Genomic DNA, 62,694 nt, shown 5'->3' on the forward strand with positions numbered 1-62,694 from the left:
TTGTTTGCTGATAGTAGTTAACACAATTGATTTTGTATTTTGACCTTGGATCCTGTGAACTTGCTAAATTCACTTATTAGTTCTGGTTGCTTTGCAAATTAGTTGATGTTTTCTATGTAAACAATCATGTTATCTGCAAATAGAGAGATTTTTAACCCTTTATCTCTGCTCTTTATACCTTTCATTTCTTTTTTTAAAAAATACAGTGGCACAGTGGTTAAGAATCCACCTGCCAATGCAGGGGACACGGGTTTGATCCCTGGTCCGTAAGATGCCACATGCTGCGGAGCAACTAAGCCCGTGCACCACAACTACTGAGCCTGTGCTCTAGAGCCCGTGAGCCACAACTGCTGAGCCCAAGTGCCACAACTACTGAAGCCCGCGCGCCTAGAGCCCGTGCTCCACAACGAAGAGTAGCCCCCGCTCACCACAACTAGAGAAAGCCCATGTGCAGCAACAAAGACCCAATGCAGCCATAAATTAATTAATTAATTAATTAAAAAATATACATTCTGAGTATTCTGAGTTTTATTATTTGAAATAGAACATTTTTATTGAAGTATAGTTGAAGTACCCATATGTACAAGAATGCTTATAATAGAAAAAAAAGAAAAACTCAAATTCGTATCTGCAAGTAAAGGAAAATGGGTAAATAAATTTGTATTGTGGAATATGACACTGCAATGAAAATTGATGACCTACAGTGACCCTCAAGAACATGGATGAACGCTAAAGCAATATTGAGTAAAACATGAAAGGCTACATAAATCAAAATAGTGTCATGTGATTTTCATAAAATTCAGAAACAAGGTAATCTAAACAATATATTGTATAAGCATACATATAGATGTGATAGAAAAGAATTTTTTCATGGACATTAACAAAATGATTCATGGACATTGACAAAAGTCAGGACAGTGATTACCTCTTGGGAGGAGGCAGAGAGATGGGAGTTTTGGAGTGTAGGAGTAGGTACAATTTTTGTAATGTCCTAGCTCTTGGGTTGGGAGGGAAATTCATTGAATTAATTATACTATTTTTGCTTTAGAACATATACATACTCTTTTGTTTGCATTTAAAATATTTTAAAACTTAAAGAACTTAAAATAGCAAAATAATTATTAGCATACCATACACACTGTTCTTCTTTGTTTTCCACTTACAATATCATAGAGATTGTTCCCTATCGGTACACATAGACCTACCTCATTCTTTCTAACGGTTACATAGTATTCCACTGAATACACCATCATTTATTTAATCAGTCCTCCTTAATGATGAATATTTGGGTTGTTTCTAGTCTATAAGCAACGTCGTAATTAATTAATTAATTAATTATTTTTTTGGCCACACCGCGCATGTGGGATCTTAGTTCCCTAACCAGAGATCGAACCTGCGCCCCCTGCAGAAGGGCAGAGTCTTAACCACTGGACTGCCAGGGGTGTCCCCGCAATTAATATTATTATGCATACATCTGATGGGGTTCAGGGCGGGCCACTCCAAAATATGCCACTTTGGCATATTGATTATTTTGAATTAAATTTACTTAAGAAACAGCTGGTACTTAAGAAGGACACTCTGACCTTGCTTTGTCCTCCTAAAAGCAGGAAATAAGTCTTCCATGTGAAAAGTACCCTCCATGTACCAGAAGGGCAGAGGGCATTCTTATCACTAGAGATAGGGAGTTCAGAGCTGAGATGTCTGTATAAAAAAAATCTTGTTAGTTCTTTACTAATATACTACTCCAAGCCCAAACTCCTTTGTCTTGTCAATTCTTCACAAATTTATTGTTTCTTTGTCCAAAAGGTATAAAAGCTGCCTGCTCTGGTCACTTCTTTGGGTCTCATACTTTTGGGGTCCCCTTACATGTGAAATTAAGTTTGTTGTTCTCCTATTAATCTTTTATTTCAGGGAGTGTCTCAGCCGAGAACCTAGAAGGGTAGAAGGAAAATTATTTTTCCTCCCTACACATCTTTATACAGTAACCTGAAAGGTCAAATTTCTAGAAGTGGAATTACTATGGTAAGAAATGTTACAATTCTGAATAGATGACTAAATTGCTTGTTTAACTTCAGGCAATATGAGTTTAAGGCAACGGTGAAAAATCCAAATGCGGGTGGCCTACAGATATTGTCATCAGGAAGTACCTGAGGACACCCAGGAGTGTTTGAATGCTTTTGCACATGCAAGGTATTTGGAACAGAGTAGGTGTGGAAGTGGAGTGAGAGTGACTATGTATTCACTGCTTGAGAAAAGCAAAATTAGTGACCTAAGGCCTCCCTCCAGGCCTGTTGGACAGCAGTTCCACAGCCGACCCATAGACTCAGCCAAACTCTTGCCTACTCCCTGAGGGTGAGCCAGGAAAGTCTTGGGAAGGAGAGAAGGAAGGAACAACTCTCCTGACCTTCGACATGTCTATAGTTGGGGTGGCCCCTAGGGCATCTGAGCTAGGCTTTCCCCCACAGCGCTGGCCCAGCATAGGGGCCCAACCCCAGAAGAGCATAAACAGGGGTGACCCTGAAAATACCTTTTGCTGAGAGAGACCAAGGCCAGTTGAATGGGGCAACCTCAGTACCAGGATCCTTTTATTACAAATCATGAGTTCAAGTGAGATCCCCAATTGCTGGGCAGTTAAAGTTGTGTGCAGTTTTCCCCTGTTATAAACAAAACTGGATTGAGCACACTTGCTCTTCCCTTCCATCCAGCATGACTACCAGGCTTTACTTCTTTAGGTCCCTATTTCCCCTCCTATAATGGCAGCAGGATTCTCTGTTCGTCCCTCAGGATCCTCCCCAGAAGGTGAGGCTAGAGTGAGGCAACTGAGGCAGTCATTCTGCAGGCAAAAGTTAAGGGTGTGCCAAAAAACTCAGTAATCAAGATAAAGAATACTTTAGGGAATCCCCTGGCGGTCCAGTGGTTAGGACTCCGAGCTTCCACTGCAGGGGGCAGGGGTTCGATTCCTCCTCCGGGAACTAAGATTCTGCATGCCGCATGGCGCAGCCAAAAACAAAAACGAACAAACAAAAAAGTGTATTTTAATAATTCAAAACTAATGCAAACAAAAAAAATCCATGATGAACAAAATACCAGAACTTGCAGTGTTAAAGACGAGATCCAACCCTTCACTTTCACCAACCTGCCGCACTCCTCTCACTAGTCCTGGTTCCACTAAAACTTTATATACAAAATCAGGTGGCCAGCCCACTGGCTGTGGTTTGCCAATATTCCTATTTTTAAAAATTCTTTGTTATATATATTTTTTATTGTGGTAAAATATACATAATATAAAATGTACCATTTTAACCATTTTAAACTTTACAGTTCAGTGGCATTAAGCACATTCACATTGTTCTGTACACGACATGATTTTTTAAAAATATTACATTAAAATATTGTATATCGTGATTACTGAGTTTGGGGGCGCCAGAGGCCAGTGTCTCCCTTGCCTTACTCTAGTTCTCACGCTGCCTCCCCCACTCTTCACCCACTCCTGCAGCCTGAGGAAGGAAAACTGCAAGTTTCTCCCATAAGGCAGCAGCAGAAGAGTTATTCCGGTGGCGATCAGGCTATCGAGGACGTCCGTCCACACAGCCGCCGGCAACAGGAAGACTTGTTCCACCTGCGTCCTCCCGCCGCCTTTGCTCTCTTGCAATGAGACACACTTGGCGGGCGCTCCCTCTACCTGCCCAGGACCACCTGAGGGAGGGCGGGCATCCCCTGGCCCGCCCCGCTCGGGTCGGCTGGGCGTCCTGCCGGCCAATGGGGAAGGGGCCTCTCCGGACACGGGCAGCGTCCTTAGGAGCGGCCAATGGGAGCGCGGCATGCAAATGAGCAGGTGCGGCGACGGCTGACCAGTCAAGGCGGCAGCGGCTCAGGGGATGTTAGAGGCGCGCTGGGCGGCCGCGGAGCATACGCGCAGGCTTCGAGCTGCGAGCTCCGGTCTCCCGCCATGGCCCCCGCTCCGCCCCCCGCCGCCTCCTTCTCCCCCGCCGAGGTCCAGCGGCGCCTGGCGGCCGGCGCCTGCTGGGTCCGCTGCGGGGCCCGCCTCTACGACCTCACCGGCTTCGTGCGGCACCACCCAGGGGGCGAGCAGCTGCTGCGGGAACGGGCTGGTCAGGATGTTAGCGCCGACCTGGACGGGCCACCGCACCGGCACTCGGACAACGCGCGCCGCTGGCTCGAGCAGTACTACGTGGGGGACCTGCAAGGAGACCCTCAGGTACAGCCGGGCCCGGGGGTCACACACCCTCTATTCCCCCCACCCTCCCCGCCCCAACTCGCCACTCCCCGGCAGGCCGCGTTCACCTGCCCTCTAGGAGGACCCAAGGTGACAGCCCCCGCCCTCACCTCTCTTCTCTCCAGGTAACAGGTCCCTGCCTACCACCACCACCCCCAACCAGGAGTTTGCCCTTCCTCTCCAGCATTTCCCCTGACCCTCTATCTGCTACTTCTCCCACCTCCCAAGGTACCTCCTCCTTCCTACTTGTTCCTGCTGCAGCCTCTGCCATCTGACAACTTGGATCACCTTTTCCCTCCCAGCCCCTCACACACTCAATCTTTCCTTCCTGTCCCCTTATCGGCCTCTCCCTCTTCGCAACTGCTCTTCATTTCTGTTTGAATAATAGCTTCCAAGCGCACCTGTCCTCTCCTCCCCATCTCACCCTACCCCTGCATCCAAAAGGCACAGACCAGTCACCCTTCTCAGCTAGTTTGGATTTCCTGGTGCCACCCTAGTCTTGCGCAAGGGCTTCTCTGGTCACGTGGAGAGGTTGGCGCAGTGTCTTGGGTGGCCTATGTCCTCCCACCCCTCAGACCTCCCTTTATTCCTTGTCTTGCACGCTGGCTTGGGTGTCCAGCAGAGTGACATGACAGGGTGAGCCAGTTTTGCTGGGGAGAAGGGAGTAGCACTCTGAGCTGCATGCGGCTGTGCACCACAGGCTCGTGATTGTATTTAAGCCTCTGACTGATCCTGGGGTGGGTTTTGTTATCCCCATTTTAGGATGTGGAAACTGAGGATCAAGGAGGCACTGTAATTTGAGGTCAGTTTGGAATTTGAGGTCAATTTGGAATTTGAGGTAATTTGAGCTAGTTAGTGGAAAAGTCAAGTGTGTCTGATTCCAAAATCAATGCTGTCTCCATCCCAAGGATCCTTGGGCCTGGGAGATGATCCTATCCGTTGGGTTCCAGGTAGGCTTGTTCCAGAGGCAAACCGACTCTTCAGGACTTCCCCAGGCCCAGCTGTAGGACTGGTGACAGTGAGGCCATCGTGCTTGGACATAAACCAACAGTTGTTCCCTGCTTCTAGCTCTTGCATTCAAGATGGCCCCAGCAAGTGCTTTTAGATCTTTGGATGAAAGGACTTGCCTCCCACTGTTCCAGGTGGCTTTTCACTGGGCCATCTTGCCTAATTCTTTAATCATTTATTCACTCACTCACTTGGTCCCTTAGTGATTGGCAGCACTGAGCTAGGCACTGAGGAGGTATCAATGGACAAAAGCAATACGGTCTTCATGGACCTAACAGGCTAATGAGGTAACATACTAATCCCACAGTAATTCTTCAGTTACCTGGTGCTATCAGAGTATGAATCAGGGAGAGCTTTCTGGAGAAAGTGATACTTACCCTGGGAGCTAATCAATGGATAGGGCTTAAGCCAGGTGAAGTGTGGTGAGAAGAACCTTCCAGACAGAGGGAAAAGAATGTGTGAAGGCTCTGAAGGGTAAGGGCTTGGCAGAGTCAAGGGACAGAAATAAAACCAATGTGACCAGAGGCTGTTGGGCAAGGAGAGGGAGTGGAAGGAGGCCGGAGATCAGCCAGGGCCGCTGTGGTCAGGATTTGGGACTTGATTCTAAGAACAATGGGAAGCCAGGTAGTGGATTCAAGCAGGGGTGTGGTGTGGTCAGATTTGCATCTTTGGAAGAGCATCCTGGCTGTGATGCCAAGAAGGGGTGGAAGGAACCCAAGTGGGTGTGAGGAGGCCAGGCGGGAGGCTACCCCATAGCCCAAGTGAGAGGTAACGGTGACTATGACCAAGGGAAGGGGAAGGTTGAATTTGGGAGACTTCATACGTAAAATGGCAGGACTCAGCATTCTGCAGTGGGGGCCCAGTTTAATCTTGGAAGCTGATGTTAGGTGTCAGGTCATGCTGAAGGCGCAGAAGGTTTAGCCATAGATATAACTGAAGCTGAGTGCAGGAAATGAGAGGTGGGGGCTGGAATACTAGAGACTTCCAGGCTTGTGATGGCTCATGGAAGCCATCCTACATTGTAACTGTGTCCTATAAACAGGAGCCTTAGGGTGTGGCCTCTCCTCCCAGCACCATCTAGAGCATCTCTCCTGGCTAGCTGCCCTAGATGGCTTTACCTCCCAGCTCTGCTAGCTACCCAGCACTATGGTTTGATTTGGCTTTGTTTTGCTTTGCTTTACCTGACCTTCAGAGAATACTGAGTCTAAATTTGTTTCTTACCCCTGCACTCACCTGTTACCCCAAGAGTCCCAATGTGGCCATGTTTCAGGCATCCTTATATCTGGGCCCCCACCTGAGGATGTGGGAAAAAAACTAAAAATTAACACCACATTTACAAATCCATGGCCCAAACTTGACCAATGGCCATAGTCACCCAATACTCCAGTTGCTCGTCAGCTTCTATCTGCTATTCTGGAAACTAGTGTAGGGTTGTCTTTATATTGGGGAAGAGAGGTATTCAGAGGAGAAATCTGGAGAAGATATCTTTTCAGAGAGAAGCCATCTTCGTAAGGGCTGAATGGAGAGAAGACATATCTGTTCTTCTCTCTGGTTAAGCCCTTCTGGCAACCCCCATGCTGCCTTCTCCACCTCTCCCGTCTCCTCCTGCTGGACCAGGGATGCTGACACCTGTTGAGGCTAGAACCCGGCTCCTGTAGCGTGAGGACCAGAAGGGGCGTTGACGGGGAAGGGGAGTGTCATGAACCAGCTCTGTTGTTTGGAGCTCATTTCTGAATGGTGCCCCTCCTTGGAGTCCTTCTTCCCAAGTGTAGTCCTCAGCGGGGAGCCTGCTGGAGCTCTGCCATGAAATTCCAGGGACAAGGCTCAGCCCCACTGGTTTCCCCTTTCCCCCACTTTGCCACACCCCCTCTGTATACACACTTACCCACACATTCACACTCACAGGGAAGCACACACACATGAAACAAGTCGAACTTGTTTGAGCTAACATACCGTGGGGATGAGACAAGATCTGTTGTAGCCCTGGACTTGAGGACGTGTATCAGTGATGGCTGAGCAGGGAAGCCAGGCCCTCTTCTCGATTGGGCGCTCAGGGCTCCTCACTCCAAGCTTAAATGAGAGTGGCTCACGTTGTTAGTGGGGCATGAAATCCATTGATTGAGCTGCAACCAGCAATTTTTTTAAAGAAATAGGAAAGAAAAGAACTTCGGGTCCAAACCTCCCAAGGCCATAAATACTGTTTCGCAGACTTGTCATCCATGAATCACTGTCCCAGTTTTTTTCCAAATTGGCATACGACTTGAACTATTTAATATTTATCTTTAAGTAGACTCACTTTTTATTTTACCATTTGCTCACCCTAGGCAATATTACCAGTGAAATCAGGGTGTATGTGCACTTTAAAAATAGAGCTATTAAAATAAATGCTTATCCTCCTATCCCCTAAAATCCTGAGCACCGTCAGTGGAGTTAAGTATCACACTTTGGAAGACACAAGGAGCAGAGCTTCTTAACCCTGGAGTTCTATGGATCATTTTCTGGGATTGATGGAAGAGATGAAATTGTGTGTAAAACATGCATGGTTGTGCATTTTTCTGGTGAGAGAGCTGCAGCTTTCATCACAGTCCAGCCAGAATCCTTCCCTCACTCCAGACCTGCCACCAAGAGGAAAATAACTGAAAGGGCAGATCATGCTGCCCCCGTCTTACACACCCAGACCTTGAGGGGGCCTCCTGTGGGCAGACATCTGACCACGCCCCTGGAGAAAAGCCCTCTGTTTGGGGAGACCCTAGAGGAGGGCAAGCCCTGACTCCCCAGCCCCTGCTGTTGGGTTAACCCTACTGTCTGAATGTGTGTCGCATCCTAATCCCGCAAGGTGTATCTGTCTCTGAGTGGCTGAGAAGTCCACAGATTCTGCCACATGTGGTTCTGCCAGGCTTTGGGCGTCCAGCCATTCAGAACTTTGGAGCTTGAGTCATTAAATGGGGATGGACAATAGGGAGGAGATCTAAGTGCAGGAAGACTCAGGGTCCCCACCCCACCCGGGGCTCCGGAACAGCTTGAGCACAGCCCAGCTTGGAATGCGGGTCTGAGCTGAGAATTCAGATAAAAGCTGATGATTGGGAAACTTGCTAAACTCCCCCTGCCTGCAGAGCGGAGTGGATGTGAGAAATCTGCTAACTGAAGGGGGTCGAGGTCTGCTTAGCCCACAGCAAGGCTTCCTAAGTGGGCCTGCCTGGCCAGTCAGCAGCCCCCGTCCTTTGCTACCTGCCAGGGACTTGTGAGCCCTGGCCTGCTGTGGTGCCAGGTGAGACTTACCTGGAGGACGAAGCTAGGGCAAGCTGGGAGAGGGCCAGGGACCCAAGTCACTGTGGTTCCATGTGACCCAGGGTAAACACAGGCTCCAAGAGTGCCCCCTGGTGTCACCTCAGAATTCAGTGATTGAAGGGGCTTCGAGACCCAGATTAGGGCGAAGGTTGGAAATTAGGACTCTGTGGGGGAAATAAAAAGAAATAGACAGGAATCTCAGAAACACCTGAGGGTAATCATTTCTGGAAACATTCCCAGCAAAGAACCCAAATTGATGCCTGAGCAGCATCTATCATCTTCCCTTTCCTTATTTATTTATTTATCTTAAGACACACACTCACTGTTGGTCCATATGTCATCTTCGTTCATTTAGACAGACAGGAAATAAGCGTCCTGTTCTCTCTGAAACCCACCACGGCACTGAAAGTACCCTTGCCAGGGCCATCGGGACCTTCACCTGGCTAAACCTGGTGGTCAGTTCTCACCTGGCCTGGCAGCAACTCTCGACATGGCGATCGCCCCCCGCCCCCCGCCCTTCTTGACACACCGTCCTCAGCTGGTTTCTGGATACCTCACCCCTTTGGTTTTCTATTGCTGCTGTAACAAATTACCACAAACTCAGTGACTTAAAGCAACGCACATCTATTCTCTTATGTTTCTGGAGGGTCAGAAGTCAGAAATGAATTGGCAGGGCAGCCTTCCTTCTGGAGGCTCTAGGGGAGAACGTTGCCTCACTTTTTGCAGCTTTTAGAAGCTGCCTGTGTTCCCTGGCTCCTGGCCCCCAGCCAGCAGTCACATTGCTCTGACCTCTGCTCTCCTGTCCCTTCTCGTTCTCGGACTCTGATTCTCCTGCCTCCATCGTTCACTTATAAGGAACCCTGTGATTACACTGTGCTCCCAGCCCCCCCACCTCCCCCCACACCAGATATCCAGGATCATCTCCTCATCACAAAGTCTTTAATTTAATCACACCTGCCAAGTCCTCTGTGCCATGTAAAGTAACATAGTCACGGGTTCCAGGTATTGGGCTGTAGATTTTGAAGGGGGGGTGCGTTATCCCGCCTGCTTCACCCCTTATACCCCTGGTCATTACGGCTCAGTCTCCACTGCTAGTTTCTCTTGCTCCTCATTTCCCAGAAAAGTCACACAGTGTGTGCTCTGCTGTACAGCTTCTTTCACCCAGTACTACGTCTGGGAGATAGTATTTGTGTTTTTCAACTGTTTTTCATCTGGGTTTCCAGTTCTGTTTACTCTGTCCTGTATGTGTGTTTTTCAACTGTCTCCATTACTTGCTCTGTCCTAGAGAATCCAGAGGCTGCAGAGGGGGAAATGGGGGAATACTGGAAAAAAGCAGAGCCAGTGGCTGGGACAGACCCCATGCCCATCCTCATGAGCCTCCTTAGTCTTCCTTCCAGGACGCCTACCCGCTACTACCCTACCTTGGCCAGAGCTGCGTTATGCTCATTATTGCAGCAGTCTCCTGGGCAGGTCTCTCCCTGCCAACGCTTCCTTCAGCCCATGGCCTTGTGAAGCTTTCCAAAGAGCATGTGGTTATGTTACAGCGGGATTCCTAAATCTTCAGTGGCTCCCGATTGCCACATCCTTTAAGTCCATCTCGAACTCTATTTCTTCCACAGAGATTCTCCTTACCTCCCCATCTAGAACTGGGTTTTTCCTTCTCCCAAACTCTCATAGCACTTGGCCTCTCCCTACATTACAGCATTCACAATGTTCTTCCTTATTCACTGTGTTTTCACTACGTGTCTTATCTTCTCTACTTAACTGTAAACTCTCTGAAGACTGGAATTGCCTGATTCATCTGGGTTTCCCTAGGAGACAGTAGCCCACTGGTGCCTACCAACAGGAAGTAGCAAATGTCTGAATAAATGAATGAATGAGCTGCTTGGAAAACTGATATGTGTACCAGATTGAAAAGGAAAGTGGTGATATTAGCGCACACAAGATACTTCAAGTAGTAAGATGTTAAAAAAAAAAGAAAACAGAAACAAACCTCTTTCCAGTTTCTTCTTTGTTAGCTAAAAGGGTTGGGAGTTGATGGAAAGGATGGAGGACTATCAAGTGAGTCACTCATTTCTGCCTTTGCCCTCAGTTTTTCGCAGCCAGAAAGAGTTGGCAAAACGTCTTCCATGCCAGGCTACTGAAGTTCATCCCTGCCCGTGAGTCCCCTGCAAGGTTAGAAGTGAAATTAACCATAGAAAATGCCAATTGAGAGCCCTCCTTGCTCTCAGGCATGTGACCCGTCCCCATGTGTCTGTAAGTGTCTGGATGATGTGCATAGGCAGGACCCAGGTTCCTGGGTTTCCAGTTCTGTTTACTCCTTCCTGTGTCTTTTCATGCAAAATTCTCTAAAGCGTGTCATCTCCGAATGGTGATTCTCAATCTTCTCTAATTGCTGCTCAACTAAGATGGGCAGAAGATTCTAACGACCGTTTCCCCACCTGCTCTTGCCCTCTGATGGAAAACAAACTCAGTCATAGTAACAAGACTGGGGAACAACAAAATTGATGCTAGCAACAGCCATAAAGTTATCATTGAGAAATAGAAACCTCATACTCAGGATTTGTTGTTGTGAAGCATTGCCCTAAAACATAATTATTCAAATGCTTTGTTTTCTGACTTTGATAGTATTTATATTGCAAGGTGTTAAAATAGCAGTACCAGATAAGCAAATTTGGGGGGATGTGTTTTGAACTACGATGCATACAGAATGTCTTAAGGTCCTGTTAGAGGAAAGCTAGTAGCCAAAAATTCCTTTGATGGAAGTACATGTGACTACACACTTAGAGTGAACCATGTAATCTACAACAAATGTGGTTGATAATTACCTAAGTGAATTAGTCATAGTTTCTCCTTTAAAACAAATTGAATTTAAAGGGAGTAGAGTTCTAGTTCTGTACATTCTTCTATGCCCAGCAGAACCTTTTTAACATTGCTTAGCATTGCATGATGCTTACCTTTCCCACTGGAAAATGGAATTGGAGATTTTAGGGATCTCTAGTAATGGCTAGCTTTGTTTTATAAATCCCAAATGTGAATAGTCCATAATAACCCACTTAGTTGCTAATAAATAGCACCTAGTCTTATGTAATAATGAATGTCTATGAAACAAGCATCATTTACCCACAAAGATCAAAGAAAGACCTCACATTTTTAAGTCAAGTTAAGGCCCACACTTCGAGACTGGCTGCCATGGAGGAATAAGGAGAAGTTACATTTAGCTGAATAAATACAGCTTCCATTATCCCAAGTTAGGCACCAGGACAGACCAACCCGATTTAGTTGTTGCTTCCCCATGTCCTGGGCAAGACCCTTTGGAGTGCCAGGTGTAAAAGATTATGCAGGTTGGAGACAGGGTGCCATAAAAAAATTCAGTTGTTCTTAAACCTGAGTAGGAAAGTCCTTGACTCCTAGGATTAAAGGTCACTTAAAGTGAATCTACTTTAAATGAAGACCAAAATTTCATAGAAAATGGACCAAGTGGTTGAGAGAAGGAAATTGATTCTCTTTAAAAATGAAACTGAAAAGTTTTTTTTGTTGTTTGCTTTAGTTTATTTTAATCTGACAGCAAGGGAATTCCCTGGCGGTCCAGTGGTTAGGACTCTGTGCTTGCACTGAAAGGGACACGGGTTTGATCCCTGGTCGGGCAACTAAGATCCTGCAAGCCCCGTGGCACAGCCAAAAAAAAAAATCTGACAGCAAAATTAAGATTGCACTTGGGTGCTGATTCTTAAATTGAGCAAATAATGAATCAAGTAGTGTTGTTTTGCGCATGTGTGGTTTTTCTGACAAAAACGTATGAAAGCACATTGTGACATTCTAAACATTGCATTGGCTGTTCACAGTGTGATCATAAAGGTCATTTTAGAGACTTCCCTGGTGCTGCAGTGGTTAAGAATCCACCTGCCGGGGCTTCCCTGGTGGCTTAGTGGTTGAGAATCCACCTGCCAATGCAGGGGACACGGGTTCAAGCCCTGGTCTAGGAGGATCCCACATGCCGCGGAGCAACTAAGCCCCTGCACCACAACTACTGAGCCTGCGCTCTAGAGCCCGCGAGCCACAACTACTGAGCCCGCGTGCCACAACTACTGAAGCCCACGCACCTAGATCCAGTGCTCCGCAACAAGAGAGGCCACCGCAATGAGAAGCTCATGCACCACAGCGAAGAGTGGCCCTGCTCGCTGCAAGTAGAGAAAGCCATGCGCAGCAACGAAGACCCAATGCAGCCAAAAAATAATAAATCAATAAATTAAAAAAAAAAAAAAAGAATCCGCCTGCCAATGCAGGGGACACAGGATTGATCCCTGCTCTGGGAAGATCCCACATACAGCGGAGCAACTAAGCCCGTGCGCCACAACTACTGAGCCCGTGAGCCACAACTACTGCAGCCCATGTGCCTAGAGCCCATGATCTGCAACAAGAGAAGCCACCGCAATGAGAAGCCCGTGCACCGCAACAAAGAGTAGCCCCTGCTCACCACAACTAGAGAAAGTCCGCGTGCAGCAATGAAGACCCAATGCAGCCAAAATTTTAAAATTTTTTTAGAAAGGTCATTTTAGCAAGAGTATTTAAGGGCTAAGGATCTCTTTTGATCCTTTAATAAACAAGTCCTCCTCTTTTGAAGGGCCTCATCCTTTGTTGATTGCCTGTGTTTCAGTGTTAAACAGCCTGACTTTGCCAGATCCTTATTTGGCAGTGGAACTGTAACTAAAACAGTTTTCTCTCACTTTCATTGGCTTCATGAAGTTTTCTAAGTTTTTGCATTGATTTTGAATTTTCACTTTGCAGTCAGTTTGCATTTTGTTATATTGTATACTGTCAGATGGTAGTAACCCCAGCCATCACTTTGTCCCTCCTTTTCTCTATTGTGATAATTACCCATGAACATAGTTCATACAAAAATTTATATCATTAAAAGTAATGTGCAGGGCTTCCCTGGTGGCACAGTGGTTGACAATCTGCCTGCCAATGCAGGGGACACGGGTTCGAGCCCTGGTCTGGGAAGATCCCACATGCCGCGGAGCAATTGGGCCCGTGAGCCACAACGACTGAGCCTGCGCGTCTGGAGCCCGTGCTCTGCAACAAGAGAGGTCGCAATAGTGAGAGACCCGTGCACCGCGATGAAGAGTGGCCCCCGCTTGCCGCAACTAGAGAAAGCCCTCGCACAGAAACGAAGACACAACACAGCCAAAAATAAATAAATTAATTTTTAAAAAAAAAAGCAATGTGCAAAAAAAAATATTGAGTGCCCCTCCCAACCTAGTCCCTGTGTAAACACTACGAACAATTTTTTATGTGGCCTCAGAAAAACACATATATTATTCTATTTCCCACATAAAGGAGTTGTATGGTACAGGCTGCTTGGCAACTTGTGGCTTTTTTCACCTAATGACATGTTTTGTACTTCCTTCCACATCAGTAATAAAAGTTTTCTTCATTCTTTCTTCCAGTCCAAGAGCATGGGATATCTTTCCATTTCTTTGAATCCTCTTTGATTTCCTTTATTTTATTTATTTATTTATGTTTCAGTTGGGTCTTCATTGCTGCGCGCAGGCTTTCTCTAGTTGTGTCGAGTGGGGGCTACTCTTCGTTGAGGTGCGTGGGCTTCTCACCGCAGTGGCTTCTCTCGTGGCGGAGCACGGGCTCTAGGTGCACAGGCTCAGTAGTTGTGGCTCGCTGGCTCTAGAGCACAGGCTCAGTAATTGTGGCGCATGGGCTTAGTTGCTCCATGGCATGTGGAATCTTCCTGGACCAGGATTGAACCCATATCCCCAGCACTGGCAGGCAGATTCTTAACCACTGTGCCACCAGGAAAGTCCCTTGATTTCCTTTATTAATGTTTTAGTTCTCAGCATATAAGTCTTTCACCTCCTTGGTCAGGTTTATTCCTAGGTATTTTTTTGGGATGGGGTGATTTTAAAAGTTATTGTTTTTTTACATTCCCTTTCTGATATTTCATTGTTAATGTAGAAAGATGCAGCTGATTTCTGAATATTAATCTTGTTGCCTGCTACTTTTCTGAATTCATTTTTTCTGAATTCATTTATTAGATCTAGTAGTCTTTGTGTGGAGTGCTTAGGGTTTTCTATATATAGTATCATGTCATCTGCATATAATGACAGTTTTACCTCTTCCCTTCCAATTTGGATACCTTTTATTTCTTTTTCTTCTCTGATTGCTGTGGTTGGGACTTCCAATACTATGTTAAATAGAAGTGGTGAGAGTGGGCATCCTTGTCTTGTTCCAGATTTTAGTGGGAAGGTTTTCAGCTTTTCACTGTTGAGTATTATATTGGCTGTGGGTTTGTCATAAATGGCTTTTATTATGTTGAGCTATGTTCCCTCTATACCCACTTTGGTGAGAGTTTTTATCATGAATGGATGTTGAATTTTGTCAAATGCTTTCTCTGCATCTATTGAGATGGTCATGTGGTTTTTGACTTTTCTTTTGTTTATGTGGTGTATTACATTGATTGATTTGCATATGTTGAACCATCCTTGTGAACTTGGGATGAATCCCACTTGGTCGTGGTGTACGATCTTTTTTATGTGTTGTTGGATTCGGTTTGCTAATAATTTGTTGAGAATTTTTGCATCTGTATTCATCAAAGATATTGGTCTGTAATTGTCTTTTTTGGTGGTATCTTTTCTGGTTTTGGTGTCAGTGTGATGGTGGCTTAAGAGACTGTCTTTGGGAGTGTTCCCTCCTCTTCAATCTTTTGGAAGAGTTTGAGAAGAATCAGTATAAGTTCTTCTTTGTTTGTTTGGTAGAATTCTCCTGTGAAGCTATCTGGTCCTGGACTTTTTTTGTAGGGAGTTTTTTTAATTACAGATTCTATTTCACGTCTAGTGATCGGTCTCTTCAAATTATTTCCTCTTGATTCAATTTTGGTGGGCTGTATGTTTCTAGAAGGTTGTCCATTTCTTCTAGGTTGTCAACATTCTTTCTGATAGCTGTCCCTATTGATGTTTTTCCTTATTTTATCAATGCTACAAGAAGCATCCTTACATAATCATTTTGCACACATATGCAAATAAATTTGTAATATAGAGTCCTAGACGTGAAATTTCTAAATCAAAATTATATCCATTTTGTGTTTTGATGGATATTGCCAAATTGCCCTCTAAAAAGGTTGTACCAATTAAAACTCCCTCCAAAAGCATACAAGAATGCCTGTTCCTTCACACCCTCACCAATGCTGTGTACTACCAATATTTTTAATCTTTGCCAATGGGTGAAAAAAATTGCTCCCTGTTCAACTTTTCATTTATATGAATTATGAGAGAGTGAGTGTCTTTTTATACATTTCTAAATTATTTGCACCTTTTTGGTAAACTGCATGTTCAGGTCCTTTGTACATCTGTACTGGATAGTTGATCTTTTTCTTATTGATTTATATCACTGTTTATATATAAAGAATATTAGCCTATTTTCCATCATACATAATACTACTTGTCTTCCAGCTCTCATTTGTCTTTTGGCTTGTTTAATTTTTTTTTTTTTTCTCCATTTAAACCTTTCAGTTTTCCATGTAGTAAAAGCTGTCATCTTATCATTCTTAGAAAGACCACCTCTACTTTATGATTTTATATATAAAAGCAAGCAAAAAATATTTTGTATCCTGCTCATAGTTTTTATCCTTAATGATTCTGTTGTTGTTTGTTTGTTTTTGCTTAAATGTTTTATCTACCTGGATTTTTTGTGTGTGTGTGTGTGTAAAGAACAAAATAGAGATTATTATAGGTTTATATTTTTCCAAATGACCAACTGGTTATTCCAGTAGATTTATGGAATAATCTATCTTTTCTCACTGATTTAAAACAAAAACCTTTATCACACATCAAACATTCACAGATATATTTTGGTCTATTCTTGGACTCTATGCTATACTAATGAAATCACTCATTTTCTTATTAGGTTTTAGCCATTCGGGTTTTTTTCCCCTTTCCTCCTTCTGTTCCATTCCATCCTGCTCCCACCTGCTCCACTAGAGAAAGCAAAGGGCAGGACAAGAGCTGAGCATCAATTCTGGACCATGTTGCCAGACTTGGGGAAATACAGTCAAGTCTGACTTTCAGGAGCTGTGGCTGCCCAGCACGCCCTGACCCTGATGTCGTGTGGCTGGAGCAGGGAGGAAGTGGCTCAGGGAAGCTCACACAGGCTGCAGCCGCAGTCCAAAAGCCCATGGGAAGGGGGGATGCACAGTGGGTGTGCAGTGGTTGTGGAATGGTAGTGATTTCAGCAGGGAATGCAAGGATGAGGAGGGGTGTGGAGGGAATGTCTGGAGGCAGCCTTGCCGCTGGAACTCAGCATGGGGGCGGGTCCTGTGTACCTTTCCTGCTTTGTGTCCACAGCTTGTAGTTGTAGGAGGGGCCTACAGGTCAAGTTCTATGTGTGTATGAACAGGGGAGGCTAGGAGAGCCGGGAAGGAGCCCTATCAGGGAAACTGGCACCTCTCTTGTAAAGCCCTGTAAATCTAAAACTTCTTGTCCCTCTGGTCAAGGGAACTGAATACTTATCCCCCTCTACCTTCCTTTCATCAAAATCAAATAAGACCTTACTAAAAATAGATTCCTGGGACTTTCTGGGATGGTGGAAATGTCCTACATCTTGATGTGGGCATTGGCTGCAAGGAGGCATATAATTGTCAAAACGTATCAAACAATATACTTAAGATTGGTAATTTTTTACTATATGAGGTTTATACCCAATTTTTTTAAAGGAGGCAAATAAATTTAACACATATTTAGTAATTGCTTCTAAAGATATGACCTCATGATTGCAAGCGTTAGATGTTGGTATACACCAGCCTTTAAAAATTGCTTTTTTTTTTTTTAATCATTTTACCGTTGAGTAGTATTGTCTGAAGGTCTATCAACTAGAGATTAGAAATCTTAGCTCAATTAAAAGCATGAAAACTCTGACAGGTTAAAAGGGTTGTCTCTGGTCATTCAGATCTTAATGTCAATCACGTAAATCAGGTTTTTTTCCTGCTAGAACTGGGAAGAATTGGAGCACACTGAGGGAATGCTGGTTTGGATTTTGTGGTGAGGAGATGGCTTTGGAGAAAGGCTCTGGGAAGCAGGGAGGTCCCAGTGGGGTGTCGTTTGGGTAATAGGAGCATACTGTGACGTAGGGACTGGGTTTCCAAGAGCCTTGGGGGGAGGGCAGTGAGACTACCTGGTAGGGAGGTGCAAGGATCAACATTTTACTTAGGACTGTCCACATACTGTGAGGCACTTCTTTGTCCTCTGATCTTCCTCTTTCAGACATATACAGAATACTACAGAAGTGGAATCACACAGTATATACAGGCAGACCTTGTTTTATTGCACTTCACTTTGTTGTACTTCGCAGATACTGCTTTTTTTTTTTTTTAATTGAAGGTTTGTGGCAACCCTGTGTCAAGCAAGTCTATCGGTGCCGTTTTTCCAACAGAATTTGCTCACTTTGTGTCTCCGTGTCACATTTTGGTAATTCTTACAATATTTCAAACCCTCTTACAGCAAAAAGGTAATAACTCCCTGAGGGCTCAGGTGATGGTTAGCATTTTTTAGCAATAAAGTATTTTTTAATTAAGGTATGTACCAAAAATGCTTTTAAAAAGAAAGAATAGGGCTTCCCTGGTGGCGCAGTGGTTGGGAGTCTGCCTGCCAATGCAGGAGACACGGGTTCGAGCCCTGGTCTGGGAAGATCCCACATGCTGCGGAGCAGCTGGGCCCGTGAGCCACAATTGCTGAGCCTGCGCGTCTGGAGCCTGAGCTCCGCAACAGGAGAGGCCACAATGGTGAGAGGCCCGTGCACCGCGATGAGGAATGGCCCCAACTTGCTGCAACTGGAGAAAGCCCTCGCACAGAAACGAAGACCCAACACAGCCATAAATAAATAAATAAATAGATAAATAAATAAATTTAAAAAAAAAAAAAAGAAAGAATAGAATGTGAATGGCAGGATCTAGGTAGTAGGGATACAGGTATTCACGGTGAGATTCTTTCACCTTGGCTGCATGTTTAAATTGTTTCATAATAAAAAGTTGGAAAAATACTGGGTAGTTACATCATGGACATCACTCCCAAATATGTTCTTAAAGGATGAGTGGGAAAATAAAACAAGGTAACAGCACATGAATGGTTACGTGTAACAAGGCATCACATTTCTAGTGATATTGTATTAGTTTCCTAGAGCAGCTGTAACAAAATACCACAAAGTGGGTACTTAAAATAACAGGAATTTATTCTCACCATTCTAGATGCTAGAAGTCTGAAATCAAGGAGTTGGCAAGGTTGGTTCCTTCTGGAGGCTCTAAGGGAAAATCTGTTCCTTGCCTCTTTCCTAGCTTCTGGTGGGGCCGGCAATGCTTGGTGTTCCTTGGCTTGTGGATACATCACTCCAATCTCTTCAACCATCTGCACAAAAGCATTCTTCCCTGTGTCTCTGCATCTGTGTCTCCAAATTTCCCCTCTTCTTACTAGACACCAGTCATATTGGACTCAGAGCCCACCCTAACTCAGTATGACCTCATGAGAACATGATCAGTGCAAAGACACTATGTCCAAATAAAGTCACATTCACAAGGTTCTGGGTGGACATGAATTTGGCAGGGGTGGGGTGCAGAGAGATACTATTCCTCCCAATACAGATATCGTTAAACAACTTCTGCCGCTCAAATAACCTAGAAGGAAGTGAATGTGATAGGCACTGGAGAACTGTGTTATATTTCAGAAAAATGGCTCTAGTAGCAACAGAGATTCTAATATTTTAAGACTTGTGTGAAAAGTTTGATGTTTCACTGGGGTTGAAAAAATAGACATAAAACTAAATTAGAGAATTAATTGCCATAAGGATATATATATATATATATATATATATATATACACACACACACACACATATAGATATATATATATGTGTGTGTGTGTATGTGTATGTATGTGTGTGTGTGTGTGTATATATATATATATATATATATATATATATATATATATATATATATATATATATATATATATATATTTCATATTCTTGGGCCATTCCCCAAATCTACAAAATCAGAATCTCTGAGGGCAAGACCCCAGAAATCTATACTTTTAACAAGCTCTCTGTGTGCCTTAGAAGCAACATAAAGTTTGCAACCCACTGTCCTAGAAGGCTAAGGGCAGAGGGAAAATGGAGATGGAAAAGCTGGAGTCACTGAAAGTGGCTCAGTAGGTAGATCTGTTGGAATTACTGAAGAATCAGCGTCCCCAAGCTCCCAGAGCGGAGCTTAGTGCAGAGCAGATGTGTGGTGGGTGCTGAATTGGCAGCCCATCCTATTCCCCTCCAGGAGAGAGGAGGAGCCGGGGATCTGCAGCTCTGGGTCTAGCGCTGGGTCTTACCAGCTACGTGACATCGCATGAGTCACTAAACCTCTCTTGGCCTTGATTTCCTTATTCCTTGCATCACTACAGGATTTTCTGCGGCTTCAATGACATCATGTGAGCTCTGTAAGACAGAACATGTAGATTAAACTGAGATAGATGATTACGAGCCCCTTTAGCCCAGCTTCTGCTAAGAAAAGGCAGATTCCTGTTAGGCGGTGAGGGATGGATGCTTTTAGGATCTGAGTTGCTATGTGCTCAGACTCTCTTGGGTGAGGCCACTTACCCCCTGGAGGAGCTGGAGAGTGGTGGCATTCAGTCTCTCAGAGTTACCCCTCCCCCCAGCTAGGGCATGTGGGTTCTGCACCAACCTGCTGTCCTCATTCTGTCTTCACCTGGACAAGTACAATGTTGGACTGCGGACACGCGCCCTGGTCAGGGACAGTTGGTCTCTGAAACAGAGGCTGGCGACCGCCCCAGTGGTCCCAGGGGCTTGCAGGGCTGCCTCTTTCTCCCCACCATTCCTTCCTCTATTCACCTGCAAACATAGTGGATATAGTCTCATCATGCCCAGACCAAGCTCGATACTGGGGATAAAAAGACAACTGGTCGCTGCCCTCATGGGGAGTACCTACCAGTAGATGGAGGGAGATAGATAGGACAATTACAGGTGGTGGCAAGAGCTGTAACAGAGTATATTTTAGATAGATAGATAGACAGACCGATAGACAGAAAATATATTTTAGATCAGGGGGCTGTGACAGAGTCACAGCTGCAGCTTCTGATGGGGATGGTCAGGGAAGGCTTCTCTGGGGAACTGATATATGATGGATGAAAAGGAGCTGTCATAAGAACTGGGTGAAAAAGCATTCTAGGGCTTCCCTGGTGGCGCAGTGGTTGAGAATCTGCCTGCCAATGCAGGGGACACGGGTTCGAGCCCTGGTCTGGGAAGATCCCACATGCCGCGGAGCAACTAGGCCCGTGAGCCACAACTACTGAGCCTGCGCGTCTGGAGCCTGTGCTCCGCAACAGGAGAGGCCGCGATAGTGAGAGGCCCGCGCACCGCGATGAAGAGTGGCCCCCGCTCGCCACAACTAGAGAAAGCCCTGGCACAGAAACGAAGACCCAACACAGCCAAAAATAAATATAAATAAATAAATAAATAAAAATTAAAAAAAAAAAAAAAGCATTCTAGGCAGAGGAACGGCAAGTATAAAGGTCTTGGGGTCTGGCAGGATTGGTGAGATCAGGCATCCAAAAGGCGGCTCTGCTGTTGCTGGAGTGTTGTGGGCGACGGGGAGTGTGGCGTGGGCTGAAGTGGGGAGTAAGCAGGAGCCCTACCTCAGCGGGGCTCATAGGTCATTGTAGGGGGCTTAGATTTTACTCTGAGAACAAGGGGCTGGAGGACTTGAAGTGGAACACTGACAAAGTTGGTCTATAGTTTATTAGATCATTCTGGCTGCCATGTGGATGGTAGCTTGAAGGGAGACAAGAGTGTAAACAGGGAGCTTCCCTGGTGGCACAGTGGTTAAGAATCCGCCTGTCAATGCAGGGGACACGGGTTCAAGCCCTGGTCCGGGAAGATCTCACATGCCGCAGGGCAACTAAGCCCGTGCGCCACAACTACTGAGCCTGCGTGCCACAACTACTGAGGCCCGCACACCTAGAGCCTGTGCTCCACAGCAACAGAGGCCACCGCGATGAGAGACCCACGCAGCACAATGGAGAGTAGCCCCCGCTCGCCGCACCTAGGGAGAGCCCACGTGCAGCAGCAAAGACCCAACACAGCCAAAAATAAATAAATAAATCAATTAATTAATTTAAAAAGAGTGGAAACAGGAAGAGAGCTAAGAGGCCATCACTGTTGTCCAGATGACAAAAAGAGGTGGCCTGGACTGGGAGGCCATTGGGACAGAAAGAAGTAGATAGAAATTGGAAATGTCTTCTTGAGGGATTAAACATTGGGAGTGAGGGAAAGAGAGGTGTTGAGGGTGACATCAAGGTTTTGACCTGAGCAATTAGGTGGTTTGATTTGTGGAATGATGAATACTGGGATGGGGGTCCCTGGTTTGGGATGGGGCAATTAAAGTTCACTAGGACCCTATTAGGTTTGAGATGCCCAGGAAACACCCAGGTAGAGATTTCAAATAGTAGTTGAATATATGAGTCCAGAACTCTGGTGTCCAATATGGTAGCCACTAGGCACATGTGGCAATTTAATTTTAAATTAAATAAATAAAAATGCGGTTCCTCAGTCACACTAACTACATTTCAAGTGCTCAGTAGACACATGTGGCTAGTGACTACTGTATTGGACACGACAGATCTAGAACATTCCCATCATTGCAGAAAGTTCTCTTGGGCAAAAAAGCGTTGGTCTGAGCTGTGGCCCAGAGTCACAAAGGCATTTCTCTCTAGGATAGTGGCATCCTAATCTGGTGATTCGGGGCCAGAAAGCTGGTGTCCCTGCATCCTTCTCAAATGGCTCCTTCGTGCTCTCTCTCTACATGATCACACCAGATCGTGTATTCAGTGATGTCCCTGACATGTGGCCATGTCAGAGAGGCACTGGCCACCCAGGAGGACAAGTTGCCGTGAGGCTGATCAAGGACATCATCCCCTGGGGCTGAGCATCATTAGAGTGATGAGTATAAACACATGAGCATAAAACGTGGCGTGTAGGCTGTTACTCATGAGGCGGTACCAGTTCTAGGGCTCACTGTGCAGACTTGGCTAGTTTGAGAACTGTGCAGTGGATTTGGAAGTTGTCAGGATAAATGAGGGTGGAAAAGAAGACAGGTTTAGAGTTCAGCAGTCTTGTGTTCTTGAACTAACTGTGTCCCTGGAGGTTAAGCCAGTCAACCTCTTGAGCATCAACATCCTCAGCTACACATGGGAGAAGATTCCATGCCTGAGCAGGGAGAGGGGGAAATTGCTTGAATAAGTAAAAAGAAGTAGTGGGTATAAGACAGGTTGTTTTTTGTTGTTGTTTTTATTGTTTTGTTTACAAAACAGTTCAGTGACTTTTATTGTTCCTGGCAATATAATCATTTGCCATTTTTTGTAAACAAAGGAGAACAACAGTATTTTTGTTTCTTAAATTATTAGATTATAAAAGCCACATTTAGGAATCTTGTCTCTGGAATAGTGATATATGAGGTTATTTGTAAATCAATGGTCTTGTTTCTCCTTTAATAAAACAGCAAAATAGTATTTTTGAGATTAATCCTTACAGACGGAGTGTTACATCTGAAATTGTTTTTTTTATAGAAGTTGGGTCAGTCAAGAGATAATATATTTTAGATGGCTTAAGTGTGTCTTCCCTGTGGATAGCACATTCTCTAAGCCCACCTGAGGTGCCTTGAGGTCTGAGACTTGAGAGACCACAGTCTAGAAATGTCCCGTGGAATCTGCAAAAAGCTAAACCTTGAGGAGCTCATTTCCTGCAGTTGCTGACGCTGCTCATCAGAGTTGAAGCTCTGGTCCCACCCATCCTACCACTGCAGGCGAGGCAGGGTTTTGTAAGGCAGGACCAAGGAGGTGAGCCTCAGAGAGCTTCCCTGGTCCCCCCCGACCATGCCCAGGTCAACCTCCCCAGCCCAGGCTCCCAGATGGAATTTTCCCCTCGGGCTGTTCCAAATCCCTGCGTTAGGCTTTCATTGGGAAAAAACTGTGTCCGCTTGACTCTTGGTGACTTCCTGGAAATGGTGCCCTCATCTAAGGTTAGAGGCTAGAGCAGAAGGGATCTGCCTGGATACAGATGGTCCATGGCAAGATTTGGTAGAGAATCAAGTTAGTAGCCTGAAAACTTGTGGGGTGCTTTGGCGAGTTTTGAGTGGTAATTTACTATTTTCAATCCACTGGCCCCCTTTTCTGATGTCTTGGAATGCCCACCTATGCTGGCTCCTGCTTCTGGTGACAAGGTTGCTGGTGATGTCATCCAAGGCGGCTCATTTCATGAGTAAGAGCAATGCTGGGTCCACAGCAAACTGACGTCAAGGACCCAGGAGGCTCGGAATGTCTTGTCCACATCCCCACGTCTTCCGAGAGAGAGGTGTGGGGCACACCTCAGGTGCAAGTTTCCTATTCCTACTCATTTTCTCTTTTCCTTTCATCTGCCTACCATGAATACAGGGAGAGTGGCTGGCAGAGCTAGCTGCCTTGCAGTGACTGGGCGAGTGGGACGTGCGTGTGCTTTGGGAGTTCTGTGGCTTGTCATTTGCCAGGCATGGATTTTGTTTTGGTTTGGGTTTTGTGCACGTCAGGGGTTTATTTTAAATGTTTTAAGGCTTGGATAGGACACAGGACCTGGCTGGGCCTGGCTTCTGATTTGGACCTCATCGCACAGCAGCTTATTGGAGACGGAAGCAAGCAGGTCCTGCTGCCTTCATTTTCGCCCCATGTTTCTGGCTGCAGAAGACAACCAGCTCCAGGGAGGCTGCTCCCTGGGGGGCCCGGGGGTGGGCTTGTTAACACTGGCTTCTCCCCAAGGAAGCCTCTTGGCGTGGTTACTGTCCTCCTCCTTCCACGGCCTGCCTGGACCACATGCGACCCAGGTATCCTGAGACACATGGGCCTCTGGGCCTCCGTGGGGTGCGGGGGGGCAGCTGGGCACGGCCTGGGGCACCCTCTCATTTCAGAAGAAGGGTTTTCAGGCCGAACCCAGGCCATGGGATAAAAGGCCATCTGTCTGTCCCTCGGTGCCCAGCCCCGGCTTTCCCAAACAACATTCCTTTATGCCGGCTCCCCCGCCTCCTGCAGCCCCCGCCCCGCTGCACACAGCCTCCTTTCACCGCCTCTGCAGTCGGCTTGTTTGTTTGCCATGCAGAGGGCAGGCTTTTTGTTGTTCTTCTCTTTTCTCTCCCCCTCATGCACCATCCAAGCAAACCCTCTCTGGGGATGTTCTGGGGCACTAGAGAGGGGCTTGGGGGCTCAGGGCAGGGGCTTGGAGCATCCCGGAGGGGATAGAAGAGGACGTGGGAAGGACCTCGGCGGGGACAGCCCTGGAAGTGGATTCCTGGCTGGCTCTCCCAGCAACTGTTTGCGAGTCCTTGAATCAGTGACTTGGTCCGTCTGTGCCTCCATTTCCCTCCTCCAGGGAACACGTCCTCAGGGAGAATTGTGTTGATCCCGATGAGATGTTGGCCACACGTGCAACGTGGTGGTAATGGCACTCACCGTGGAGGTGGCGCAGCTGTCCCGGAAGCCTCGTGGCTGGGTGGGGGGTGGGGATCGCCAAGTAGGCCAAGGTTTGTGCTAAAGGGGGTCGTGGTACACCGGATCCCCCCTCCCCGTTCAGCCTGCCTCCCCAACACAGTGCTTCCAGGTGCTGGGGAGTGACTTCCCAGGCCCTGAAGAAGGGGAACAAGGCCAACCCTGGCTGCTAGACAGGGAACGGTGGGCTGGGGAGGGAGGTATAGTAAGTCCCCTACATACGAACGAGTTCCGTTCCAAGCGCACGTTCGTAAGTCCAATTTGTTCATGAGTCCAACAAAGTTAGGTAGGTACCCAGCTAACACAATTGGCTATATAGTATTTACTATAATAGGTTTATAATTCTTTTCACACAGATAATACATAAAAAATAAACACAAAAAATAAAGAACATTTTTTTTTTAACTTTGGGTTTATTTATTTATTTATTTATTTATTTATTTATGGCTGTGTTGGGTCTTCATTTCTGTGCAAGGGCTTTCTCTAGTTGCGGCAAGCGGGGGCCACTCTTCATCGTGGTGCTCGGGCCTCTCATTATCGCGGCCTCTCTTGTTGCGGAGCACAGGCTCCAGACGCGCAGGCTCAGTAATTGTGGCTCACGGGCCTAGTTGCTCCATGGCATGTGGGATCTTCCCAGACCAGGGCTCGAACCCGTGTCCCCTGCATTGGCAGGCAGATTCTCAACCACTGCGCCACCAGGGAAGCCCCAAGACAACATTTTTAATCTTACAGTACAGTACCTTGAAAAGTACAGTAGTGCAGTACAACAGGTGGCATACAGGGGCTGACATCGAGGGAACAGGCAAGAAGAGTCACTGACTGGAGGAGGGAGAGGAGGTGGGAGATGGTAGAGCTGAAGGATCGCCAGCAACAGGAGACGGAGGGCAAGCTGTAATTTCACTCACGCCTGACATTGACAGAACACACGTTCGCATCTTTGGAAGTTCGCAACTTGAAGTTTCGTACGTAGGGGACTTGCTGTACTCGAATGCCTACCCCTCCCTGTGCCGTCTGTGTGGGCTGCCACCAAGGGCCTGGCAGGAAGGCTGTGCTGATTGCAAGACCCTGGTTTCTGCCGCCTCCTCAGATCTTGTCTCCACATCTCCTTGGACGCCTCCGTCATTTGTTCTCGTTCCTGGTTGGATTCCTTCTCCTTCTGTGGCCCTGAGGCAAACCCAGGGGAAACTGGTTCAGCTTGGATTCGTTTGCTAGCGCTGCCATAGCAAAGTCCCACAACCTGGGTGGCTTAGGCAACAGAAATTTACGTGTCACAGTTCTGAAGGCTAGCAGTCTGAGACCAAGGTGTGGCAGGCTTGGTTCCTAGCGAGGGCTGTGGGAGAGACTCTGTCCCAGGCCTCTCCCTAGCTCCTGGTACTTTGTTGGCAATCTTTGGCGGTTTGGCACTTGCAGCTGCTTCATCCTGATCTCCGCCTCCCTCTTCACATGGTGTTCTCAGTGTGTGTGTCTGTTTCCAAATTTCACCTCTTTATAGGGGCACCAGCCACATTGGATTAGGGCCCACCCTAATCACTTCACCTTAACTAATCACACCTGCAGTGACCCTAGTTCCAAATAAGGTCACGTTCTGATGGACTCGGGGTTAGGACATCAACATAGGAATTTATTAGAGGTGGGGTGGGCATGGGGAGGATCAAGTCAACCCTCCCTGGAGGGAACGTCCTTGGTGCAGAGCTGCGTCTCCGCTGCGATCCCCTCACCCTCACGGATTTGTCTCCTTTCCAGACACCATGAGAGGGAAGAGCGCCAGTAAAAATCCGCATCCACCACCCACTTCTGCTTCCTGACACCCTGCCTCCTCTCGGCTAGCCTGGAGGGAGAAAGAGGCCCGGGTTGCCCTTCGTTGAGCCTTGCTGGGGCTCTGGTCCTCGAGTGCTACCCGCCTGTCACCAACCCACTCAGGGCGTTGGTACAGCTGGGTGGGTGCATGTGGGCTCCCCGTGGATTCCCTGTTGTGGGAACAGGAGGGCAAAACCCTTGCTCTTGCCCGTCCATGCCCATCCTTCTCTGAGGCTGTCCCGGGGGCAGGAGGGCTGCAGCTCACCCGGGCTTTTCAAACTGGCGAACCAAGGGCTGTGTTTGTATTCAGGCAGGTTGGTTTGGCCCACATCGTGTGTTTGTTTTAAACAGGAGTCAAATTTTGAAATCTGGAGATTTCACAGAGAAATCTAGTTTTCCAGTTTTTCTTAGAAGTCGGAAGGTCTGACAACCCTGGGCCCCATCCTCACCTGACCTGAACCTCAGTCGGGGCTGCCCCCTTTCCACGGGGTGTGACCCCCTCCAGTTTGCTGCAGTCCCCTCCATCCCCCACAGCCTCCCCCATGCCAAGACTCCACGACAATGACCATAGATTACTGCACGTGTTGCATTTCTTTTTTTCTCTGTACTGCTGTCTCTAGCAAAAGGGCTCCTCATGTTTTTGCTTGTCTTTTGTTTCTTGGTACCTCGTGTTTTAAGAAAAAGGAGAGTGAGCATCTTTCCTCATAGAAGTAAAGAATATTCCTATGTATTTAGCCAAAACCAAATAAATAAAAATAAAATTAAAAAAAAAAAGTTCACGGGGACTTCCCTGGTGGCACAGTGGTTAAGAATCCACCTGCCAATGCAGGGGACACGGGTTCGATCCTTGGTCTGGGAAGATCCCACATGCCGCAGAGCAACTAAGCCCGTGAGCCACAACTACTGAGCCTGCGAGCCACAACTCCTGAAGCCTGTGCACCTAGAGCCTGTGCTCCACAACAAGAGAAGCCACCGCAATGAGAAGCCCGCGCACCACAACAAAGAGTAGCCCCTGCTTGCCACAACTAGAGAAAGCCCATGTGCAGCAACGAAGACCCAACACAGCCAAAAATAAATAAATAAAAATAAAATTTAAAAAAAAGTTCTCATCACAAGAAAAAAATTAAAAAAAAAAAAGAATATTCCTACGTGTTTAGTCCGCAAACAAAATGAGTCTGTATTATGAACCACACTCTGCCTGCTTCATTCATTGAAGGCACCTGCCCACCTTCTGAGGCCAGAGCAGGCACTCGGGGTGCCTTTGCCGGAGAGAAGCACTTCTTGTTCCAAGAGGAAGATCCTCAGGTCACAAAGCAAGTTGATGAGGGAGGCTGGTCTAGAACTTTGTCTCTTTATTAAAGCTGAATCTGCAGGGTCTGGAATAGATGGTTGGACCCGGATTCTTCCCCCGAGGGCTGCCTCCCTGAGAGACAGGCATGCTGGGGGAACTGGCTGGAACCTCAGCGAGCTGGCAGGGGACAACTCCTGGGTCCTCTGTGAGTTCGGGTCCGAGGGCATTGAACTCAGTGTGAGAGAGGAGGCAGCGGCTGAGGGAGCCCAGGAGAGGGGGCTGTGGTGTCAGCAGGACCATCTCCATGAGACAAGAGCAGTGGCTCGGGCTGACCTGAGAGGACATCATGATTCATTAGCAGCCGGGAACTGGCACCATACTGGGAGAAAATAGGGCTGGTGCTGCTGTTTCATTGGCTTCTTTCCCTGCAGCCTTGGACTGTGGCTGGGAGGATCTAAGGAGATCAAAATGCCCTTCTCACCTCCTCCTCCGTATTGCCCAGCATGTCCAGTGGTTCCCAGCTCAGGGTGGGCAGTGCCCGCCTACCTAGTCTCCTTAGCAGGGCACATTGACCTTCTCCCCTCAAGTAGGCATCCTGCCTGCCTGGGCCCCCAGACCCTAAACAGGCCACCATCTACTCAAATATACCATTCAGCATGTATTCAGGTGCTGACCCCGTGCCAGCTGCCAGGGACAGAGCAGTGAGCAAGGCAGCAGGGTCTCTACCCTCATGGAGCTTGCATTCTGGCTTGGGAGGCAATCACAGGGAAATGCATAGGAAAGCAAGATGCTTTCAGCCCCTGAACTATCGATACTTTGCTAGGCTCAAACAGCCTTGGGCCTGACCATAAAATGCGCTTCTAGCCAGGTCTCCTGCCTTCCTTCCCAGGATGGAAAGGTCAGCAGGGCTCGAGAGGAGGGGTGGGTCTTCAGCTCCATTCTTGCTACCCTGGGACAATCTTGTGTCCCTCGGGTAGACCCTCTAGGAAAGCTGTCATCTGACACAGGTGGGTTGGACGCCGCATGTCAAGCCACATCCATCAACACTTGGGCTGATTATTCTTGTGAAAGCCATTGTGAGTCTGACTACAGAATTACTCACTTCCCTTCCCCAAAGTCTGCAGCTAATGCAATCTGAAGGCAGGACCCAGAACAATTTCCAAAACCTGGAAAAGAGTACATGTATTCTTCACTTGCCGCTGCTTTTTGGTTTTTAAAGGTTTTTGGTTTTCAGGCTTGCTTCCAGGATCAGGAGAGTCTTTTAAATAATGCATTGTGGAAGTTTCCAAGAAACTTTTTTTAAAAAGTCTTTTAGAGTCTGAGTTGTACCCTAGTCCCTAGGAATGACCTTTACACACTTCTGATTCATAGATGGTGTTTGCCCATGGAATTCAAGGGTGAGCCCAGCTCAACCATAAAATAAACATGGGGCAGGGAAGTCTGGAAACCATGGCCCAGATCAGTGTGTGTGGTGTGGCGGCTCCCAGCAGGACTCGGTTCCTGGAACACTCGCCCCCCCGCCCCGGTTCGGATGGGAGCAGCCCCCGAGTGGGAATGGGAGACCTTTTGAAAACTCACAACTAGACTCTAGAAAAAGAGTCAGTAAAAGACGCACTAGAGGACACTTCTTGTACCTGAGGGCATTTCTGCTCCTGGCAGCAGCGCCCATGTGCTGCTTGCTGTGGTTCTCCTTGAAATCTCCTCCCGTATTGGAGCTGTGTACAATCTTGTGGTTAATAAACCTGGGCTCCTGCCATGGAGGGCTGTGGTCCCGAAGAGGCCACCCAGAAAGCACCTTGGTTCTATTGTCAGTCTGCGATCTATTGGCCAAAAGCCTATCACCCACGACATGACTGCCTGGTGGTTCCAGGACCCTCAAGTTGTGATTACCTGGGGTGGCAGGAGGAAACAGCCTTCTCCCGTCCCTTCTTCCTCTCCTTTCCCCACCCTCCATGGCAGCGCACGGCCCGTGCCAGCCCTCAGACAGGCGCTGGTGCAGGATTCAAGGGCAGCGTCCTGGGAGAGTCTGTGACTGCTCAGGGCTGGGGAAGCAAGCTGGTGAGCCCGGTGCTGGGCAGGAGCCGCTCCCCTTCCTCCTGGCTCTCAGGAAAGAGGCAGAGAGCCACGGGGATCCTCCCTCCATTTCCCTCATTCCACCCGGAGTATTTCCAGCTGAACGACAACAGCAACAAAAAAAAAAACCCTTGAAAGTTCTGTTTTCATTTTCAGCCAACATCTCTCTGTGAAACTGGATTTTTAGTAATTTGTTAAGAAAACCTTGGAACTGGAACAAAGAGAGCATTTGATCTACTTCCAGTTACACAGAGACTAGAGACACACACCGACCACCATGAACCAAGAAAACAATGACATACAATTAATGCTCACAAAACAAAATTTAGGTTGTAATTTCTTCTGCATTAATAAATATTTTTAAATGGAACCTTTTTTTTTTTTGATCCCCCTGTAAATTTGCCAAATGCCCTTCCTTGGGAAGAACTGCCTTTTATTCTGCAAGCATGTGTTTCCTACCTATTTCTTTCATTTATGAAATGCTGCTGCTGATAATTTTTAAAATATTTTTTTAATATATGTTTTTTTCATTTATTTTATTTACTCTTTTTTTTTGGCTGCATTGGGTCTTCGTTGCTGCGCGCGGGCTTTCTCTAGTTGAGGCGAGCGGGGGCTACCCTTCATTGCAGTGCGTGGGCTTCTCATTGTGGCGGCTTCTCTTATTGCAGTTGCAAAGCACGGGCTACAGGCTTCAGTAGTTGTGGCGCATGGGCTCAGTAGTTGTGGCTCACGGGCTCTAGAGCACAGGCTCGGTAGTTGTGGCGCACGGGCTTAGTTGCTCCGCGGCATGTGGGATCTCCCCGGACCAGGGCTTGAACCTGTGTCCCCTGCATTGGCAGGTGGATTCCCGACCACTGCACCACCAAGGAAGCCCCTTTTTTAATATTTTTATTTGGCAAAATAAGATGCTGGTAATTTCATGTCAGACTAATGCACTTTCAGTTCTGCTCATGCCTATCCTATGGACTTGGCCAAAGGGCACTGAGAATATATGGCCCAGATTATTGGAATTTGACCCTTGTGTCTGGGCACCACCCCACCCAGCCCGGGGTGGCATTCTAAGATGGTGTGTTCAGTGTCCTGGGCGACCTCTCTCTTCCAAGCAGATGTGCTCACCCCCCATTCTTTATATATTTCCAAGGAGCATGAGCCTGGCAGAGTTTCAGGGCTCCACCCCAAGCAGCACAGCCAGGATCTCCTGAGGTTCCTGCCACATCTCAGGGGTCTGGAGTGTCAGGGGATCGTGGCTGTGCTGCAAAGAGCCAACACTGAAACATGATCCACTCAAGAAGTATGAGTGGAGATGTAATATTTTCAAGAGCCCACCCTAGGTAACTTGAGGAGAGGAAACAGTAGTTTCCTGGCCTGTTAGAATCTATTGTTTGTCCACCATTGGACAAACAAGATCATGGCCCAAACATGCAAAAACAATAAGAGGCAGGAAATTGTAAATACCAACTGAGGCAGTGGGACACATGGAAAGTGTGACTTTTTTTAAAGTTGGAAAATGAAGAGCTCATTTCTGGCTAGAATGGTTAGGGAAGAAGTACATGGTGGTCAAGAGAATATTCTGGAGCCCAACTGCGGCTCTACCCCTCATTAGCTGTGGGGCTCCTTCATGCCTTGGCCCTCTCATCTGTCAAGTGGGAATAATAATCATGCCTCCTTCATATGGTTGTTATGAAGATGAAAGGGCTGGGCACATGGTAAGCCTTCGTGAATATTAACCGTTGTCATCATGCTAGATAGGATGACATTTGAGAAGAAAAACGCGAGGCATGTTTAGAAAATGGCAAGTCATCCCTACCGGTGAGAGGGAAAAATTAGGGTTAATTCAAAGGCGTGACAGGAGAAGAGCTTGGAAATACAGGGGAAAGATGTTAAATACAAGGAAGTCAAGGATAAGCCGGCCTACTGAGGAAGATAGTGTGTTCACTCTTAGGAATGTGGTCAGAGGGTCAGACTATAATGTCAGCTGTTGGAAACGTACTCCCGGAGCAAGGAGCAGGACCAGTGTTAGAGAGACGTTGCAGAGTCTTCTGAGGTGATATGTGATTGGCACGTTGCAGATGTTCAAACACGTATGTCTATGGATGAGTGGGTGACAGCAGTGGGTGTGGATCAGATCCTTGTAGGAGGGAAGAATTAAGGGAAGAGGCAGGGGGCCATAGTGATACTTCACTGAGACCACCAGCCCCTGAAGAGGAGGCGGATATGGAACCAGGGCTTCCATCCCCGCAAACTCCCCTCGATGATCCCATTTCTTTTTTTTTTTTTTTTGACGATCCCATTTCTTAGGGTTTCTCTGGTTTCCACCGCCTTCTGCCCTTCTGTTCATCACTACTCCGGGCATCTCAGTCTTCATCACAGTGGGTCTGCAGGTCCAGCTCGCCTCCTGGGCCACACAAGCTCTCCACACCACACCAGCAGCAGCAGTCCATGAAAAAAGCTTCAGGTGGCTATAAGCTAAGTGAATGAGCCGCATAAGATGGAGGTCAAAGTGCCAATGGGAGCTCAGTTCCCATGGCCTGAAATAGGATGTTCCATGTGGGGGAGGCATGAGCCCTGCTGGGTTCTGGCCTGGTCCCATCACACCCACCTTGGAAGAGGAGCAGGAACCAATCATTATGCTTAGAGACCCTGTTATGTCCTAAGGAGGTCTTGTGGAAAAGCAGATGGCAGTGGTCCTCATGTATGTATAAGCTGCCAGGTGAAAAAGAGCCTGTACAGTCCTAGAGGGGAAGAGCCGGAAGTGGTCCCTGGAAACTGAGGCATCCAGCTGAGCAGAAGGGAGACTTTCCCAAGGACTCGAACTCTCGGAAAGCAGCCCAGCCTTAGGTGACCAGAAGCACGGGCTGGATACACGAGTGCTCTGTGCCCAGTGCTGGAAAGTAATGACCATTTCTTCTGCTTCCAGTGGTTGTTTAGATGCATATGCCCCAAACAGATCTGTGTCTGCCACTCAGGGATGTCTGAAAAGTGTAGCGCAGACAAAAACATCAAATGCTAATTCGAGTGATAACCCCTTCCCTGTTTGGGATGGGTGGACCCCAAGACAAGCCTTTTGTGGAGAGAGATGGATGGAGTTGTAGTGAACGAGAGGGGTTGGAGGTGCAGAGAAGGATTAGATCACCCTACTTAAGAGAGGACTTGGGGTGACCAGGAGAAAAGAACTATCCAGGAGGGAGGGAGAACCAATAGGTCCATGATTGGAGGCGTTCGGAGGTATTTCAAGGGTAGAACAGAATTAGAAGGGACAAGATTCTTATATGACATTTATATTTGATACTTAGGGAGTTTCCTTGTATGAAATACTATAAAATCCACTCCATCCTCAAGAGATCATCAGAGTTGCTTTTTAGAAGAATTCAGGTATTAGCATGGTGACAAAGACTAAAAATACTGAGATACCCAGACCAAGACAGGACCATGAAAGCCCGCTTTTACTTGGGTTACATATGTGTTTTCCCAGAAAATGACAGCGTCACTGTCACCATCAAGTTCTCTTGGTTCATTTGGAAACAAAAAATGTAAGAATCATAGCAACAGAAACCCCAACTGGCTGCTCAAACACTCTTCTTGGGTTCTTGCCAATATCCAGGTTCCAAGGGCCCCTTCTCCATGGCCACCACAGCTTCCTTTAGTCACAGGGACTCAGAGGACACCCCCCCCCATTGGTAAGTGCTCTCCCCACCCTTTCTGGAGGGAAGCCTGCATTTTACCTACGTGCCAGCCTGCGCTCTCCGGCCTCACCTCACATGACGTCAGGGCCAGCTGGAGCCATGTGATTTTCCCAGTACATTCCATTTCCTTCTGCCTTTGCCTCTTTGCTCCTTCCATTTGACCTTGAGCCCATCTGGGCTCTCCTCTGCCAGTCCCGCCCTGCGTGTGGCCGCTGACCCACACCTGGGAGTTCCTGGAGGGACGGCTCCCTCACGCTCTGCTGCCTTTCTTTCTTGTGGGCACGTGGACCTAGCTGCCCAGCCTGTGGCCCACGAGCTCTGTAGAATTACCAGGGAGAGAGGCAGGTGGTGTAGTCATTGGGCGTGACCCAGTGAGCCCGCCAGGTCCCCTGGTGCCACCCTGTAACTCTTTACCTGACACCTGCCAGGGGCCTGGGAAAAGGCTGGCAGAGAAATTCTGGGCCAGGGCATTCCCACCCACTGCTCTCATTTCCCTCCAGGCTCTCTGCCAGCTTCTCTCCTCCCCCAGATCTTTTGCCTCTTGTTTTTATGGGTGTTATTTCCTTTTTCAGGGAGAAGAAAAGTGCAGAGGTTAAGACCACCCACATCAGTGTCTACCCTTTTTCAAGTGCACTCGGTGCCCTTGATTTCCGCCCACCCTGCCCTGCCATGGTGCTCCCACCACTCCTGACTGCCTCATCGTGGGGCAGTTGGGGGTTCTCTTCCCTCGCCCACTGTGGGTAATCCCCTTGTGTCTTCTCTCCCCAGGGTTCCGTGGAGAATGGGGCTGTGACCTCTGCAAGCACTCAGAAGACAGACCCTGCGATGGAGCCAAAGCTCAAAGCAGTGGACTGGGACAAGGTAGCGGGCACAAGACAGGGTGGGGTGATGGTCGGGGCTCCCAGGGCCGAGGAGAGGGTGCGTGGAGCCACAGGCTATGGTTATTCATGATGTTTTTGCCCAGCGAGGATGAGGACCGAGGAGCAGGTGCCCACAGCTCACAAGCACGACCTGGGGCAGCAAACCCGGGCCAAGGTTATGGTGGGTCTGGGGAAACGGTACACGAGCTCTGTGCAGAGCCAGGCTCCAAAAACCCCAGAGGGAGGTCTCCCACAGGGACCCCTGAAGCTGAGAAGGGCACGATGACAGGGTCAGGAGGCCCAGACACACCCAGCTTGGCCAGTGCACAAGGCAGAGCTGCCCCAGGTGCCGGCGACCACTCGCAGGAGTGACTGGCATGGGAGCCAGTCACTGAGGCCAGCAGGGAAAGGGCTGGAGCCTTCTGTAGCATGTGGCTGCAGAGCCCGATGACAAACCTCTCTTGGCGCTCAGAGACCAGCATCTTGCTGTGATTAGGCACACCCATTTGCTGATTAGGGAAGTCCTAGAGGAGCTGGGTAGTTACAGGTGGCAGTGGAGCCAAGAGGAGGAAGGGGTAGCGTTGCCTGGGGGCTCTGGAGAGAACCAGACCTGGGTGTCATTTCCCTCCAACCTGGATCATGGGCCTTTCTTAATGTCATGGCGTCATTTCCTCCTGTAATAGACATAAGTGTATATGTCCATAAATGTCCCCAACCTGTGCTGGACACTGGGAACAAGAGACCAACAGGACAGGCCATTGCTTTCAGGGAGCTCACAATCTGGTGTGGAGGGCAGATCTCCCCCCAGACATGTTATTACAATATGGAGAGGTGCAAGAAGCACACCCAAGGGACACAGGTGACCAGAGGAGGCCCCCACTGATTGTTTGCTGGGCCCCTTTTGCCAGGACTCCTGAGGCCCTGACCCCAGGAACTTAGAGATGGCATCTGTCACGTGGGAATCGCCTCTGCCTCTGGGGAAGCCCATCAGCCCAGGACAAAGCCGCCTTGGGGTGCTTCACTGAAGAGGCTGGGACAAGTTGTCCTGTGCCCCATCCCCTTCAAGCAGGCCTGTGACCGAAAGGGAAATTGAAGGCCATCAAGGGGAAAGGCTTGCATAGGCCACGCAGTATGTCCCCAGAGGGCTCACTGGACCTGGTCTCCTGACCTTGACGCCGGACTCAGCCACGATTGCTCATTGCCCAGGCCACGGGCACAGGTTGAAGGTCTCAGTACAAACGGCTGACTTCTCTGGAAACTTTGGGGACCTGGGCTTGTTCTGCACGAGGGCAGGATGGAGGGGGAGACAGCCAGCTTGAATGGGACAAGGACCTTGGAAGCTGGTGGAGTCAGGACCTCGACTTGAAAAAGGAGGAGCTGTGGTGGGAGATGAGGAGGGTGTGGGGATGAGGGTGGGACCAGAGAGTGAGCTGCAGCATGTCGGGCTCTGGGCTCAGCGGCCAGTGGACGGTGCTGAAAGGACCACAGGAAGAGGGCTCCTTGGGGCCAGCATCTGTGGGCTTGGTTTAGGGGTTGAAGGTTGGAAAGAAAATACAGAGAGCTGAGCAGGCCTGGGGTGGGGAGGCAAGAAAGAATCATCCTAGAAGGGAGGGGACTGTCACATGAGCCTGGCTGGGGGTGGGCAGATCACCAGCCCTGCTCAGGGGAGGGGTCCTCCCAGTTCCCCTGGGCTGCCCTCGGCACAAGGCAGAGGGATCAAGTCCCCCAGGCCTGTTCCGCCATCCACCCCGCCCCCACCCAAGGGGAAGAGAGGCCTCCCCTCCTCCTCCTCCCCGGGGCCCTGCCCAGGCTCCTCTCCAGCACATCCAGGTCATACCTGACTCACCTTCCCCGCCTCTGTCATTCTCTCTCTCTCACACGCACTTTCTCTCTTCCTCCTCTCACTCTTCCTTTGTCCCTGGGCTGAGAGAGAGGGGCAAGGGCTGGCCCAAGAGACGGTGTGGAGACCCACTGGGAGCAATGGGGGGTCAGCTTCGTGCCTCCCCCAGGCCCTGAGAAGACCCGGCACGAGGGGCTCACTTCCCAGGGAGAGTGAACAGTGCTTTCCTTGCTTTTTTTCCTTTTTTATTCATCTACCACGTGGTCAATCCCAGCCCCTTTGGGGGGAGACGAGAGGCTGGTAGACCCCCATCTGTTTCTGACCCAGACCAGGGTCTGGACCTTGAGGAGCTCTAGAGAAAGGCCAAGAGGGCAGCAGCTTTGTCTCAGCTGGGGGTCCCGGGCCTGGGGTGGACTTGCCAAAGTTAACCCTTCATGTTTTGCATTCACGGGAAGCCCCTCTAGGTGCTGCTAAGGAAGGGAGTCTTGGTTACCATGGCCCAGCCTCCCTGGTCCTAGAAGCTGGGGGACAGATTCAGCCATGCTGGAAAGAGTGAGGGGAAACTGGGATGGGGGTGCTGGGGCAGAGAGTGGAGGGCGGAGAGTTCTGAAAAGACAGGAGAAAAGGCCAGGAAGAAGCCCGGGGGGCCCTGCCCTGCTTAGAGGTGCAGGATCGTCTGACTTTCCAGCTCTGCATGGGATTTTATTGGAACAATTTCTGAATCATACCTTCCATCACCTCTTGGGCAGGACCCAAGTTTCCTTGTGGGACAAGAAACCAGGTTGTAGCTCCTTACCCCACACTACGCCCTACATGTCGCTCCCTGCTTCCTGGAGCCCAGCCAGCTCGAAGCCTACCCCAGTAGAGGTAGACGGAGCGCCCACTGCTCCTGGCTTCTGGGCACACCTGTTCCATTTGTCCCACGGCCTCTTTTGCTCCTTCACTGTGTCCTTGGCAGGGCTTCCCATTGGGGGGCCAGCATCCTGGGAACCAGACTGAACTAGTGTGATTTGAGGGGTTTGCAGAACCCCCTGCCCAGATCCCCCTGGACAGCGGAGTTAACACTGAATTAACTCTTCTTTCATTGAGCTCTTTGGCACAGGGTAAGAGCTTTAGGCTAAGCACTTTAATGAAATTATCTTTTATCACCAACACAAGGTGATAATAATGATCCCGATTTAACTAATGAGGAAGATCTTCTGCCCAAGGTCAAAGTCACTCTGCTGGTTAGCGTAGGGGGTCACAGCTGAGCCCCCTGCCCTGCCCCCTCCGTGTGTCCTGGAGCCCTTCCACCCTGGTGGCTGGCCAAGAATAAGACCCTGAGGCCCGTGACTGGGAGAGGGGGTGGCAGAAGGCAGGGAGGAGGCTGAGCAGGTACTCAGGGAGGTGTCTTCAAAGCTTGGCCGCCTCCTCTCCACATCCTGCTTCCCTCAGGCTCCTGGAGGCCACCTGCAGGTGTCAGAGCAAACTGCAGCTCCCAACCTCCCTACACACACACACACACACACACACACACACACACACACACACACACACACACACACACACACACACACACACACACACACACACACACACACACACACACACACACACACACACACACACACACACACACACACACACACACACACACACACACACACCCTTGGCATCAGGGTCTGCCTAGCAAAGATGTTGATTTTGCCCGATGAGTTTTACCCTTTCACGACCCTCACATAAGTCACTGAGAACTTGGGCAAGTAGCACCTGGATCGGAACCAGCGCCCCTCGGGCAGCCGCCCCTGGGACAGAGCCGACCTCGACACCATGGGTGCTGGGTTCCTTCCCAGGACTCTGCCCCCCAGTCACCTGGGGCCCCCTTGAGCCTCCCTTCTCCCTTTGGCCTGCCCCAGAGTAGGGGTGTGGAGGGTCTGGCTGCAGAGGGATCCACAGGAGGTCCCCAGGATTGTCGTCCTGGCCCAGAGCCTCTCAAGTTTCCTCCCTGCCCGTCCCCTAGCCCGGAGGTCTGGGCCCCTCTTCTAAAGAGCTCAGCTGTGCTCAAAAAATACCCCCCGGGGAGACACCAGGCAGGCAGGCTGGGCACTGCCCTCTTTGTCCCTGCAGGGGCAGCGGACAAGGCAGGCTGGGGAGCAGGAGGTGCCACTGGGTGACCACAGGCAGTTCCAGCCTGTTTCTCCATCAAGAAGAAGGAGGAAATTATTCCTGCCCTGTATTGTGTGGGGTATCAGAAAGTGAGTTGCCAGTGAAAGACCACCCCGCCCGGCCTTGGGCTGGACAGCCGGGGCGGGACTGCAGTGGTACTGGCTTTCTGCACAGCACGCCATCCTTCCTCTCTCCCTGGGCCTCCGCCCCTTTGCCCCCTGCTCCCTGTCACTCTCATCTCCTGCGCCTTCACAGTGGGGAGCATAAGGCCACCTCCTCTGGGCACGGGGAGGTTATAGGGCACGGGCGGGGGAGGCAGAACCCGCCCCTGTGGACTTGAGCTTGTGCAGCTGGGAGCCCCCAGTTAGACCTCAGGGGACAGGCCTGCACTCACCCCTGCAAGGCCACCAAGAGCCGCTGCACTGGACACCCCTGCTGGATCCCTCACAGCCTCTGTGCCAGAGAACCCACTGCCGTGCGGGTCCTGAGCCGGCTGAGAGCGGGCCTCCTGGCCCTGTGGTTAGGACCTCGGGCTCCGGAGCTGGGCAGCTGAGGTGCAGCTGACGTAGCTGAGCATCTAGCCTAAGGCTCCTCATCTGTCAAATGAGCTCATCAGAGGCCCCGTCCCTCAAACTTCTGGCTTCCAAGAACAATGGACCTGAAGTCTGAGCCCAGGGGCCTGTTACAAGGATGCAGAAACAGTGGCTGGAATTCTTGTCCTTCACGGGCACCGCCCCCCTTCCCGCCCCCGCTCCTGCTGGTTGGAAGTCGCTCCCCCACCTCCCTGGCCCAGAAAGCTGCCCTGGAGCTGTGAGCTCTGGGGCTTGGGTACACATTTCTTTCAACAATCGCCTCAGCTCACAGCTGCGGTGGTGGGAGGAGCTGCTGACAGCAGCTGCCCCCTCTCCCCACATTTGCCCCTCCCCCTGTCTGGGGATGAGCAGATTCCCACTCCTGAGCTGGGGCTGCCCCTGGAAAGAGTTATGTGCCACCTGGCCCCTGTGCTGCCCAGGAGGAGGGGCCTCTGGAGAATGGGTGGGGTGAGAAAAGAGGCCCCCTCCCCACCCTGGCAGCGCCCTTCCACCCACCCTCTGGGCAGCAGGCTGCCCTTTTCCCCCCGCTGGCCCTGCTGCAGCTGCATTCCTGGCATAGTCCGGGGAGACTCCCTCCCCCTCCCTCCCGTTAGGGCAGGGACAGAGCTGCATGGGGGAGGGGAATGGGATGCCAGGTGCTTGGGCCAAACTCACCCCGACTTACACGTGTGCTCCCTGGGACTTGGCCTGTTGCTCTGGGTCTTTGAGTTCACTCAAGCCCGCCCCCCACCACCACCCTCAACAAGTGCACTCAAGAGCAGTTTCTGGACGTATCCTCACCCTCATCCATGCAGTCTGGCTTTAGCTGGGTGATCCTGAGTGAATCACTTGCCCTCTCTGAGCATCAGGTTCCACAGCTGTAAAAGGAGGATTTGCTATCGTGAGGGTAGCAACAGAAACCCCCAGATGCCTGGGAACTGGAGGCGTGATCAGTGGCCTCTTCCCCCCTCCTTCCCCCACCCAGCCTCCTTCCGAGGCCCGCAGACCTTTGCTGACGCCTTCCCTGTCTCCCCTGAGCCTTAGGAAGTAGGGGTGGGAGAGGGCCAGGAGCAGGCACCAGCTCTGGAGGAAGAGAGCCGTTTATGTGGGAGGGTTAAGGGGCCAAGGGGTCCCGGCCAGGTAGAGTAGGAAGTAAAATTTATCCTGAGTCCCTTCCCACCTCATGGATCCGAGCCATCATCTCTTGTCATCCTCCCGTCTCAACCAGCTGCCGTGTTGGAAATGACCAGCGAGCGAGAGGTGTTGAATTAGCACCCACCTGAGACTTGCTCTTCAGTGAGCAGGACTGGAAGAGAATTGAGAAGAGACACCCTTTGTGTGCTGTACTGTCTAAACCAGGGTGGAGCCCACGGTGAATGTCCCAGCTCCTGGGAGATTGTGTGGAGGGTGCCACGAGCTCAGGGGAGGCGGGAAGGGAGCTCCTACTACAGGACCAACCAACCCTATCTGAAGAGTCACCTAACCCCGCTGGGCCTCAGTGTCGTCCTTCTCAAAGTGGGGAGGAAGTCAACCAAGCTGGATTTCTACACTTAATGTGGAAGGGTAGCTTTACTGCCCCTGGAGTAGCAGGACTGCCAGCGGGGAGAGTGCAGGTGTCAGCCTTTGAGGACTGAGGGGGATGTTTGCAGAGAGGAAAGTGAGCCTTCTTGGGATTCCTCCGCCGTGGTCCTTCATCCCCCAGGGTGAAGTGGCCCTTCCTGGGCACCAATGAGGGCTACCTTGCAGAAATGCACGGGGGGCCAGACACAGAGCCCAGGTTCCAGGCCCTCCAAGGCCAGCCAGCAGGTCAGAGGACCCTTGGGACCAACTCAAGACAGCAAGTCCGCCCTTTGTACAGTGGCCAGTGCCCAGTGGTCTAGCCAGGGAGGAGCCCAAGTCATGTCCAAAGATCCAGTGGGCAACAGGCCATCAAATGAGAGACCCTTGTGTCTGGGAGGAGAGGCTGGCTCTGTTTCCATCATGCCTGTAAACAAGCAGCTCTCTGGCCATCTGAGTCCAGCTTCTCCATACATTCTCTGTCCTTCTGTTCTGTTCCCTTCGCAACAGGGTGTTAGATTCAGGCTGGAATCCCTGCTTGGTGCTAGACCTAGACGTTTCTTCCTGGGTCTCAACTGAATCAAGCTTATGAATCCCATACTGTTTTCTGTTCACTTTACAAAATAAGGGCAAAACGGATCAACAGAAAAAATTTTCCCAAGCCACTGCTTGTCTGAGAGAGAGGCCTGCCTGTTCACATCCCTGTGCCACAGCTGGAAACGTTCCTTGTCTAAAGTAGCTAAGTCTGAATTAAGTGTCGTGTGTAACATGCAAAAGTGGAACACGTAAAAACCAGGGCTTTCACTTGAGATAGATGGTGATAAGCTATGGATGAGTATTATCATCCTTTGAACAGCAACTAAAAAATATACAAAAAGGCATAGCTAAAATGCCAACAGAGCAGATAATATAGAATATTTTTAATTCTTGATCAACACAAACAAGTCAAGAAGGGAAGAACAGAGGAGACAAACAGAGAGCAAATAGCAAGACAACATTAAATGTAAATGGACTGAATACTCCAATTAAAAGGCAGAGAGTGTCTGACTAGATCGAAAAGCAAGACCCAACTATCACTGTCTGCAAGAGATGTACTTTAAATTTAAAGGCACGTGCAAGGTGAAAGTAAAAGGGTGGGGAAAAAAGACCATGCAAACACCAAGTATAAGGAAGCCTTGCTAAAATCAGACAAAGTGGACTTCAGGACAAGGAGTATTACCAGGGACTATTTCCCAATAATAGAGGGGCCAATTCATCAAAAACGTCTTAACTGGGCAGCCTTGGGCAAGTTACTCAGCTTCAATTTCCCCATCTGCAAGCAACAACAATAAAAGTACCCGCCTAGTTATGGGTACAGTGAGGATCACAGGATTTAACTCACCATGCTTAGCACATAACCAGTGCTCTGTGACTCTTAGCCCTCAGTGTTGTTGCATCTGGGACAAAGCCTCAGGCTCTCACCATGATCCTGGCTGATCTTCTTCTGAGGTGAGGCTCTGCAGGCTGTTGCAAGATAAGGTGTGAACACAGGCCACTACCTGGTTCCTCCAGTTCCCTTTCCGTGTGTGTGTGTGTGTGTGTGTGTGTGTGTGTGTGTGTGTGTGTGTGTAGAGACCTGAGGCAGAGGAATGGGACGAATGAGTCAGCCTGCATCCACTAATCCGTTTGCTGCTAGACCCAAAGGATGAAGTCAAGGAGACACTGGGACCGGGCCAGGAGGAGTGCAACGACCAGGTGGGGTTTGGATGATTGCCTGGTTTAACTGGTCCTGGATGGGATGGCTCCAGGCTGACCTGGGTCATCTTCCAGCCTGAGAAGCATGAAGGCAGTCAGCACCTGGGACCTGCCAAGATCACATGGCAGGAACCACAATTATCTTTGGGCCTTTCCCTCTGGTCGCCGGCACAGAGAGAGTGCTTGGTGACCTTCCCCACTTGCCCCGAGACCCCCAGCCCCCTGCTCCAAGGCTGTAATGGCAGGGCTAGCTTCACCTCTGGCAGGGCTGGGAGCCCTGCTGGGGCTGAGCCAGCTTTGGCATGGAGGCCAGTGCAAGGGTGAGGTTCCAGCTGGGGCTGCAGGCAGGTGGGTTTCTGAATCACGATTGATTCTTTCTCCCAGACTTCAGTGCTCTTCCTCCACATCCATCCCTTGCTCTTCTCCATTCCTTTCCTGACACCACGTCCCTGTCACCCGCAGTAGCCGCCGAATGCCCTGCATTGGACGTTCATTGACACCCACTGAACACCAGACACTGGGCACATGGTGCCCTCTCTCCTATCGTGGGTGGTGGGTCCAGGCACACCCGACTTTACAGACGAGAGAGCCGAGAGGCTCTGAGAGGTAAAGGCACTTGCCCAGGATCCCACAGCTGATAAAAGGCAGAGTCAGGCTTTGAAGGTGGTCAACTGACTCCAAGGTCATTTTTCTTTACTGATTTTGGTCTAGATTAATCTTCAATACACCGACTCATCAGAAATCTTCAAGGGCTTCCCATTGTCTTCAAGGGCTTCTGCAGCCTCCAAACTTTTTTGACCTTGCATCCCTATTAAGTAAAACGTTTTGAGCACATTCTCCATTATATGTCCATTTAAATTATCTACAAATTATTTGTGCGCGCTAATGTACTCTTGTATTACGTACATTAGAAAACATTCAAATATGGTTTATATATGAAAGAAATATATCAAAAATAGTCTCTAATATTTTCTCCTCACCTCTGGGGATCAGCCTGTGAGTACCCCTGGGGTACACATACATCCCTACCTTGGAGACAGCCAACCTGGAGGATGAAGTGACAACTCCTGAGCCTGATACTGGGTGTTCTGTCATCTAAAGCCCTCAGCAGATCTCTTTCTACTGCCCCACAGACCAATGTCAAGGAATCAAATGGGCCACAATCATTCTCAACTCCACATCTATGCCCATACTCCCTCCCCACCTCCTTTCCCTTCTCCCCCTTCCCAAGTATTCCATATTGTATGAGCTCCAACCCAAACCCTAGGTTCTGTGCAAAGCCCTCCTCTCCTACCCTAGACCCGGGCATTTGTACCAATCATTCTGCCTCCCAACCTCAGCCTGCCTGCATCACCATTAACTTATCTTGCCTGGCATGTCTCACCTTGCTGAGTACTTTATGTGGGTACCATTATTATTACTTCCATTTCATAGCTAGGTAAACTGGGGCTCAGAGAGGTCAAGTAATTTCCCCAAGGTCACACAGTAAGTGATAGAGCCTCTCTCTAGAGTCTGAACTCTGCTTCAGCACTAAGCTATGTGAAGCAAAGATGGTCTCTTACATTGTTGTTTATTCTTCCCAGCAACTAACATAGAAATATAGATATATGTCAAGCGAAGTGCTGAACGAATGATTGTTTGAATGGGTGAATGAATGAATTACACAGGCCACCACGAAGAAGAAAGCCCTTGGACTTCCCTGGTGGTGCAGTGGTTAAGAATCCACCTGCCAGTGCAGGAGACACGGATTCGAGCCCTGGTCCGGGAAGATCTCACATGCCGCGGAGCAACTGAGTCTGTGTGCCACAACTACTGAGCCTGCACTCTAGAGCCCGCATGCCACAACTGCTGAGCCCGTGTGCCACAACTACTGAAGCCCGCGTGCCTAGAGCCCATGCTCCGCAACAAGAGAAGCCACCGCAATGAGAAGCCCATGCACCAGAAAGAAGAGTAGCCCCTCCTCACAGCAACTAGAGAAAGCCCACGCACAGCAACGAAGACCCAATGCAGCCAAAAATAAATAAATAAAAATACATATATAAATTAAAGAAAAAATAAAAAGAATCTGCCTGCCAATGCAGGGAACATGGGTTCAATCCCTGGTCTGAGAAGATCCCACATGCCTTGAGGCAACTAAGCCCATGTGCTACCAACTACTGAGTGCACACTCTAGAGCCTGTGAGCAGCAACCACTGAGCCTGCACACCATAACTACTGAAGCCCTCGTGCTCTGGGGCCTGCGTGCTGCAACTACTGAAGCCCGTGCCCCTAGAGCCTGTGCTCCACAACAAGAGAAGCCACCGCGATGAGAAGCCCACGCACTGCAATGAAGAATAGCCCCCACTCGCTGCAACTAGAGAAAAGCCTGTGCACAGCAACGAAGACCCAGTGCAGCCACACAAAAAAAGAAGAAAACCCTTGTTGGAGGAGAAAGGGCCTACTTGATTCCTAGTACAGAATGTATTGGCTCCTATACCTAAAGAATCCTGGTTAAGACTTCAAGCTTCATGCATGGCTGAATCTGGGCACTCAGATGTCATCACCAGGATTCAGTGTCTCCAGCTCCTGGCTTAGCCATCCTCTGTGTTGACTTCATCCTCAGGCAGCCTTCACTGGCAACTCCAGGGTCATGCCCTGCCAACCTAGCAATCCCAGCAAGAGGAGAGGGTTGTCCGATGGCTCATTGCACCAGCTTAGGCCATGGGCCTATCCTGGATCCCATTTCTGTGGCCCTCGGGTTGGGATGAACAGTTAGTCCCCAAGCACTGGAGCAGGAGGGTTGGTAGCTCCATACAGACCACATAAGCTGAGATGGGGCTGGGGAGTAGGATGCTGTAACCAGGAGATGGGAGAACGAATGTGCACAGGTGTGAATTTCAAGTGTCCACTTGACTTTATCTCTTGCAGGACCTGGTAGACTGGCAGAAGCCCCTACTGTGGCAGGTAGGCCACTTGGGAGAGAAGTACGATGAGTGGGTCCACCAGCCGGTGACCAGGCCCATCCGCCTCTTCCACTCAGATCTCGTCGAGGCCCTCAGCAAGACTGTCTGGTGAGCCCTGTTCTCGGACCATGGTGGGCTATCCCTCTCTCCTGATGGTACCAGTCAGATGCAAAGGGGAAGGGGCAAATGGATCCCTCCCTGGAGCCCAGAGCTGTACTGTAAGCTCTTGGCGATAGTGGAACATGCCATAGGCATAATCCATTCGTATGCATGATTTTGTCCACTGAGTGACAATCCAACATGTAGCCAGAAACCACTTTGAATGTCACTCCTGTTCTATTCCAGACTCCTGTGAGGGGTTTCTAGCCTTCCCTGCCCATGGCGGACTATTTTGCCTGCAATTAGCCCCTCTGCCACAAGAGGTCAGCACCTATCTAGCTGCACTGTCAGCCAGAGGGACTCTTTTTTTTTTTTTCCTGCCAGTAATTCATCTCAGAGACTGAGACAGACTCACAGCTCCTCTCTTCTTTTCTCCTCCTCCCCTCCCCACCCCCCACATCAGTGTCCCCTGGACTGCAGGTCTCCATATGCTTTGTGGACATGCTTTGGTATCATCTCATCCCCCTCTAGTTGAGAGGTGTGTCTCTAGGGAAGTTGGACCCTCCCGAGCTTCTGTGCATGTATATCTCTCACCCTGACGACCTTCCTGCAGGTACAGCGTCCCCATCATCTGGGTTCCCCTGATGCTGTATCTCAGTTGGTCCTACTACCGAACCCTCGCCCAGGGCAACGTCCGACTCTTCACGTCCTTCACCACAGGTAATGTCGGGTCCTTCCTCAATTGCTCCCGTGGCTCCTGAAGGCCGGAGACCTTGGTGCTCTCCCTGGTCCTGAGTTTCTGAGAACATAGAACCCTAAACCATATCACAAAGATTTTAAAATGAGGTCTATCTGTAGAAATATTCTTCCAAAAGAAATGTCAGACCTCCCCACCCTCCACAAAATGAGTTTTAAAAAACAACCAGCCACACATTAGCAGACACTAAATGAAATCATTTCATCAAGTGGTGTAACAATAAAGACGGGGGTTTCTCACTGAGTCTAAGAATAGAAAAAGTGTGACCTGGGATTGTTCGTCAGGAAACTAAATGAAGTCATTTCACCAGGTGGCACAGAACAGAGCTGAACTTGGAATGGTTCACGAACAGAACACAGATTAGAGCCTGGGAGAGAAGGATCCCAGAGTGTCCTAGAATGTCCCTCAGGGCAAAGGCCCAGCGGCAGAAGCCCTGACTCAGAGTAGCAACCCACTAACCTCTACTGAGCACTTATCACATGCCTGGTGCTTTCCAGGGACCATCTCATTTAACCCTCCCAACAGCCCCACAACAAAGGTACACCCCTTTAGAGATAAGGAAATGGAACCTCAGGAAGTCAAGCGAGCAATTCAGGGTCACGTGGCTAGGATGTAGATGCTAGGTGCCACCCAGGTGGGCAGGGGACAGAGAGAAGGGCTGACATGGGGTGACTTCCAAAGAGCCTGTGAGGCTGAGTCTCTCAGGGCAGCCACAGGTTTGGGCCTCTTCTGCCAGCCTGCCTCCCAAGTTCATCACCTACCTTTGGTCTTCAGGTGCGTGCCACCTGCCCAGGTAATCTGTCCGTCCTGGCAGAACCTGCCTTGGGGAAGTGCTTGCCCATGGCAAATGGCTCAGACAGAGGCTGGGTAGGGGGACAGGTGGGAGAGGGGTGCTGGGAATAGCTCAGGTGGGCTTTCCTCTCCTGATCACATGTCATGTTCCCAACTGTGAGCCTCTGAACCCCTGTCTCTGCCAGAGACATCTCATCCCCCTCTAGTTGAGAGGTGTGTCTCTAGGGAAGTTGGACCCTCTCAAGCTTCTGTGCACGTATATCTCTCACCCTGACGACCTTCCTTCTCTCCACACTCCGAGGCTCTCTCCTGCCCGCCTCCCCCAGGAGGAGAAGTTGAGGGCTGAATGGTTTAGATGAGAGGGGCCACGGCCACAGCACCGGGAGCCCCAGTTTTCCCATCTGGTCCAGGATGGGGAGGGGCTGAGCTAGCTGCAGGAAGTCCCCCAGAGCCCAGGCTGCTCCCGGTCCCCAAGGGTTAATGTGTGCGCCCCTCGAGCCAAGGTTACCCTTTTCTGCCCACGCTGAATAGCTCAGGCACAGCACAGGGCTTGTTGCTGAGACGGCCTGCTCACTGAATCACCCACTGTCTGCCGGGCGCTCCCCTAACAATCACCAACAGTGGCAGGGCCGCCAGGGCTGGGGCCGGAGGGGGAACGGGATGCCAGAGCTTTGGCCCAGGTCCCTTTGCAGGATTCCTCCAGAGATGCCACTCGGTACCAGCTCCGGCCTGATGGGCTGACGGGGGTGATGCTGGGGTGAGGGGGCGGGCAGAGACTTGACCTATAGGAGGGGACTCTTCTGCGAGGCAGGGAAGGTGATTCGACGGCTTCATCAGAACCACGGGCCTCTGCAGAGAGCTGAAATGTGCTGTCTAATAAAGGTCTAGTGTAGGGGGTTAGTGGGGCTGTGACCATGATGCCAGCGATGGTGGCATGAGAGCCGCACACGCCTCCCTCACCTGCAGCTCATCAGGCAAGGCACAGGCCACAGGCAGAAAAAAATAGAGCCACAAAGCAAGGCGAGTGGAAACTCAGCAGGGTCCCAGCACAGCTGCTGGACAAAGGGTGCACTGGAGTAAATGCAGGAGACTCAGGGTGCCAAGGAACAGCGGAAGCTGCACGGAGACACCAGTGCAAGGCTGAAATTCCTAGGTGCGTGTGTGAAAATGCTTTGGAAAGCAGAGGGCTTCTGCACATCCAAGCTGGCCCCCAGCACAGTTCCTGGAGGCTCATTAGAGTGAGTGCAGAGCAGCGTCCTAGGCAAGGATTCAGGCCTCCATGCGATTGTGGTGGGAGCCCCAGCAAAGGTCAAGACCAAAGTCTGTGGCCAGGGAATGCTTCTGTATGTCCAGTCCTTTCCCTGCTGACAAGAGAGCTACACAGTGAGGAAGGGCTCCTGCACTCTGGGGCGGGGGGGCAGGGGAGCTGGGAAACTCCTTCTCCCCCAACCAGGGACCCTCCAGAGCCCTGCAAGGAGAACTGAGAAAACACAGCACAAGGAGGACTGTGGGTGGAACTTAGATGTACTTTGACTCATTATATTTAAAAATTATAGTAGCTGCTTGTTATATATGAGGCATATTATATTATTATGACAAGTATTAATATACAATATATTATTCTTATATATGATATATATTTATCACATAATCAGGTGTTATATTCCCTCTGTCTTAGCAACAGCCCTTCACAAGTGGTAGGATATTTTACTGTTGAGAAAACACGTAGATGGTTCAGAGCCGGGATCTGAACCCAGGTCTGCAAATCCAAAGCCCAGTCTCCCTGCACTTCACCGGAGTGTCCTGAAAGACCCCAGAGGTGTCCAGCCTTCCCTCAAAGTGGGACCTGGCCAACCAGAGCAGCCCAGGCAGGGCTGGATGGCCACTGACAGGCAATGCTGTCAGGCAAGTGTCTCGTGCCAGATGTGGACACAGCAGGCCCCACTGATGAGAAATGTCAGACCAGCTCAACACCTGATTTGAGAGAGATTGGATGGGTCCTTTGGGGATTGAATCTCAGCTGCGTTGTGTGCTCCTTTCCAGGCGAGGTGTGAAAAATCCTTCCTTAGCTTAGAGACTCATTTGGAACCGTCCATCAGAATGGCCCTGGGCCTGGCATCTGGTCCAAAGAGCAGGAAAGTCACCTCTCCTCCTCACCTTCCTGGGCTCTCTCCTTCCTCACTAGTTCCCTGTGGTCATTCACACTGGGCACAGTCCTTCAGAAGTGCTTCCTTAAACAGAACCAGAGGCTGCCCCTGTGCTGCCCTTTGAACAGTGCGGGTCAAATCTCATCTTTGTCCAGCCCTCCAGAGAGACTTGGGCTGGCCCATGAATCTCCCACGAGTGTCTGAGCACCCGCCGCGTTAAGCACAGGAGATACAGAATGGAATACCCACTCTGCCCATAAAATGCTCACAACCTGGTGGGGACGAATGAGTAAAACAGCAGCCATAGCTCAACCTGATAAAGGATGATGTGGCAGGCCTCGAACCCGGCCCAGGTCGGGGCAAAGGGTGTCTGCGGAGGCTTCGCACAGGAGGAGACACGTGGGGTAAGGAAGGGAGAGAGGGAATTCCAGCGAAGGAAAAGATATGTGTGGGTGGGGAACGTGGGGCATCTCAGGAGCCACAAGTGGTTCGGTTTGGCCCCCGTACAGGGTGACGGGACAATGAGGCAGGGATGTGGCTGGCAGGGCTGGGTCTCAAGGGAGCTCGAGTGCCAGGCTAGGGGTTTGGACTTTACCTAAAGAGAACGAGGCACCACAGGAGAGTTTTAACAGCATGTAGGGGCAGAGAGTTGGAGTAGGAAGCTGACGCAGCCACCGGGTAGTGAGGTAGTGGGGGAGTCAGAGCAGTGAAGTGACCCAAGAGATTTTTTTTTAAAATTGAGGTGAGATACATATAACATAAAATGAACCATTCTGAAGAGAACAATTCAGTGGCATTTAGTACGTTCACAATGTTGTGCCACCACCACTTCTGTCTAGTTCCAAAATGTTTTCATCACCCCAAAAGGAAACCCCATCCCCAATGAGCAGCTGCTCCCCATTCCCCCCTCCTCCAGCCCCTGGCAGCCACCAGTCTACTTCTGTCTCTCTACATTTGCCTGTTCTGGACATGCCATATAAATAGACTCCTACAATATGTGGTCTTTTGTGTCTGGCTTTTTTTTTACTTTGCCAGAAGATATTAAGGAGAGGGAGCTGACAGAGCTTGGTGACAGGTTGGACACGGGAGAGGGGAATAAGTTGAGCCTTAGGTAATGTGTGGAAGTCATTAACCCCCCCACTGAGGTACAGCCTGGGGTGATAGGGTGGGCAGGAAGGAAGAAGAAGATGATTGGCTTCATTTGGAAGCTGCTGACCTTGGAGGCGGGGCTGTGGACAGCTGCATGGAGATGCCCAGTAGCAAGTGGCCGTCCAGGGCTGAGCTGGAGGCATAGATCTGGGGCTTGTCAGCAGGCAGGTGCGGCTGACATCCTAGATCAAACAGAGAGCATATAAGAGGGGAGGGTCAAGGTTTTGACCCTGAGGACAGAGGCAGTTTCCATGATGGAGCCTGACAAAGGGCATCTAGAGAAAAGGAGAAAAGCCAAGTATCCCAGCAGGCAGGGAGTGGAGCTGTGTGTTCAAACCTTGTTGGTTCAAGTTCCTTTGAGAATCTGAAAATTTGTGGACTCAACCCCCAGAAAGATGCACACAGACGCATCGTTTGGGATACCATGTCAGCAGGTTCACTCTGAAATCCAACCGAGGACTCTGGGTATTCATAAACCTCAGGATGGGAACTTATGGGGTTACAGATTCAAAAATAGAATGGTCACCAATGTCATATGCCACAGCCAAGTTAGAGACGAATTGAAAAAAATTACTTCGATCTGGCAAGAAATACATCACAAATGGCCTTTGCAGTTCTTTGTAGAAGACAGACTTTAGGGACTTGAGCAAATGGGAAGAGGTGAAGTAGATTTGAGTCTAGCCAACCTTTTCAGTAGGTTTGGCTATGAAGGTACTGCATCTATGATGGGAAAGTCTTAAAGATGAGCAGAAGAGCCAGTGGAGGAGAAGTTGAAGATTCCCAGAGTGGTTGGTTGGGATGGGGGGGCCGGAGGGGAGGCAGACTGAGGGCTGTGCACTACCTAGTGGGGTGAGCTGGACAAGTAATGTAAGTTGTCTGTAATTCCACATCCTCACTCACATGGGCAATGCCAGTGCTTCCCTCGAGAGGCTGGAGTGAGATGAAATGTGAAATAACCCATGTAAAGCACTTGAGTGGCACCTGGCATGAAGGGTGCCTCAATACACATCTGCTGCTGCTGCTGCTATTATTATTATTATTATTATTATTATTGCCACCATCCGGTGCCCAGGTACCTGGGTACACACTTCTTCTCTGAGGAGCAAGAAGGAAGTTTCAGGGTTGGGGCACAATCAGGTGTGGTTGAAGGTGGACGGATGTGAAGGAGCTGTTCCCCCCCGCCCTCTTTTCTTCCACCCCAAGTCGTTTTTTCTCTGTGAAGTAGGAGTCTGGGTGGAACGAATGGGGGATGTTTGAGGGCAGTGGGGAGGGAGCTGAACCTGGAGACATAAAAGGATCACCAGGCAGTGTTTGAGGTCTAGCTGAGGTTGAAGGCGCCAGACCCATGGCGACACACGTCTCCTCTGTGTTCAGCAGCTTGGGTGTGGAGTGGAGAAATAGGTCTTGTGCTGATCCTGGCTTGGGAGGTCATGGGGGCAGCTGAGGTCAAAAGAGAATGGCTAGCTTTAGAAAACAGTTTGGTAGTTTCCCCAAAAGTTAAACACAGTTGCAATAGGTGCCAGCAATTCCACTCCTAGGCATATACCCAAGACAACTGAAAACATACATCCACACAAAAAATCGCACATGAATGTTCATAGCAGCATTATTCATAATAGCCAAAAAGTAGAAACAACCCAGCTGTCCATCAGCTGATGAGTGGATAAACAAATGTGGTGCATCCATATTAATAAGGAATATTATTCAGCCTTAAAAAGGAATGAAGTTCTGATACATGCTACAACGTGGATGAACCTTGAAAATATTGTAAGTAAAAGAAGCCAGTCACTAAAGACCACATACTGTATGAGTCCATTGATACAAAATATCCAGAATATGCAAATGCAATAGACAGAAAGTAGATTAGGGGATTCCTGGCTCTGGGAAATGGCAGGGGCTGGAGGAAATGGGCAGTGCCTGCTAATGGGTAAAGGGTTTCTTTCTGGGGTGATAAAAATGTTCTAAAATTGTGGTGATGGTTGTACAACTCTGAGTATACTAAAAACCATTGAATTGTACACTTTAAATGGGTGAATTGTAAGATATGTGAGTTATATTTCAATAAAGCTGCTCCTTTTTAAAAGAGAGAGCAAGTATAGCCAAAGCAATAGCTTGTGGAGAAAAGAAGTAGAACTAAGAGGGTGAGGATAGACATGAAGAAAACTGTGACAAGAGCTGAAGTGTCGGTGAAGTCAAAGAATGGATGAAGTAGAGAAAAGAAACGAGAGCCGGAAGGACTGCAGGCTGTCCTCCGAGGGCTGGGCATGGGGAACCTCACACTTGATGATAATTACACCTCTCCAGTCTTCTGGTCTCCGGGCTAATCTTCTTCAGGTTTTTCACATCTTCCTCATATGCTATGATTTTAAGTATTGTTCATGAACCTGTCTCTCTTTGGGTGTTCCTGACCCTCCTGGCCCCCCAGTCCCTGGTGGTTAACATCTTCCACCAATAGCCCCCCAGCTCTGCTGGCTTCATCAGGATCTCCCCTCCCTCTCCTCCATGCTGCTGGGGCAAGGTCACTTTTTCCTGGTGTCTTAGTCCGTTCAGGCTGCTATAACAAAACATCACAGACTGGGTAGCTTGTAAACAACAGACATTAATTGCTCACGATTCTGGAGGCTGGAAGTCCGAGATCAGGGTGTCAGCATGGTCAGGTGAGAGCCCTCTTCTAGGTCAAAGACTCATTGTATCCTCACATGGCAGAAAGGGGAAGAGTTCTCTCGAGCCTCTTTTATAAGGGAATTAGTCCTATTCACCCCATGACCTAATCACCTCCCATCACCTTGGGGGTTAGGTTTCAACATATGAATTTGAGGGAACACGTTCAGACCATAGCACCAGGTAAAGGTCCAGTGCTGGCCATAGCTGTTCCTCTTACAGTCCCTTTAAGGAAGATCTCAGATCTCTAGCCAAATCTTACTCTGATACCAAAGCCAGACAAAGACACCACAAGAAAGAAAACTACAAACTAATATCACTGACGAATATAGATGCAACAATCCTCAACAAAACACTAGAAAACTGAATCCTAGAACATATTAAAGGATTATACACCACCACCAAATGGGATTTATTCCAGAATGCAAGGGTGGTTCAACATCTGAAATCAATGTAATACCCCACATCAATAGTCCTCTGAGAGGACTCCTCCTAAGCCCAACACAGATCGTCACAGCCTCCTTCCCATTTTGATTCAAAGGCCCTGATAGTGGGGCTGGGCCCCATAGCTGCTGGGCAGAGGGCAGCAGCTCCCAAGGTGACGGGGCCGTGAGACAGGACCTCTGGAGCTACCAGGCACTGCTGTGCCCCGGGGCTGTCTGCCCTGACCTTGCCTCTCTCCTGCCCCTCTGCAGAGTACTCAGTAGCCATGCCTGAGTCCACGTTCCCGGGCCTCTTCATGCTGGGGCTGCTGCTCTGGAGCCTAGTAGAGTACCTCATCCACCGCTTCCTGTTCCACATGAAGCCCCCCAATGACAGCTATTACCTCATCATGCTGCACTTCGTCATGCACGGCCAGCACCACAAGGTGAGCAGGGCAGGCTCTCACCCGGGTCCCTGCCACTGTGACCCACCCGTGGGAACTGCCCATCTTGGTGGGAGTCAGGTTGAGAGCGAGGGGAAATCAAGGGCATGTGACTGGGTCCTAACCTGCACCGGGCGTGGACAGAGTGAGCATGTGTGTCCAACTTTAATCCTCACAACAACTTCATTCCTTCATTTATTCATTCATTCAGTAAATGCTCACTTAAGTGCTCACTATGTGCCGGGCACTGTTCTAGACACCATTGAACGAAACAGTCAAGAATCACTGCCCTTGTGGAGCTTCATTCTGAAGATGGTGCTGCAGTTCTCCCCATTCCACAGACTGGCAGACTGAGGCTTGGGGAAATAAAGGAACTAAGGAATTCACCCAAGGTCACACCTGGATGTTGTCCCTTGTGGAATCCAGAGTCTGTGCTCTCAGCCATCCACCCCCCCCTGGGGCTCCTCAAGGGCAACATGATGGTCCCAGCAGCTGGGATTGGAAGCCAGGTCTGCCCAGAGGAAGTTGTGTCCCCCCGCTGCTTCTCTGTCCCTGCACCGTGCTGTTCTCAGCCTGTCCCAGGATCTCCATCCTCCCCCCTCCCTTCCTTCCTTCTTTGTCCTGGAGCCGGTGTTCTGGCACATGGCCAGCAAGTCCTGTTGCTCCTGGTCAGAGGGGAGGGAGGCCCACATCAGTATATTGCTCTTTCTCTGTCGCCTGATTTCTCTCTCTCCTCTTTCAGCCCAGAGAGGGTCTCTCCTCAGAATACTCACACAGTCTCTAAAATCTTACCTGTCTGCTAGGCCCTTGGCTTGTGAAGCTCCAGAGCCAAAGTCTAGGTTCCTTTGCTGTCTGGTTCACTGTGACAACACTCCCTTGGAACAAAGAAGGCCACATGGGGTGGGGGACCTGCCTGTTAACACTTCCAGGATCGTCCACCATGTGCGCGCCTTCATCACCCTCAGGCCTTGTCTAGGTGCCCCGCCTGGTACTTGGGGTGGGGGGTTGGGCCTCCTCTCCAGCACCAAACAAATTCCAGAGACAAAGGGGCCTCTTGAGCATAAAGCGGGGCTGTGCTCTGCGAGCATCCTGCCCACATCACACCCACCCCTGTTTTCTTGGCCGGTTTTCCAGGTCCCATCCTGGCTTGGAAATTGGGGGTGGGACAGACTCTCCAGGGCTTTTAGGCTTGGTGGCCCACCCTCCCCAAAGCCACCGAGGGTGCCAAGCCTACGCCCTCCCTGGACTGTGTGGGCTGCTCCGCCCCGTCCCCCATGGGAGCACCTCTAGGCTGGCATGCTGTGTGTGACCACAGTCAGGCCCTGGGGCCCCGGGCTGCATCCTGACTCATGAGCCCCTCCATCCACAGGCACCCTTCGACGAGTCCCGCCTGGTCTTCCCCCCGGTGCCAGCCTCTCTGGTGATAGCTTTCTTCTACGTGTTCTTACGGCTCATCCTGCCTGAGGCGGTGGGGGGCACCGTGTTTGCAGGGGGCCTCCTGGGCTACGTCATCTACGACATGATCCACTACTATCTGCACTTCGGCTCCCCGCACAAGGGCTCCTATCTGTACCACCTGAAGGCCCACCACGTCAAGCACCACTTTGCACATCAGCAGTCAGGTAAGGACCTGCCGGTGCCTCCCCGCTTCTTCGTTTGTTCATTTCTTATTTGACAGCTACCCCTGAGCTTCCAGCCAGGGCCAGGCACGGTTCTGGGGATACACAGTCAGCAAGGCAAGCCTGGGACTCCCACCCTAGTCCCTGGTGCAGGGGGCTGTGCAGAGACAGACAAACAAGGAAACCAGTAAATAGCAAAGACCATTTCAGACAGTGATAAGTGCCGCAAAGAAAATAAAGCAAAGTGATGTTAGAGAAACCATGTCAGCGGGGCAGGGGACCCACACTGTTTAATAATATAGAATGTGAGTCACAGATGGGATTTTACATTTTCTAGTAGCCACATTAACAAGTAAAATTAAACCAATGAAGTTAATTTTAATAATATAGTTTATTCAGCCAAATACAACCAAAACATTATCATTTCAACGTGTGATCAATATAAAAATTGTTGGAAATTCCCTGGAGGCCCAGTGGTTAGGACTCAGCGCTTTCACTGCCGTGGGCCCAGGTTTGATCTCTGGTTGGGGAACTGGGATCCCGCAAGCCGTGCGGCGTGGCCAAAAAAAAAAAAATTGTTAATGAGAAATTTTACATTCTTTCCTTCTATTAAGTCTTGGATATCTGGTGTGTATCTTGCACTTACAAGCCCGTCGCCATTCAGGGCTAAATGTTCATTGGAAATACTTGATCCATATTTAGAGTTTATAAAATTTACAGTAAAAAAAGTAGATTCACATACATGAGTTGCTCCAAATGTGCCTAAAAGTTTTCCAGTAACTGAATCGAGTATAGGTTTTTACATTGAAATGTAAGTTAATTAAAATTAAATGAAATTGGGAATTTAGTCCCTCCATAGCTCGGGCCACATTTCCAGTGCTCAGGAGTCACATGGGCTAGTGGCTACCCTGCTGGACAGCAGAATGCTAGCTAAAGTGGTCCAGGAAGGTGTCACTGCAGAGACGTCATCAGAGCTGAGACCTGAATTAGGAGAAGCCAGCATCCAGTGTCTGGAGGAAGAGCATCCCAGGAGCAACAGGTGCGAAGCCTTGAAGCAGGAATGAACTTGGCATCTTCAAAGAGAAGGAGGCGGCTGGAGTGTGAGGGAGAGAGAGGCAGAGGCAGGCAGCAGCCAGGCTCTCCCAGGAAGCCAGGCCAGATAAGAAATTGGGGGTTATTCCAACAGTATCCTTGGGAGTCTAGAAACACTGGTACCCTGCTCCTGACTTCTGCCAGAATGGCCCTGAGGGTTGGGAAGTCCATCGGGGACCGATGTTGAAATCTTCCCCACGTGCTAGCCCCAGCTAGGCTCCCTTCCGAGCAAACTGACTCCTTCAAGAATGCCTCATCTTCTCCCCATTTGTCTCCCTCTCTAGGATTTGGCATCAGCACTAAATTTTGGGATCACTTTTTCCACACCCTTATTCCGGAAGAACCCCACCCGAAGATACAGTGACAACTCCCAGCCCTGTTGTCCTGCCCTCAGCCCCGCCGTGGCCCCTACCCCAGTCCACCCCCATCCAGGCCCTGCAAAGAAGGTTTGCTTGACCAGGCAGTACGGGCTTTGTCCGGCCCTCCGGCTTGGTGGAGGGTGCTGGGGAAACCCTGAAGCCCGAGGCTAACCCTGAGACTGCCCTCCTGACCCAGCACAGGAGGGTCACGTCCACTTGGTGGCCCAGTGGCCCTCAGGGACTAGCTCTTCCCTGGAGAATCCCAGCCTCTTCACTCACACCCCCGCCCAGTGCCTTAGCCCACAGGACTGCTTCAGGACCCGGCCAGTAGGGACTTTCCTAAGGGGAGTGAAGGCAGCTGACCCCTGGGACCAGCTGGTGTCCCACCTGTATCTTAGCACCCTGGGCTCCCTAGGAGCTGCCCCCCCCCGAAACCCTGGAACTGCCAGTGTTAACAGTGAAGAACGGGGTCTGCAAGGCCATGGCCCTCGTCTTCCCCACCTTCTCCTCCTGGGGAGGGTGTGGTGGCTCTGGCTGTTGTCCTGAGGACTGGAGAGCACAGAGGTGGATGAAGCGCTCTCAGAAGAGGAGAAAGCATGAAGCCTCCTCCAGGCCACCCCCAATCCCGGGGCGGCACCTTTGTCCCCTGCCAATGACAAATGCCAGCTGCATCACCACGTGCCTCGGGCTGTGACACATCCAGCACCCACACGCCTGGCCCTCACCTGTCTGTGCAGGTGGGCCGACAGTAGCTGTTGCGGGTCTCAAGGCTGGAGGGAGCCCACGCCCCTTTCTTTAGGAAGCACCAGCTGCTCTAGCCATCTCTTCGCCTCCAGAATCACAAAGCTTTTCCGCAAGGGAGGCTAAAGAGACCTCTCCATGGGTGGGAGCCCCATCCTGTCCCCAGCCATTCTCGACCTCCACCTGGCATAAGTGGGCCCCTGCCCGCCTCACTCAGGACCCTTCCAGCCAGTGCCTCCTTAAGCCGACAAGAAGCCTTGATGCGGTGCCTTATCTCCCAGCCCCTCCCACCCCAGCGGATGAGGTTCCCACCCTTTCTTCCTCATAACCAAAACCCTCGCTGCTCACAAGAGGGTCTTATTTATAAACTATATAAATACCCTTAGTCGGGCCCCAGACCAAGTAGCTGCTCAGATTGCCCTTTCTAATCCTACATGTCGAGCTTATGTAAAAACGTTTTTGTCTTATTTTTGTTCCCTTCTTACCCACAAACCGTTACTACTTGAAACTTTTTAAAAACTCGATGTGTGTAAAGGCTAAAGGGAAGCAGTTTGACCGATCCTGTGATTTGTACTGTTTACTGAGGGGTTATTTAAAGATTTGGGAATAAATATACAAACTACCGTTGTGAAATAAAGGTGTAAATAAATTGTATATTTTGAAAAATAAAAACATTGGAAAAGAAACCAAAAAAGAGGTGTTACTTGCTGATGGCGACTCACCAGACTTTGTCTAGGCGGGGGAGGCGCAGGAGGGTTGGGGGGTGTGGCTTGTTGAGCAGGAGGGAGTATTTATTCGATCGCTGACCAGGTTGTGTAGACTTGCTGGGGTAGAGTGATGATAAAAAGCAAACCAACCCCTATCCTTTTATTCGATTTTATTACTGTTTGTTTTTTTTTTTTTTGGTCACTGCCTCGGGGCTTGCGGGATCTTAGTTCCCCGACCAGGGATCAAACCCACGCCGCTTCGCAGTGAAATCGCGGGGCCCTAACCACTGGACCACCAGGGAATTCCCTCGTTACTGTTTTTAAATTCTCTGCAGACAGCATCTCCCCCTCACTGCTTATACCTGGAGGTGGGCACAAGGGGGCGTCACTCCCACCAACTGCCTTGGTACACAACAGAGGAGGTGTTTCTTCTGGAATTTACCAGACCACAGCTAAGACTCTAGTTGACTTTTCTAAGGCTCCAGCAACAAATGCCCAATGTAGGAACTAGAACTTCAGGCCAGCTCAGTCTGGGTGAAACAGTTTCCCAGGATATCTTCCCAGCCACCACATCAGAACCACCTATGGAACCTATCAAACCACAGATCCGACTCCTCAACGCTCAGTCTCATTCAGTAGGTGCGGCAGAGGTGGGCTCTGCATTTGCCTGCACAAGGATGCAGAGGCAAAAATGAAAGCGGAGGCAAGCTGATGTTGGCGAGACTGTGGCCACATGGAGGGGCCCCCGCTCCTGCTGCCTCTCCCTGCTCGAGAGAGCAGCTCCCAGCCTGAAGGTTAGGGTGACCTGTCTGAGCCAATCCTCCCTCAAGCTCCTGCAGTCAGGCCATCCAAGCAGCAGAAATCCAACCTCCATTCCCTAGATGCTGTTGGGAGTCCAACCACGAAGCATCACTCCCCAGGGGAAGGAAGAAACAAAAAGCAGGAGCAAAGGAAGAGATCAACTAGTTGTAGATACGCGAGTCCACCGGAGACAGGTCTAAGATGAGCAAGTTGGAGCAAAAAATTAATTGGAAAAAAAAATTCTTTAAAAAGATTAAAACAGAGCGAGTAAGAAGTGCCAAAATCTATGTGAGTTTGTAGCATGGTAATGAGAAGACTTAGGGGGGGAAAAAAAAAAAGCCAATCTATTAATGAAAATGTCCACTCAGTGAATATTGGACAGACTCCCCCAGAGCTTCCTGCTGTGCTGGCTAGAATTTTCCAGGGGGTTAGGAATTTCCACAAGGCCTTGGAAGGGAGAGAATGAGCCCCATCCTACGGAAGAGAATAATATAGAAAGTGCCCTTAACCTCAAGCCAGTTGGCACTCAAAGTGCAGTCCCTACTCAGTGATCATCTGCTGGAGTCAGAGAATTTTATCTTCAAGTGCAAGACCCAAGGAGGAGTCAAAGATTAGATGCTAAAGCCAGCAGGGGACATTATCAAGATGCCAGAGCATCTAGCATGATGGGAAAGCCTGAAACTTGGAGCACGTGATTATTTCTGTAGTGGGAGAAGACAGAAAAATCATCAAGAAAGTTTAATGTTTACGTGGACGAAGGGCCATTTAAATTCTGATCAGTGTAAAGTAAATATGCAGGTTGACTGACTCTCAATGATCCTAGCAACTTACCTGATTCTCTAGCAACAACCCAGCTGCCCTGGCAGCGGACAGGGCCATAGCTGTTATCTTTATTTCTGGCATCGCTCTACCTCCAGACATGCTGTCTTTGGGCGTTTCTCGGCTGACCTGAAGAACCGCCCTCTTAACTTGACTCCGTTCCACTCCTGCATTGGCTCTAGCCTCCCATCTCTGCCTTTGAACTTTGTACTGTTTCTAATTGTGCTCAGCGCAAAGCCCTACTTGTAACAGGCCCCAATAAATGTTAGTCTTGTCTCTGTCAGATCTCTGACAGGTTGCATTGTTTGGGCTTTGGTTTTCCACCGGTTCCCTGGCCTCTGCTGCCCTCTGGTGACGGCATGCGGCTCTGCCCCCTTATGACTGGAAATCAGATGCCTGTGATTGTAAAATTCCATCACTTTTCCACCTTACCTGTTCTCTTACGTTACTGTTTTGTCTCATCTACTGTTTTTGAGAGGAAGCTGGAACTATACATATGAACTTTCCAGTTCTAACTTTCTATAAAGATATGATGGTTGGGAAAAAAGATGGAGATTTCTTTACAATGAGGTAATAACGGCACAATGAAGAACTGTTATCTATTAAGGATGCTACAGGGTGAATGTGAAATTTGGAAAATGCCAAGAGTCTCATCTGCACTCCATCCCAGACACCTTATTAGCTTATAGTGGGGGAGGGGGAAGAAGGAGCGATAAGAAAAAGAAGAAAAAAATATCATTTTGGCAAAAGCATAAAGGTAGGGGGCTGTCTTCATTTAGGTTCCCTAAAAAGCAAACCTTAAAACAAGAACATGGATGCATGTAGTTTATTTGGGAGGCAATTGCAGAAATAAAGAGTGAGAAATTGGGAAAGATTAGACAGTGGGGGAGCCAAATAAGAATGAGTATGTGAGGTTCTCATACAGATTCCGCAGGGGCATCTTGAGAAGCAGACAGAATACCTGCCAGAATTGTCCACCTAAAGGACAAGAGGCTGGAACATTTACCCACAGCTTCCTCTCCTATTGGTTGAGCATTGGTGTCAACACCCTTCTCACTGATGTGCTGTCCCAGCATGCAACGCAACCAGATTCCTTGGCTCTGACAAAGGTCCTGGAACAAAAGCAGAAAGACAGATGTGTGCAATTGAAGTGGGATGCAGTCAGTACAAGCTTGAGTGTGAGCTTGCCAGGAACTATCCACCAGAACTGTGGCTGAGTTCCCGCAGAACCTTCCACCACAACTGAGGTTAAGACCAGAGGTGGGCTGAAGGGATATGACAAGGATGCCAGACATGTCTGCTACAGACCCCAAAAGGCTAGATCCGCAGTGGAAGAGTGAACCGGAAGTAAAACCACCTTCCCAGGGCACTGCAAGTAAAATTACCTGCATGGAGTGGAGAAAAAGCTCTTTTGAGAATATAGAACCACAAGCATAGCCCTCATGGTGGTCTGAAGCCTGGATTCACATAAACTGTGTGGTTTGAAACACCTCAAGTCAAAATTTTAGTGCAAAATATCCCTGACTGGTGGAGCCACAAGGCTCTCAGGAGAAGCACTTATAAAGTTTGGTGGAAAAAAATGTAGCTTCAATCCAGGCCTCAAAAAATTCCCACAGATAAAATTCCAAGGACTATAAGCTCACAATAAAAACAAAACAAAACACACAGGGAAAGAAGGCACCATGAGTAAACGCTGGTAGAAACAACATGCAACAAATACACCAACAAAGACATCAGACATAGGAATTATGAGATGGGCTAGATACTTGCCATTTACTCTCCAGATTCACTCTCCCCTTCTTTCCCATCCCTCTCAGTACCCTGTGAGGCTGATCTGTGTGAACTGCCTCAGTGTGTTCTTTTGCATATTGACTGCCAGTTCTGCAAATACAGGCACTGGCAAGAGATTGGCGGTCCAGGTGTTTATATCTGGAACTCTTTAATTTACTTCAGCAATGGTTTGTAGTTTTCAGTGTACAAGTCTTTTCACCTACTTGGTTATATTTATTCCCAAATATTTTATTCTTTTGGCTGCTATTGTAATCGGAATTGTTTTCTTAATTTCCTTTTTTTTGTATTTTTCATTGCTGGTGTATAGACACACAACTGATTTTTGTGTTAATCTTATATCCTGCAACTCTGCTGAATTCCTTCATTAGCTCTAGTAAAATTTTTATTGGATACTTGGTTTTGTACATACAAGATTATGTCATCAGTGAACAGAGACATTTTTACTTCTCCTTATCCAATCTGAATGCCTTAAGTTTTTTTTCTTGACTAATTGTTCTGTCTAGAACTTCCAGTACAATGTTGAACAGCACTGATGAAGATGGGCATCCTTCTCTTATTCCTGATCTTAGGGAGAAAGCGTTCAGTCTTTCACCATTAGATATGATGTTAGCTCTGGGTTTTTCATAAATGTCCTTTATCAAGGGGAAGTTCCCTTCTCTTCCTGGTTTGCTGAGTGTTTTCATCATGAAATGGTGTT

At 49.4% G+C, this 62,694-nt stretch overlaps 1 protein-coding gene across 1 annotated transcript; it reads left to right on the forward strand.

Annotated features, from left to right (window-relative positions):
• The first annotated feature begins 3,949 nt into the window (after window positions 1-3,949).
• Window positions 3,950-57,154, forward strand: FA2H (fatty acid 2-hydroxylase). Its single transcript, XM_068528805.1, has 7 exons — window positions 3,950-4,219; window positions 34,717-34,809; window positions 45,564-45,706; window positions 46,311-46,417; window positions 53,899-54,071; window positions 55,438-55,690; window positions 57,064-57,154. Exons 1-7 carry the CDS (start codon window positions 3,950-3,952, stop codon window positions 57,141-57,143), a joined length of 1,119 nt encoding a protein of 372 aa, XP_068384906.1. The 3' UTR covers window positions 57,144-57,154.
• The last annotated feature ends 5,540 nt before the right edge of the window (window positions 57,155-62,694 follow it).

This window comes from Eschrichtius robustus, chromosome 19 (assembly GCF_028021215.1).
Source record: "Eschrichtius robustus isolate mEscRob2 chromosome 19, mEscRob2.pri, whole genome shotgun sequence".
In the NCBI taxonomy this organism is placed as follows: domain Eukaryota; kingdom Metazoa; phylum Chordata; class Mammalia; order Artiodactyla; family Eschrichtiidae; genus Eschrichtius; species Eschrichtius robustus.

What these genes read in the sequence shown, in the direction of transcription:
- FA2H (XM_068528805.1), top strand. Translation starts at nt 3,950, where the DNA reads ATGGCCCCCGCTCCGCCCCCCGCCGCCTCCTTCTCCCCCGCCGAGGTC. An exon ending in AAGCAGTGGACTGGGACAAG is followed by an intron (nt 34,810 to 45,563) that starts GTAGCGGGCACA and finishes TATCTCTTGCAG; the next exon opens with GACCTGGTAGACTGGCAGAA. An exon ending in TGCACGGCCAGCACCACAAG is followed by an intron (nt 54,072 to 55,437) that starts GTGAGCAGGGCA and finishes CTCCATCCACAG; the next exon opens with GCACCCTTCGACGAGTCCCG.